Below are 72089 nucleotides of genomic sequence, written 5' to 3' on the forward strand. Positions count from 1 at the left end.
TTGAAATTCATTTTCCCTGCGGGTAACAAATAAAAAAACTCTCATAAATATTGACAGAACGAAACTGAATAGAAATACAAAACAAATAAAAAATATATAAATATGGAATTCAATAAATAACTGCAGCAGCAATCAAAACACAACAGCCAGAGTGTTTTCTGTAGCAATTAGCGTTCCACGAGATTGGAATAGTTGGGGTGAGTTCCCTAAACTAAGAGTCAAGCTGTAAGCCGAGTTCGAGCATGTTTTACAATCCAGGAAACTTTCATGTAGAATGCTGGAATGTTTTAAAATCTATCTAGATTACTGCGCCCAAACTTAGTGCTCCGCTCTGCCCCCTGTGGACCATCAGTACCGAAGATCTCATTAAAACAACAGAATGCTTCTCATAGAGCAGTATTGGGATGCAGGGTACCTCACTGTGTCTGCGGAGAAACACTGAATCCAATGATACTTTATGTAAAGCAGAGGTGCTTAAAATTTAGATCCCCACATGTTGCAGAACCACAACTCCCATGATGCTTTGCACGGATTTTTTATGTCTTTAGAAAGACAAAGCATCATGGAAGTTGTGGGGATCTACCTTTTGGGCACACCTAATGTAAATCAAATAAGGGTACAAGGCGATCAGGAAAAGCATGCGCTCAGCTATCCGACAGCTGAAATCAGCATGTTTATAAACCGACAATGTGGAGGCACTGTGTTTACCCCTTTAGGAGTTTGAGGTGTTCCTTTCACTACAGTTCAGGGTTTCCATTATAAAACTCAATCCTATGTGACAATACAGAGAAGGATCCCACATTCTTGTTCTTAGTACAGTCAGGGTGCTAACAGAGAGTTTTCAGACTGTTGGGGAGCGTGCAGGTTGTGTACATCAATGGCATTTGATGACTGAGACTCGGTTTGCATTTATCTCCACGAACGCCATAACAGATTCATCTTTGGCGAGTTATTCTGGATTACTTCCATGTTGTTGGTGCCGATCTTCCACTTTCTCGGACTCGACTCCCCTTTGGACCAATATTTTGCCCACTACGATTTCTCATGTCTCGATCAGATACATCAGCCTGTGCAGCTTCTTCATCGTATCTACGGAATAAATGGAACAGTCAGACTGAATAAACCTTGTATTCCCAATGAGGACCTTATACAATGTATAAATACACACAGCAATCTGAAACAATGTATAAATACACACAGCAATCTGAAACAATGTATAAATACACACAGCAATCTGATACAATGTATAAATACACACAGCAATCTGATACAATGTATAAAGACACACTGCAATCTGATACAATGTATAAATACACACAGCAATCTGATACAATGTATAGAGACACACTGCAATCTGATACAATGTATAGAGACACACTGCAATCTGATACAATGTATAGAGACACACTGCAATCTGATACAATGTATAGAGACACACTGCAATCTGATACAATGTATAGAGACACACTGCAATCTGATACAATGTATAAAGACACTGCAATCTGATACAATGTATAAAGACACACTGCAATCTGATACAATGTATAAAGACACACAGCAATCTGATACAATGTATAAATACACTGCAATCTGATACAATGTATAAAGACACACTGCAATCTGATACAATGTATAAAGACACACAGCAATCTGATACAATGTATAAAGACACTGCAATCTGATACAATGTATAAAGACACTGCAATCTGATACAATGTATAGAGACACACTGCAATCTGATACAATGTATAAAGACTCACTACACTCTGACACACTGTATAAAGACACACAGCAATCTGATACAATGTATAAATACACTGCAATCTGATACAATGTATAAAGACACACTGCAATCTGATACAATGTATAAAGACACACAGCAATCTGATACAATGTATAAAGACACTGCAATCTGATACAATGTATAGAGACACACTGCAATCTGATACAATGTATAAAGACACACTGCAATCTGATACAATGTATAAAGACTCACTACACTCTGACACACTGTATAAAGACACACTGCAATCTGATACAATGTATACAGACACTGCAATCTGATGTTTGTGAGATAGGATTTGCTTCCCTACCTGTGAAGGGTTAACACATTTCCAGTGATACTGCGCATTCTAACTCAATGTATTTATTAAACGAGAGAGATGTTTGTGTGTTGCCTTGACAAATGTAAAGCCAGAAATTTGTGCATTAAGGATTTAAAACCGGCATGTGAAAAAAACCTTTCTTCGGCAAACATGAAAGGATTATAGAATGAGAAAGTAATCCTGGGAGAACGCTGGAAACATAATATGTTACGATTAGACTGAAGAAATGGATCTTAATGACTGCTGAGAGTTATGTCATAAGTGTGGCAGCCTGAATCGTCTTAAACTGACAATCAGCAGTTTAGAAAGCGCCACATGTTTCCATAACCATTCCTTACAAAGACTCATTACTTGCAGTTTGATTCGAATCTTACTTTCTTGTCAAACAGCTTGTGTTTAGAGCTCTCTTTAACGTTACATAAACTTTGCTTTGTACAAAACACAAATAAATGGAAGACACAAACACCCCAATGTTACTGACTATAGTGGAGACTTTTAGGAATTATCGAATATTTATTAAAACATGGAAATCCCTTTGGATTCCCAAAATACTCCCATTTCAGAGAATGACCCGCGTCATTACCAGAAAAGTGGTGAAATACCCTTACGGTTCCCTGGATATGTTCTACTTTTCTGATCACAACACTTTGATAAATTATGAGCGAAGATGCCAAGGAAGTGTCTTAGTGCAGGAAAATATCCCAGTTTGTGTTATGGCAATACCCTAAATGTTTAACTACAAAACCTTAACAATTCCCACCATTTCTAAGTAGAACATGATATTGTATCTATGGGTTGTGTTTGCAGATTGTTCGGCTCCCTGCTCTGCAAATAACACCAGCTGAGCTTTATCACAGTATTTAGGGCTCAAGGCAGCCAGACAACTATTTCAAATGACCCCACGAAAACAATATATTTATTATCAGTGGACACCCCGTGGTATAGCACGCAGGGCATGCGGTAGTTATAGGTTTTCCTGAATGTAATGTTCCATACATAGCGTGTGCCAATGCTAGAACGTTCCCCAGTTTGTGTCCATTCCCGGGGTACAACCATGACCCGAGTGTCCTGTATGCGCAAGGATTAGGGGGAGAAACATTTACCCGTACAGTTTTAATATTGCCCGAGGTATCTCACTGCTGAATGGTGCGTTATTGACTGAACACCAAACTGAACTGAACTAAACGGCAAAATTGGGGCCTTTGGGATAATTTGCCAACTCTGCTATAGTCACAGCTTGGATATTTTTACCTACATTTTGCCATTCAGTTTTCAATTCACTACAGTTTAGTGTTTAGCTCCTTTACTCAGGGAGCACAATCCCAGAGCTCCCCTTCCCATTCAATTATTTATAGATTATTTACTGCTATTTTGATATGATAGAATACCTTTAGAACTAAAAAGGAGAAAGGAAAATGAACTTTTTTCCCTTTTCTTTTTTGCTGATAATGTGACGGGCCCAGTACTTTCCCTCTCCGAGCTGTAAAACATTTACTGCTAAACTTTATCACTGGCAGAAAATAAAACCAGGTTTTTCTTAAAGGTCAACTCCAGGCAAGACCTTAACCAGTTGTTTGATTCACTGTATACATAATGCATTTACAATATACACAAAAACAACCAATCCAAACAATAAATAAAACATAAATATATATAAATAATAATCACGTTTAAATGATTTTCCTTTGTGCACATGGCCATATGTTAGATAAGCACTGCAAGTATTAAAATGCAGATAAATCAGCTGGTTAATCCGCTTAGCTGCGATAAGACGCTCATTATAAATTGATTTCTCTACTCTCTCTCTGTATGAAGGAGAGCTGTCTCACTGGGGATTCTGTGACTTGTAGTCCATTTATCTACTTCTGAAACCTGTCCTGATTCTAGGTATTATAGGACACTCTCAGTGCGCCACACACAGTCCAGCTTTCCAACATAGAGGTTACTCTTCAGCCAATCAATGACATCAAAACATGGATGAAGTCAGCCATTCGGACAAGTGAGGTCATTCTGCAAGGGCCTCTGGGAATTCCATTTTGGGTAAACTGCTTAAAAAACATTGTGCACAAGAACTGGGGGATGGTACCCGCTGCCTGAGGCAACCATAACCAGGATATACTCGCATATAGTGGTTATGGTGCCTAGATTGCTCCTTTAATGCAGGATGTAGAGTTTCAGATTTTCACAGAGCCTCAAGAGGACAGCATTTATGTTGAGGCCTTTTTTACTTTCTCAGGCAATTCACATTATTACAATTGATTGAAGAAGAAAAAAGTGGTCGGGGTGCCATGTCCCCCCATTTTAACCCTGCAGCTGATACAATGTATTGTAGCAGAATGGCAGTGTTTTCATGGCACAGCTAAAATGCCTCCAGTGGATGTCACTCACACACTTACTTTGAAATAGCAAGGTAAACGGATAGATCATCTGATTGGTGCAAGGCAGTGTTTTCCCACACATGCGCACCACTATGAAAGCACTGGATTGGTTGAGCTCATCGATCTTCATGATCTCAGCCAAGGAGGTGGGACTACTGTGGAGACCGGCGACACAAGGGAGTAAACGTAAGTAAAATGACTTTATTTGTCCCTGCAGGTGGGTGCCAGTTTCCTAAGCAGTCACCAGGCAGCTAGTGTTAGGAATGCCACGGTGTTCTTTAATCCCAGGAATCAACATTCTAACAACTGCAACTCGGTGAAGGAGAGTCCCGTTAACGTATTGTGCCGATGAACATAAAACTAATACAAATGGAAAACATGTAGGCGATTCCTTTACAAGATAACTTACAAGATTTCATAGCTTCCAAGAGCTTCCTTTGGGGGAACTTTGTTCCACTTACTGTCCGGGATTTCTCCATTCGGTACCACGATGTTCAAGGTGTCGTTGATGAGGTTGTATTTCAGAATTCGATCATTAGCAGTACTCGACGTTAGAGATGGAGATGCATTAACCTTTAACAAAAATAAAAATAATTTAAATTAAAGTAAAAAAAGCCAAAAATTCAATTTTAAAATTATCTTGGAAGAAAAGTATGCCGAGAATGTAATGTGTTTATTCATCACTCGTTAGAGGAAATAATTTAAAAAGATAAAAGGAAGCAAGGCATTTCTGTATGCCTGGGGTAAGTGGTGATCTGAGGACACGTGTGGAAAATCTGAGCGTAGACAGCAGGAAGGGTGAAGTTACTAAGTAAAGGTTGGATTTGTTATCAAGGAAAATCGCAGTCATAATATCTAGACATTTCAACACAAATGAAACCAGATGGAGGCCTCCATAACAACGTGACTGAATTACGAGTTAAAGGGATGATACATTTTATTACATTATACAATTTATATTACCTTAAAATTTAAAAACTATTAATAGCACCAATGTGGAAATCTGAGAATTCTTATGATGTATCAGGTTGACATTTAAAGGGCAGCTAACAATGTGACACTTGATTTCTCTACACCATAAAAAATAAATAAATAAATAAATAAATTAAAAAAAAAAAAAAAAAATCGGGTTCAACTCATCCCAGCGCTACCAGATCTGCGTATAACTAAAGAAAATACAACAAATTTTTATTTCAATTAAATCACAACTTAATACGCCAGTGATTGCTAATCCAGAAATTAATTAATTGTTTGCATGTGGCATTACATAGTGACATCATAGAGAATTAATTGTTTGCGTGCGGCATTGCATAGTGACATCATAGATAATTAATTAATTGTTTGCATGCGGCATTACATAGTGACATAGAGAATTAATTGTTTGCGTGCGGCATTACATAGTGACATCATAGATAATTAATTAATTGTTTGCATGCGGCATTACATAGTGACATCATAGAGAATTAATTGTTTGCGTGCGGCATTGCATAGTGACATCATAGAGAATTAATTAATTGTTTGCATGCGGCATTACATAGTGACATCATAGAGAATTAATTGTTTGCGTGCGGCATTGCATAGTGACATCATAGATAATTAATTAATTGTTTGCATGTGGCATTACATAGTGACATCATAGAGAATTAATTGTTTGCGTGCGGCATTGCGTAGTGACATCATAGAGAATTAATTGTTTGCGTGCGGCATTGCGTAGTGACATCATAGATAATTAATTAATTGTTTGCATGCGGCATTGCGTAGTGACATCATAGATAATTAATTAATTGTTTGCGTGCGGCATTGCATAGTGACGTCATAGAGGAGAAATCAGAAAACACAATTACAGCCTTTATATTCTCTCGAGAAATTAGCAAAGCAATGTCATTTATGTAATGTGATTGGGTGGATAATCCTATTTAAGTATTCATTTTTCACATAACCCACGTAACATGATGGCAAATATGTTTTGCTGTATTTCCCCACGATATTCAATGAAAACTGGTAAATGGGTACTGTGTTATAGATGTATTAAAATAGCTTGGGATAAAGTGTAAAGATTGGAGCAATCAGCGATAACATTCTATGGTTTCCATGGTTACCTTGTACCGGAATTAATCTTTATTAATTAACGGACAAATGTCAACTCAAACTGTTTTTAATATAATTATCCTTTTATTAAGTATTAAAAGAAAATACAAATTTGTAAATTAAGAATATGTAAAAAAATTAGTAAAAATGAGAAAAACTCATCCCTACCTTCGTATATGGCAGGATCCTACATGCACCATTGGTTGGTCAGTGTTAATAAACTAACAGTTAGTCTCTACGGTCAGTCCTGTTTCTGTACAGGGAATGAAGCTGGGAAGACCAACTGTCGAGTTTTACATATACTTCATATTAAAGCATTTGTAAACTGCAAACAGCAGTAATTAACATTGCAGGGTTAAGGGGACTGCACCCAGACCACGTCAATAAGATAAGGAGGACTGGGTGACTATAGTGTCCCTTTAACCCCTTAAGGACACATGGCATGTGTGACATGTCATGATTCCCTTTTATTCCAGAAGTTTGGTCCTTAAGGGGTTAATAGGGACGTTTGTAGATAAATCATTTGGAAACTTTTTGTAACTGTATTGAATCATTTGGAAAACCTATTACACGAGGCCAACATTTTAACAAATATGATATACAGGGTTATTCATTCACGTGGGGCTTCAAAGTGAATTTCAAATATAAGACCAGATTTGCAGAATTGGAGCACAGCTGACATTTAGACTGTTTTGACCTTAAATTTGAAATTCACTTTGACTAACCCTGATAATGTAAGTGAGATGGGAGCAAACAAAATGCAAGATTAATATAAGAAATTTGTGAACATTCGCAGTAACTAAAAGCTGCCTGGTAAACCTCCGTGGCCCAAAATGCTTGACATTACTAGACAGATGACATTTGTCACTATGCCTGGCTGGGGATAATAGGAGTGACAGTCTTGGTAACACTTGGCATCCCTGATATTTTTTACATGAACAATTCCACTTTCCACGCTTTCCTCTGACAGCACGTAAATTTCTCCGGACACATCTTCTGTGCCAACCCGCTAATCTGCCGAGGCATGTACCCTCGAGAAAGGTGGGATCTGCCGTCAGCATCATTACACTTTTTAAAAACATAGAAATGGGTCACTCACCTCGATGAGCCAGGGTTTCAGCTTGTCATCTATGATTATGTCATAGCCGTAACATTCGAAGCAGTGCTTGTCATTGTTCATTACAGGCTGGGGAGATAACAAAAACCACAAACACACTTTAATTAAAGAATAAAAGACTCATCGGATACAGTGTAACAGATCAGCTCCCAGCATCACAGCCAGTAACAGAGACAGCCGAGAGGTCGCTCGCTAACACTCCAGAATTAATCTGGAAATAATCATTCTGGGTATAAGTGAAGGTAAACTGTCCGGCAGCTTACTTAGACTGGCGGGCATTGTCTGGGCTGCTGAGCACCGGTGAATCCGACAGGAATCAGTCAATGATTGGACGCTGATGACGTTCTGCAGAGTTTAGCAGAAGATTTCAGCCTTCACTGAACTCAATGGGGATTCCACCTTTGGGGTCGGATGAAGAGCCCATTGGGCCTGGTGCTGACAATTACAATGGACCTAATTACAGAATCTTATCGACACAAAAACAGCCATACGTCCCATGGGTCCTGTATCTGGTGGAGTCGGTGCCACAGGGAAACTTACAAAATGCAGCTATAAGAAAACACATACCCTGTACCGATCTATCACTTTCATCTATCAAGCAAATACAAATCCCCTAACAGCAGGACGTCGGTGGGCAGGGTAAAAGGTTGGGCCATTGACACAAATCACGTAACTGGCATGCCCAAAAAGGGGGCGGGTCAGCCCAAAGAACTGTAAGGTCAGCCTAGAGTGAATGCATGTCAGGATGCGCGCCTATCATGCAGGCTGGCTAACTAACAGCTTACTATGCAGACAGCGCCCTGAGCTTGGCGCAAATGTGTCTAATGATGCGCTCGCTCCACGCTTTCTAAGGACTGTCCCCTAACACTCACTTATCCCACCCTCTCCTTACCCTTACTAGCAGGCAGAAGCTCCCGGCATGCAGTCTGGGACAGAAAAAAGTAGTTGTGACGGTAGTAGAAAATATCCCCGTCAAGCATTCCCTTCTTCCCATAAAAGTAAAATCACCCAATGGCAATCTGCATGGCAATCTGGTTTAGACAGGTTTTACAGAGGCCTCTATCCTGGAGACAAAGGGGAAAGTAATCCAATTATCCAGGGCTAGAGGCAGACTCCATTAACCACATGGTTGAAAAAAGACATAAAACACTTTAAAATACATTCATTCTTGACATTTGGAACCGAACAATATAGACCTTAAAATAGCAGGGAGAGAATTAAACTGAAGCATATAGGCAATTGCATAAAAGTCCTTCACAATGGCCCCCCCTTTTTCTCCCTGCTCCGGCAACTCAGTTGGACCTTTCCTGGTCCAGTAGGGTTGACGGGTTCAGAGCTTTTAGTCCGAGGTTAAATCTGTTTGGAGTGACAATCCATCGGCATTCCCGTTTTGCTTGCCTGGGCGATAATGAATCGTAAAGTCATAGGGCTGTAAGGCCAAGCTCCAGCGTAGCAACCGGGCGTTGTCCCCTGAAACCCGGTTAAGTCACACCAAGGGGTTGTGATCGATGATGAGAGTGAAAGCCCGGCCATAAAGGTAAGGTGTGAGTTTTTGAGTGCCCATACTAAGGCCAAACACTCTTTTTCAATGGTGGCATAACTGACCTCCCTTGGTAACAGCTTCAGACTCAGGTATGCCACCGGGTGCTCTCCTCCATCCTCCCCGATCTGGCTTAGTACTGCCCCCAGTCCAAACATTGAAGCGTCTGTGTGGACAATGAATCTTTTGTTAGGATCTGGGGTAACCAACACCGGAGCATTAACCAGAGCAGTCTTTAATGCTTGGAAAGCCACCTCGCATTCCGGGGACCACAGGACTTGTCGGGGTAGCTTCTTTTTGGTCAAGTCGGTCAGGGGTTTGGCCAGAGCGCTATAGTCGGGTACAAAGCGTCTGTAATAGCCGGCTGTGCCCAAGAAAGCCATGACTTGTGTCTTGGTGTGGGCCAATTGGCAACGGCCTCGATCTTAGCCGGCTCCGGCCGTTGCTTACCACATCCTACTCGGTGGCCCAAATATTGTACCTCCGCCATACCCAAATGACATTTGTCGGGTTTCAGGGTCAGCCCGGCCCCCCTGATCCTATCTAATACTACCCCTACGTGCTCTAGGTGCGCTTCCCATGTATCGCTGTGGATGGCGATGTCATCCAGGTAAGCGCATGCAAAGCTCTGGAGACCCCCAAGTAACTGATCCACCATCCGTTGGAAGGTGGCCGGGGCGTTCTTCATCCCGAACGGCATAACCCGGAATTGGTATAGACCGAACGGGGTGATGAAGGCCGACTTGGGTATGGCATCTTCTGCTAGGGGAATCTGCCAATATCCCTTGCATAGGTCTATTGTGGTCAGATACTTCCCTGCAGAGATACGGTCAAGCAGCTCGTCCATCCGTGGCATCGGATAGGCGTCCGTAACTGTCTTGTCGTTGAGGCGCCGGTAGTCTACACAGAAGCGGGTTGTCCCATCCTTCTTTGGCACTAAGACTACCGGCGAGGCCCAAGGACTTTCTGAGGGTTCTATTACGCCTAGCCGAAGCATCTCTGGCTGGTGATTCCTCCTCCTGAATCACTGGTGTCTCCATCTCTTGTACTGCTGGCGTTGCTGCAACCAAGTTCTTCTGGTCTAGCTCCATTAATTCTGCTATGATGACCCGCTTGGTTTTGTTGCTAGCAATCCTTCCACGGACTTCCAGTAGTTCTTTCAGTGTATTTCTTTTAAGCAGGGTGTACCAGCCTTCCATTCACTGTTCCCAGTGTCTGCTTGGAATCCTGGTGTAAAGGAAAGTAGAAGGGAAAATCCTGCCGCTGCCAACCAGTTGTGACGGTAGTAGAAAATATCCCCGTCAAGCATTCCCTTCTTCCCATAAAAGTAAAATCACCCAATATTCCACAAGTAGAAATATCCCTGGAATCGCCGAATAATCCACACATGAGCCAAAACTTAATGCTGGAACAAGATTGATTTACTGGCACCCTCTGGGCCAGGCTAGATAATTGAGTTTTAGCAATATACATAGCTCAATTATCTGCTGGCCAGAACATTTACAGTTTAACATACTTTTTACCTAACATTCATAACTCTAAAATCATACATCACATTCACCTAAATTACATATTCACAATCAATCCATTCAGGGGAACAACATATTAAAAAAATGGCATGAATCAGACCAGGGGTTCAAAAGTTAGTAAAAGTATATTTTGGTCCCTGGCTGGCCGCATGGCAATCTGGTTTAGACAGGTTTTACAGAGGCCTCTATCCTGGAGACAAAGGGGAAAGTAATCCAATTATCCAGGGCTAGAGGCAGACTCCATTAACCACATGGTTGAAAAAAGACATAAAACACTTTAAAATACATTCATTCTTGACATTTGGAACCGAACAATATAGACCTTAAAATAGCAGGGAGAGAATTAAACTGAAGCATATAGGCAATTGCATAAAAGTCCTTCACAGTAGTTATCTTTTTACTGCTAGACCACCACGATAACACTCACACGAGCACTCAACTCTAACCATATAGGCACACACAAATGCCAGAAATATACCAATCATAGACACCCGGCAACAACACATCACCAGAGTGCTGCTACACATAGAAGAAGTACACAGGCTCCTCCATTTCTGGCACAGAGGTGCACAACACTCCTAGGCAAAGGATAGCCATATCCCACGCGGGTGGACTCTTACTGACGCCATACGTTAAACCCAAGCGCACACCTATGGCCCTACACATAATGGAGAATTGTGCTATTCTTTTATTGACATATCGCTGTTAAATGTTGTAGATCTAAATGGGCTAACACCTGCTCCTGCAGCAATGCGGCCCCTTTTTTTTAATACATTGTAAAGGAATTACTAAATAGGACACAACGTAAAGGTCCTAAATATCTACTTACTGTACGGCAATAGCTTAATGTTACTATCTCGTTATTTCCTCTCGTACTCTAACCATAATACGAGATGCATCACCATATGACCTTATCACTACCAGCCACCTCCTTTTAATTTAAAAATGAAACACCTGTTTACTTTATGTTTATAATAATTATTGCAAATGATGTGACTTCAGAAGAGCGTATAACCTCGTTCTTGTAAATCAGTTAAGATCTGTGTCAGATCAGCTTGAGACCCCAGTATGAAGGGCATGTAGGCCTTAACTTATAGCTGATATTTTGCTATCACTCTTATCTATCATATACTAAAAATGTGCCATGTTCTGATATGCCAAATACCTCTTCCTAACTGTTAACCGACGAGCGGGCAATAGCTGTTGTGGCATTGCTTACCTCTCTGTATTATTTTTGTTTTCTCTGAGCACGAAAAATAAAGAATAACAAAATAAATAAATAAAAAATAAAAAAAAACTTACCAGGAAAGGTTAAAGGATCTTAACATGTATAGCTCGGAGGAAAGACGAGACAGGGGGGATATGATAGAAACATTTAAATACATAAAGGGAATCAACACAGTAAAGGAGGAGACTATATTTAAAAGAAGAAAAACTACCACAACAAGAGGACATAGTCTTAAATTAGAGGGACAAAGGTTTAAAAATAATATCAGGAATTATTACTTTATTGAGAGGGTAGTGGATGCATGGAATAGCCTTCCAGCTGAAGTGGTAGAGGTTAACATAGTAAAGGAGTTTAACCCCTTCAGGACCGGCCTGTTTTTGCGATGTTTGTACGTTAAGGACCAGAGCAGTTTTAACACTTTTGTGGTGTTTGTGTTTAGCTGTAATTTTCCGCTCTCTCATTTACGGTTCCCATACAAGTTATATATAGTTTTTTTCACGACAAGAAGGGCTTTCTTTACATACCAGTATTTATATTATGTCATATATTGTATTTAAAAAAAATAATAAAATATGGTGAAAAAAAAAAAAAAAATGTTTTTGGACTTTTACTTGAAAAATCTTTTACTTATCTACAAAAGCTAATGAAAAAAACTGCTAAATAGATTCAAAATTTTGTCCCGAGTTTAAAAACACCCAGTGTTTACATGCTTTATTGCTTTTTTTTGCAAGTTATAGGCCTATAAATACAAGTAGGAAATTGCTGTTTCAATATATATATATATTTTAAATGTATCAATAGTGACATTGTTACACCGTTATCTGTCATAAATCCCCGAAACACACCTAACATGTACATATTTTTTAAAGTAGACAACCCAGGGTATTTAAAATGGGGTATGTCCGGGGGCGTGGCCTGACTGGGAAGCAGTGCAGTCGCATGAAACTAGAGCTCCCAGGCCTCAAGCAGATAACTTGCTAAAATCGGGGGCAAACTTAACTAAACTGGCTCCTCATTCACCGCTTCTTACTCTGCAGACACCGGCGAATAAGGGGATACCTTATATGCCAGGAAAACTCGCAGGAATGACCGAGCTGAGGACTGGGGCCTATACTAAGCAGGGCAACGGAGAGGCGGCCGCTCTCCCAGCCCATAATCGCACGCAGCACCCGCAGCAAACGACTACCCCCCCCCCCTTCGGACCGGTGGGGGTTATCCCGGTCCCAAACGCCTTGACTGGCAAAACCCAGAAGAAACTAGCAGCACCAAACTTGCAAGCAATCCATGATATTAAAATGGCGGACAAGCAACCTCGTGGACAAACGGGGCCTTCACTACGAAGCCCCAACACGCCTGACTCCCTTAATACCCGCCTAGACAAACTGTTTGACGCCTTCTGGGCTAAGATCGCGGCCCGACATAAGGCTGAGCGAACCCAGCTACTAGTGAGCGGCGATGCGGAGGGCCTACATGGCGGCACAGACCGGAGCGGGACCAGGCTGCCCTCGGGCGAAGCCGTGCAACCACAGCCCAAGACACTCCAAACCAGCCCATCTGGGCCTAGGGCCACCAGGGGATCAACCCCGGAGCATCGGCCACGCAGGCGGAGACCCGTACGCCGAAGGCGGCATACCTTCAACCCCAGGATCTCCAGACCTACCCCGAAAGGGAAGGACTCGGCCTTTGATAGCCCCCGAGTCCGCGGCCGCAAGGTGCCGGCTCTACAACGGGCCCGGAGCGGGAGGGCACCACTGACTAGCTCCCGACCGACTGCCAAACTCCATGCCACCCCACGCAAGCCTCAAAGGGCGCGGCAACACGCATCTGTGGTAAGAACCCTTCCAGCGCACAAAACACTGAGCCCAGCGAAGCCATCAGCAACGCAGAGGGGAAAACTGCCGGGATACAGACCCCAGCCCTACATCGAACTTTGCATGCCACGGAGAGCCGGATCCCTGATTACAGACCAGCACAACCTCCTACCTGGGACTTACACTGATATTAACTCACCCTCCTCAATCTGCGACTGGACACACCAGGGTAGGAGAGCAGAGCAGCGGGAACCAGGCAAAAGACAGCCGAGCGGCATTGGCTGACTGTGACTAACATTACCTCACAATACGTAAAGCAGAGCCCGTGTCTCCTTACTTTTTTCCTTTTTCTTTTATCACTTTTTTCTAATGCTGTTGTAATTTTAAGTTTAAACTTATATGTGTCAGAACAAGGGCCCATTCAACATGAGACCTAACCGGATTTAAGCAAGCTAGCAACATATAATGATAAATATAGTCAGCACAGAGCTAAATCAGCAGGTTCTAGTCTCTCCTATTATAATGGTATAGGCTCATTTACCCTAGACCGGCCTAAATTACCTGTCATAACCGACATTTACTTAACTTGCAAGCTAATGTATCAGTAGTATATAATTCTCTTCTGGGTCTGCACCCTCAGTCTGTAACCTGTGAGTAAATCGTGTTAATCTTATTCCCTACCTATCGACGTAACATAAGATTGCAAACTGCATTATAAGCATAAATGTACCTCCTCCTGTTACTCGAAGTTCAATGCCTAATTAACCTAGCATGAAACCATGTTAATGTGACGCAACTTATTGTTTTCCAGCGTGTTTATATAATATAAAATGAGGCTGATACTCCTACGAGATTTTGTAATTTGTCATGATGTCTCTCACCTGTATGACCCCTGCAAATCTCCCTCTCTTCATTCTGTACCACCATAACCACTTGCCTCAATAAAATAAAGATTGACAAAAAAAAAAAAAAAAAAAAAATGGGGTATGTCCAGTCTTTTTTAGTAGCCACCTAGTCACAAACACTGGCCAAAGTTAGCATTTATATTTGTTTGTGTGTTAAAAATGCAAAAAACGCTAACTTTGGCCAGTGTTTGTGACTAAGTGGCTACTAAAAAAGGCTGAACATACCCCATTTGCAATACCTTGGGTTGTCTTCTTTTGCAAATGGTATGCCATCATGGGGCTAATTCTCATTCCTTGGCTACCATACGCTCTCAAAGGCAACCTAACCAATCTGACAAATTTCAATAAAAAAAAAAAAAAAAAGTAAAATCAAGCCTTATATTTGACCCTGTAACCAGTGGCGTACATACCAGGGTCGCAGGGGTCGCGGCTGCGACCGGGCCCGGCCCACCAGGGGGCCCGGCCGCCCCTGCGACCCGGTATGTACCCACAGGGCCAGCCTCTTCTGCTGGGGGGCCCAGGAGCCGGCCACCTCCGGGCCCCCCGAGGCTGGCCCTGCTGTCACCCGGCTGGCAGGCGCGCGAGGGAGCACTGTCCCCTGGGTGCTCCCTCTTCAGCTCCCTCGCGCACCGCACTGAAACCGGAGCCGGAAGATGACGTCATCTTCCGGCTCCGGTATCAGTACGCGGCGCGCGAGGGAGCTGAAGAGGGAGCACCCAGGGGACAGTGCTCCCTCGCGCGCCCGCCAGCCAGCTGGGTGACCAGCAACACCACTGGACCCCAGGGAATCCCCCCAGCTCTCACACAGGTAAGGAGGCTGGGGGGATTAAATTAAAAAAAAAAACCAGAAAAAACGTGTGTGTGTGTTTAGTGAGTGTGTTAGTGTTAGTGAGTGTGTTAGTGAGTGTGTGTGTGTGTGTGTTAGTGAGTGTGTTAGTGAGAGTGGTAGTGAGTGAGTGTGTTAGTGAGAGTGTTAGTGAGTGTGTTAATGTGAGTGTGTTAGTGTTAGTGAGTGTGTTAGTGAGAGTGTGAGTGAGTGTGTGAGTGAGTGTGTTAGTGTTAGTGAGTGTGTTAGTGTTAGTTTGTGTTAGTTTGTGTGTGTGTTAGTGAGTGAGTGTGTTAGTGAGTGAGTGTGAGTGAGTGAGTGTGTGTTAGTGAGTGTGTGTTAGTGAGTGTGTGTTAGTGAGTGTGTGTTAGTGAGTGTGTGTTAGTGAGTGTGTGTTAGTGAGTGTGTTAGTGTTAGTGAGTGTGTTAGTTTTAGAGTGTGTTAGTGTTAGTGTGTGTGTCTGTTACTGAGTATGTTTGTGTGCGTCTGTCACTGAGTGTGTGTCTGTCAGTAAATGTGTGCGTCTGTTCATGAGAGTGTGTGTGTGTCTAAAGCACTTACCTTTCTCCAGCGCCGGGCTCCCTTGGCGCTGGGGATCTCTCCGTCCCGATCCGCCTCTCAGCTCCGAATGCACATGCGTGGCAAGAGCCACGCGCGCATTCAAACCGCCCATATAGGAAAGCATTACTCAATGCTTTCCTATGGACGTTCAGCGCAGAATCGCAGAATCGCAGAATCGCAGAAAATCCTCTAGCGGCTGTCAATGAGACAGCCACTAGAGATGGATTAACCCTCAGTGAAACATAGCAGTTTCTCTGAAACTGCTGTTTTCAGCTGCAGGGTTAAAACTAGAGAGACCTGGCACCCAGACCACTTCATTGAGCTGATTTGATCTGGGTGTCTGTAGTGGTCCTTTAAGTGTATGTGTTTATGCATGCACTGGCGTACATACCGCGGTCGCACGGGTCGCAGCCCTGTGACCAGGTGCCCGACCGCCATGTGTTGCGGCCCCAGCCCGCGCAGAGTAAGCGGGGGGGGGGGCCCACAGATCAGTTTTCGCACCGGGGCCCCATGGGTTGTGTGTACGCCACTGCCTGTAACTTTCACAAACACTATAAAACCTCTACATGTGGGGTACTGTTATACTCAGGAGACTTCGCTGAACACAAATATTAGTGTATCAGAACAGTAAAATATATCACAGCAATAATATCCTCAGTGAAAGAGCTGTTTGTGTGTGAAAAATGCAAAAAACTTCACTTTCACTGACAATATCATCGCTGTGATATGTTTTACTGTTTTGAAACACTAATATTTGTGTTCAGCGAAGTCTCCCGAGTAAAACAGTACCCCCATGTACAGGATTTAGGGTGTCATAGAAAGTTACAGGGTTAAGCACAGTGCTAGCAAATTAAATTATCTGGACTTTTGGCCTGGGTTGGCAGGCAGGTCCCTCAAATTGCAATCATTAAAATTACTTAATTAGGTAAAAATATTACATAAATATGCACGTAGAATTTTAATATATATACATATTTATATATTTGACGTCTACGTGTATATTTATGAAATTATTAATGTAATTTTGTATGTGGACATATGTATATTTCGTATTATTTTTATTTATTTATTTATACATAGATATATATATCATTACATTCTAAGTGTATTTTGATATAAATATATATATATCAATATCAAAATACTGTTAGAATAAAATTGAATATATATATATATATATATAATTTTTTTTTAATTATTAAAAAATTTTTATTTTTTGTTATTTATTTTTATTAACATATTATTTGTATTTTATAATAATATATATATACCATATATATATAGTTATTATATATATTGTATATATTCGTGTGTAATTTAAATATAAGTGTATTTTTATATTAATATACGTATATATAAATATAAAAATACACTTAGTGTGACATTATATATATGATATATATACACATATATATATATATATATATATATATATATATATATATATATATATATATATATATATATATATATATATATATATATATATATATATATATATATATACATATACACACACACATATTTTTTTACACAGATTTTTTTTTACACTTTATTTTTGATTTTACAGATGCAGGGAGACTGCCTGTCAGCACAGACAGTCCCCCTGCAGGCAGATACAAAGACCCCTATTGCGGTCATGTGATCGAGTGATCACATGGCCGTGGGGTCCTGATCTGCCGAGGGGGGACTGCCCGGGCAGACAGGCAGTCCCCCTGGACCGGGAGGAGAGCTGATCGCCGCCGTGGGACCGACGGCGATCAGGTAAGTTGCCCAAAACCGTTATGACGGTTCAGGACCGTCAGCGGTCCAAACGCACGTTTTGCCGCTGACGGTCCTGAACCGTCAGCGGTCCTTAAGGGGTTAAGCATGCGTGGGATAAGGCTATCCTAACTATAAGATAAGGCCAGGGACTAATGAAAGTATTTAGAATGTTGGGCAGACTAGATGGGCCGAATGGTTCTTATCTGCAGTCACTTCTATAAGATATCACAAGGTCTGCGCACGTTGATCAATCTGCAGTGGGAGCAATGGCATTGAGAGATGTAACTTATATGGGTGAAAATGAGTAAATATCGATTACTAATGTGTAACTAAAACCCATTCTTCATATGACACCAGTTTTATAGCTCGTTATACACTGACTGTGCTAATCCACCTACATTTTTTCATTTGACATTTGAAACGTATATGTATCAATCATCCAATTCCAATTCACAGGCAGCACACGATCACTGCCCTTCCAGAACTGTGTCAAGGTAATTCTAAAAATACTGAATTCCGGACCAAGATATTCCGCAAGAGCCAGGAGAAAATAAGTCACTGAAAAAAGCAGCAAAAAAGCACAATTTATCATGGCAGCATGATCGAAGCAGCCACCATTTGCATTTCTACCAGTTAACCTCAATCATATGGGGGGATCCAAGGAGATTAACTCTTCAGATTCCGACACAGTGAATGACAGAGTAAGGGTCTATTCGGGGAAGCAGTTACATCGAAGCACATGGAGCCCCTCTCCAGATGACATGTCCCTGCGCAGTAACTCCAGGCAGCCCCTTGTAACTGCTAACATTTTCCACATTCTGGCCCTGGTAGTAATACAAACCGACAGGTAAAAACTAAAATCACACCTGTGATTCACTCCAACTTCTACAGGGTTATTCCAACCACCATGACCACTTATGGTTTTTTTGAAGACGTCATGGTGGTAGGAGTCTGTACGTTTTAGCTTGAAACTCTGTGTATACAGTATAATCTGCAATGAGCTCCTTCAAGGGGAGTCACAGCGCGTGTCCCCCAAAGCTCCCTCCAGGAAAAGTTATCACATTATTTTATTTTTCTTAAATTCATTCAGTCCACCCCCTCCCTCCCCAACCCAGCTCAGAGCAAGGGCATGATCTCAAATGCTTCGTACAAGGTAAGTTTAGAGCTTGATTCGCAGGCCTAGAAATGGAGGACCACAATGTCTACATCCTAATGGAGTATTGTTGGTGCATAGACCTGGTCGTATCTGGCAATGTAAAACCATGTAGTTTATAAAAAATAAACTACTTTTTGTATAAACCATGCCATTAGGGGCTTCAGACTGACAGTCACTACAAGCACTTCCACAATGTAGACCTGTTCGGTCTACACGGTTCATGGTTAGCGTCATCATGCCCAGCATTTTAAAACAGAACGCACTTAATGATTGGCATAGAGAAGGACAGGATTGGACACATACAGTAGGCGCCTAATGCATCTCTATGTTTGGTTTGGGCCGAGGGCACCATAACTGATGATCTCGGGGGAGGGGGAACATATATACATAGGTGGAATTTCAGTGATATTCCAACAATATATATAGTGGGGTTTTTTTTTGCTTTAATACACATGCCCACTTTTGTTTTGACCAAGGCTCTGATGTCTGATGAAAATGTTTATTTTTGGAAGAGGCTCCCAGTAATATTTATTCCTGTTATATAACCATTATTTCACAGCCAAGAGAGAACATGACTGCATTTTTATTGACTAAAAGACAAAAATAATCAACAGTCCAATCATTCAGGCCAAATTTCCTGTGTTCAGCTCGTTATCCAATCTCAAAATCACTTTATCAGCAATTTCTAAATGTACATACATGTTCAGTAAATATTCTATGTGAATGGTTAAGAATAGGTTATAGAGAGCCGGAAAGAGCATACTGCTGCTCAGGGAGTGCAGGTTATAGAGAGCTGGAGAGAGCGTACTGCTCAGGGAGTGCAGGTTATAGAGAGCTGGAGAGAGCGTACTGCTCAGGGAGTGCAGGTTATAGAGAGCTGGAGAGAGCGTACTGCTCAGGGAGTGCAGGTTATAGAGAGCTGGAGAGAGCGTACTGCTCAGGGAGTGCAGGTTATAGAGAGCTGGAGAGAGCGTACTGCTCAGGGAGTGCAGGTTATAGAGAGCTGGAGAGAGCGTACTGCTCAGGGAGTGCAGGTTATAGAGAGCTGGAGAGAGCGTACTGCTCAGGGAGTGCAGGTTATAGAGAGCTGGAGAGAGCGTACTGCTCAGGGAGTGCAGGTTATAGAGAGCTGGAGAGAGCGTACTGCTCAGGGAGTGCAGGATATAGAGAGATCATACTGCTCAGGGAGTGTGGGTTATAGAGAGCCGGAGAGAGCGTACTGCTCAGGGAGTGCAGGTTATAGAGAGATCATACTGCTCAGGGAGTGTGGGTTATAGAGAGCCGGAAAGAGCGTACTGCTCAGGGAGTGCAGGTTATAGAGAGCTGGAGAGAGCGTACTGCTCAGGGAGTGCAGATTATAGAGAGCCGGAGAGAGAGCGCACTGCTCAGGGAGTGCAGGTTATAGAGAGTCGGAGAGAGAGCGTACTGCTCAGGGAGTGCAGGTTATAGAGAGCTGGAGAGAGCGTACTGCTCAGGGAGTGCAGGTTAGAGAGAGCTAGAGAGAGCGTACTGCTCAGGGAGTGCAGGTTAGAGAGAGCTAGAGAGAGCGTACTGCAGGTTATAGAGAGCTGGAGAGAGCGTACTGCTCAGGGAGTGCAGGTTAGAGAGAGCCGGAGAGAGCATACTGCTCAGGGAGTGCAGGTTATAGAGAGTCAGAGAGAGTGTACTGCTCAGGGAGTGCAGGATATAGAGAGCCGGAGAGAGCATACTGCTCAGGGAGTGCAGGTTATAGAGAGTCGGAGAGAGCATACTGCTCAGGGAGTGCAGGTTATAGAGAGCCAGAGAGAGCGTACTGCTCAGGGAGTGCAGGTTATAGAGAGCCAGAGAGAGCGTATTGCTCAGGGAGTGCGGGTTATAGAGAGCCAGAGAGAGCGTACTGCTCAGGGAGTGCAGGTTATAGAGAGCCAGAGAGAGCGTACTGCTCAGGGAGTGCAGGTTATAGAGAGCGTACTGCTCAGGGAGTGCAGGTTATAGAGAGCCAGAGAGCGTACTGCTCAGGGAGTGCAGGTTATAGAGAGTCGGAGAGAGCGTACTGCTCAGGGAGTGCAGGTTATAGAGAGTCGGAGAGAGCGTACTGCTCAGGGAGTGCAGGTTATAGAGAGCTGGAGAGAGCGTACTGCTCAGGGAGTGCAGGTTATAGAGAGCCGGAGAGAGCGTACTGCTCAGGGAGTGCAGGTTATAGAGAGCGTACTGCTCAGGGAGTGCAGGTTATAGAGAGCCAGAGAGAGCGTACTGCTCAGGGAGTGCAGGTTATAGAGAGTCGGAGAGAGCATACTGCTCAGGGAGTGCAGGTTATAGAGAGCCTGAGAGAGCGTACTGCTCAGGGAGTGCAGGTTATAGAGAGCGTACTGCTCAGGGAGTGCAGGTTATAGAGAGCCGGAGAGAGCGTACTGCTCAGGGAGTGCAGGATATAGAGAGCCTAAGAGAGCGTACTGCTCAGGGAGTGCAGGTTATAGAGAGCCAGAGAGAGCGTACTGCTCAGGGAGTGCGGGTTATAGAGAGCCGGAGAGAGCGTACTGCTCAGGGAGTGCAGGTTATAGAGAGCCTGAGAGAGCGTACTGCTCAGGGAGTGTAGGTTATAGAGAGCCGGAGAGAGCGTACTGCTCAGGGAGTGCAGGTTATAGAGAGCCGGAGAGAGCGTACTGCTCAGGGAGTGCAGGTTATAGAGAGCCAGAGAGAGCATACTGCTCCGGGAGTGCAGGTTACAGAGAGCCGGAGAGAGCGTACTGCTCATGGAGTGCAGGTTATAGAAAGCTGGAGAGAGTGTACTGCTCAGGGAGTGCAGGTTACAGAGAGCCGGAGAGAGCGTACTGCTCAGGGTGTGCAGGTTAGAGAGAGCGTACTGCTCAGGGAGTGCAGGTTATCGAGAGCGTACTGCTCAGGGAGTGCAGGATATAGAGAGCTAGAGAGAGCGTACTGCTCAGGGAGTGCAGGTTATAGAGAGCCGGAGAGGGCGTACTGCTCAGGGAGTGCAGGTTATAGAGAGCCAGAGAGAGTGTACTGCTCAGGGAGTGAAGGTTATAGAGAGCCTAAGAGAGAGCGTACTGTTCAGGGAGTGCCGGAGAGAGCGCACTGCTCAGGGAGTGCAGGTTATAGAGAGCCAGAGAGAGCGTACTGCTCAGGGAGTGCAGGTTATAGAGAGCCAGAGAGAGCGTACTGCTCAGGGAGTGCAGGTTATAGAGATCTATGGCACTCCAGGTGTTGTGATCTACCTCTTCCATAAGGCTTGTACAGCCATAATGCTGGCAAAGCCACATGGGAAACGTAGTTCAAAACATCTGGTGTGCTGAAGGTTGCCTACCCCTGGTCTAGAGAGTTTATAGTGGACTCCATTGACATCTAAGGGGTGTCATAATAGGAGTGTAATAAATTGGGGATCATACAATATGCTTTATCTGATTTACAGGTTTCATTGGCACCGAATGAACAGAATTCTTGTTTCAGCAAAAAACAAAAACAGAAAAAAACCTTTTATCTAAATCTAGATTTGCTTAAAAAAAAAAATTATAAAAATGAAGTGTCAGCCCACTGCATGCAATGCGAGACTTCACACTCAGCATGACAGATCATAAGACGGCAGAGACGCGGTCTAACTAATTATAGACCTCAAGCCGTCTGCTTTCACCAAGTGGCTATAAAGTGGCTACATCTGTTTAATCTCCCACGTGTATACAAGTCAGAGGGTTGGCAGCCGCTAACGATGTCAGATGGCGCGCAATCCTTGCAAAACCGCTACAACAAGAGAATTAACCCTCTGAGTGCCAAGGACAGGGGTAGTTACATACATGGTTTCATTGTGGTCAGCCAATGGTTAGTTACTGCTAGACTTTATAACATTTGATACGCTGTCTGCAATGCCAGCTGTGCTGGGAACCAAGTGATTGTGGTTAACGCACCAGACTGGGAACGGAGGACCCAACGCTGTCTAACTCACTCCGGCTCCTCGGGGCTTTGGACTCATTTCATTTTCATCCACAGAATGAGAAGAGAAATTAACCCCAGCATGCCCAAAGACTGCTTTTCACAGGGATACATTATTTAATATATGGTTATTTTTATACATTATATATATTGGATTTCCCAAGATCCTCAGCGGTGATTTAAAACCATTTTCGGTGCCACAGTGAGACATTATGTATCTAGGATGTTACCAACAAAGGCCTCCATTTCATATTTTTGGATAAGACGTTCAAATGATCAGAAATTATTTGTTTACAAAAGTTATCATGAAAATATATGGGATTTTTTTTGTAGCTAAATCATTTGAAACGTTTTTCTAACAGACTGTGATCTTGTCAAAAACCTTATCCAAAATATAAGATTGAGTCCTAAATTCTTCGAGATTTACTAAAGACTAAAATAGAGCAATATTATGCATGGGAAAAGTTTAATCAACACAAAATTAAGCACAAGTTTAAAATCTGTAGTAAAAAGGTTGATGGCTTGTTCTAGTGGATTGGGGAGGGGCTGAAAATAAAGATTATCCATTGAAATCTGGGAGAACAGGCAGGTAAAATGTTTCAAACAATGAATTCCTGTCCTAATGTGCTTTATTTCCCACCTATTATAGACTGTGAGCTCGTATGAGCAGGGTCCTCTTCAACCTATGGTTCCTGTAATTGTCCTATTTAGTTACATTCCCCCTCTTATAATATTGTAAAGCGCTACGGAATCTGTTGGCGCTATATAAATGGCAATAATAATAATAATTACATTTCAACGACCGTTAGAAGTTAATGGTACTCAGATCTAAAACCCCTCTAATAGCTTTTTATATAAAGGACACGAGGCTTTGCAGATCCTGCAGTAAGTAATGAGTATAAGATAAGATACCGGGCCGGCTGTATTTGCTGGCCTGTGATAAATACGATAGGCTAGTTTTTCCCACATGTTCAGATTCTCGGTTTCCAATAATCAGAGATGGCAGCCTGTTTCCTGAGAACTTGTATAGTTTGGTCTGTAGTAACCACAGCGTGTACAAAGGCAGCCAGAATCGGAGAGCAGATATTAACTGCATCAGCCACATGGACAGACTGCAAAGAACTATCACACCTTACTCCAGCCACTAGGCAGCTGTACAATGCTCTACAGCAGCGCCACCTACTGATGGTTTTACAAAGTACAGTAAGAAACCGTTACATTATTATTATTTTATTATATAGCGCCATCAGATTCCGTAGCGCTGTACAATGGGTGGACTAACAGCCATGTAATTAAAAACCAGACAACTGGACGTACAGGAACAGAGAGGTGGAGGGCCCTGCTCAATGAGCTTACATTCTAGAGGTGAAATTAATACGTAAATTTGAGCAGTTCTATTTAATAAGCTAAGACACGTTGCAATAGGTCTTCTGCACACGGTCCCTTCCTAAAATAAATAATTTTGGATCTCCAGTGGACTTGTCCTGTATTGTGATTGGCTGGCTGATTGCATGACAGAACAGCCTGTAGCATGATGTCACTAGTGAATTGAATAGCTGTGGGCAAGGTTTGCTTATTGAGGCACTGTGATTGGCGTGTTTTTCAAGAGACAGGAGAGACCCACCAGAGTCAACACTCCTGCCGCCTTGATAATCCAGCTATCATACAAGAGGGGAAGGATTTGTTTTTTGACACAGTTTCTGTTAATTATTATTTCAAATAGTAGCATTGTGGTCTGTGGTCTTTGTTCTTGTGGGGTTTTTTAGAGCTCCTTTTCACAGACAGAAAGTTAGAAATCAAGGGCGTCAGTTTGCTTGTTTGGTATTTTATATAAATATGAACTTATTATTAAACAGTTTTTTTATTGTTGCAGGTCTTTTGGTGAGACTGATACATTATTAAATGATCTACACCCCCGGTCTACAAAATGGACATTGAAGCAGTCTTCAAGGAGATCTTGCATGTCCAGGTTCTTCTGGCATTGGAGATAGTTAAGGAATCCAGAGACATATCTGTGGAAATTCAGGCTTTGGGAACCTGAACATCAGAACTAAAGATCTCTATTGCTGAGCTTGTTGGGGCCCACAATACTACAGCAGACAATGTCTCAACTCTTATGCGAGATGGACATTTTGGAACATCATTTAAGGACGTCTAGTAGAGCTTCATGCAATAATCTTTGTATTAGATGCCTGAGTCTGTAAGGACTGTTTTCTTCAAGGACACGGCCCGTTCCCTCTTTAGGCCAATGTTCTTGGATATCATAGATGACCAGCTCCACGTAGATAGGGGTCACCAAGCCCTTTGACCATAATGAAACGGTAATGGCAGATGAAGGGAAGTAGTCATGGAACTACATTAATTCCAGACCAAGCATATATTTTCACAGCATGGCAGGGAATCCTTCCCAATGCATGAATGTCACGGCACAGCCCGAGCCCTGCAGATAGCAAGGAGTGGCCGCCCCTTTAAGAGACCTGGCTGGGTCTCTGCCATGACATCCACCAGGGGGCTTCAGTTTCATTCAGGTCATTTTGCCTGTTTGGTGTTTCCTGCCGGATCTCTGCTTCACTACTGACTGATTTCATGGACTCTGACCTCTGCCTGCGTTACTACCCTACCAGCCCTGACTTCTGCTTCTCGTCTGACCCTGCCTTTGGATTACCCCTTTATCTGTACTGTGTTTTTGGATTTTGTCTCCTCCTTGTGCCATCTCCTGCAACTGGGGTCCAACTCCTGGTAAACTGTTCCATAAGTCCCCAGGTGACTGTTACAATGAAAAGGCCTTACAAAGTCCTCCACAACATGCAGCTTCCACCCCACTGAACAGGAGGAAATGGGGACTGATACCTAAATGTGTGTATTCCTATCCTGGGGAATTTAGTGTCCTTCTCCTCCAATACCTACCCTTCCACATGTAATTCCCTGCCGGGAGGCCATCGAGATGGGGACAGATTAATATCTCTGTCTGGTGAAAGCTTAATGCACATATCAGGATAATCCCTTCGCTCACTGGATAGTTACCTACCCTCGGGTCCTATGACTTGACGGTTCTGTACTTTGTGTCTAAAGTTTTACTTGGTTGGCTTTACCCTACACCACTGCTAGAAGCACAGCACTCGAAAAAGATAAAACGAGTGGAAAGAAAAATATGAAAAAACAAGTGAAAAAGAGGTGGAATAAATAAAATAAATAAAAGCAAGCAAGAGGAAGAACATTAACAATAATATATACAAATAGAATACAAGTAAATAAAGAGAACAAAAGATGGGAAAACAAAGAAAATCAACCCGTGAGAATGCATATACGGAGAGGCAGGGGTGCACAAACTTCTGTAAAGTTCTGAGTGTCACTGTATGTTCTATTTAGCTCGCTGACTTGGGATACATAGTTACACCATTCCCACTGGACGTCCTCCCAAATAATGGGTAGAGGTGCCACCATTTCCTATGAGCTGGGTAATGCCCTATTTTGCGCCCAGATTCTCAATATTCTGATTTGGAATATCCCCCATATCGCACTGTCCAGGGTTTGGTTAAACATTTTTCAGACGTTGGGATCGCTGCCCTTCTTCCAGTTGCAATTAAGTAGGGTTAGCAATGGTGGCTGAACTGAATGCAGATACTAAGCTGGAGTACTCCTCGTCTGCAGAGCTCTCAGTTTTCCACGAGGAGATCTGTGAGTTACAATGTAGTTTGGTTTACGTTTTCCCGTTATGTTGGGTCATATCTGTCTAGGGTATGCTAGATTACCCATTTATACTTGCGTAGTATTTGGGGGAGCAATGCAAGCTGTCACCGCTGCCAGGGACCCCGACTCTCTACGGATGCCTCATCGATTATCTAGCACAGGTTTTCTGAAATGTAAAGGTGCCCAATCTCCACAAACACACAGACTGCTTGTATGAGAATGTAAATAAATAATGTGGGATGACCTTACTACAGAGACGTAGTGGTCCTAAAACTCTAGCTGACCAATCATATCTCAAGGCTTACATGTCTTGTTGATTGGCTAAACGTAACGGGGTACCTGGATTCACAAATATTGCCCTTTTAATGGTTTTAACTGCGTATCTGGTGCTGATGGTAGATTAAATCTTGTACATCTTTGGCCTCCAAGGATTCTGTTTGCTCCTAATAGTCCCAGTATGTAAATGGGTATCCCATTATAGGTAATCCTATCCTTCTCGAAATCGTCCTTACTCCCATGGCTTGGATGCCCAAGATAAATCCTTTAATAAGTCAAAGGGACATTCTAGGCACCATAACAACTTCATCGCATCTGGAGTCCCTTCCATGTTCGACTATTCTTTTCAAATAGAGCATGGAGGTCCCTGGCAGCGTGTAACCTGGGACCCTCTGTGCTGTGGGGCTAATGCCTGTAACCTGGGACCCTCTGTGCTGTGGGGCTAATGCCTGTAACCTGGGACCCTCTGTGCTGTGGGGCTAATGCCTGTAACCTGGGACCCTCTGTGCTGTGGGGCTAATGCCTGTAACCTGGGACCCTCTGTGCTGTGGGGCTAATGCCTGTAACCTGGGACCCTCTGTGCTGTGGGGCTAATGCCTGTAACCTGGGACCCTCTGTGCTGTGGGGCTAATGCCTGTAACCTGGGACCCTCTGTGCTGTGGGGCTAATGCCTGTAACCTGGGACCCTCTGTGCTGTGGGGCTAATGCCTGTAACCTGGGACCCTCTGTGCTGTGGGGCTAATGCCTGTAACCTGGGACCCTCTGTGCTGTGGGGCTAATGCCTGTAACCTGGGACCCTCTGTGCTGTGGGGCTAATGCCTGTAACCTGGGACCCTCTGTGCTGTGGGGCTAATGCCTGTAACCTGGGACCCTCTGTGCTGTGGGGCTAATGCCTGTAACCTGGGACCCTCTGTGCTGTGGGGCTAATGCCTGTAACCTGGGACCCTCTGTGCTGTGGGGCTAATGCCTGTAACCTGGGACCCTCTGTGCTGTGGGGCTAATGCCTGTAACCTGGGACCCTCTGTGCTGTGGGGCTAATGCCTGTAACCTGGGACCCTCTGTGCTGTGGGGCTAATGCCTGTAACCTGGGACCCTCTGTGCTGTGGGGCTAATGCCTGTAACCTGGGACCCTCTGTGCTGTGGGGCTAATGCCTGTAACCTGGGACCCTCTGTGCTGTGCGGCTAATGCCTGTAACCTGGGACCCTCTGTGCTGTGCGGCTAATGCCTGTAACCTGGGACCCTCTGTGCTGTGCGGCTAATGCCTGTAACCTGGGACCCTCTGTGCTGTGCGGCTAATGCCTGTAACCTGGGACCCTCTGTGCTGTGCGGCTAATGCCTGTAACCTGGGACCCTCTGTGCTGTGCGGCTAATGCCTGTAACCTGGGACCCTCTGTGCTGTGCGGCTAATGCCTGTAACCTGGGACCCTCTGTGCTGTGCGGCTAATGCCTGTAACCTGGGACCCTCTGTGCTGTGCGGCTAATGCCTGTAACCTGGGACCCTCTGTGCTGTGCGGCTAATGCCTGTAACCTGGGACCCTCTGTGCTGTGCGGCTAATGCCTGTAACCTGGGACCCTCTGTGCTGTGCGGCTAATGCCTGTAACCTGGGACCCTCTGTGCTGTGCGGCTAATGCCTGTAACCTGGGACCCTCTGTGCTGTGCGGCTAATGCCTGTAACCTGGGACCCTCTGTGCTGTGCGGCTAATGCCTGTAACCTGGGACCCTCTGTGCTGTGGGGCTAATGCCTGTAACCTGGGACCCTCTGTGCTGTGGGGCTAATGCCTGTAACCTGGGACCTTCTGTGCTGTGGGGCTAATGCCTGTAACCTGAGACCCTCTGTGCTGTGGGGCTAATGCCTGTAACCTGGGACCCTCTGTGCTGTGGGGCTAATGCCTGTAACCTGGGACCCTCTGTGCTGTGGGGCTAATGCCTGTAACCTGGGACCCTCTGTGCTGTGCGGCTAATGCCTGTAACCTGGGACCCTCTGTGCTGTGCGGCTAATGCCTGTAACCTGGGACCCTCTGTGCTGTGCGGCCAATGCCTGTAACCTGGGACCCTCTGTGCTGTGGGGCTAATGCCTGTAACCTGGGACCCTCTGTGCTGTGGGGCTAATGCCTGTAACCTGGGACCCTCTGTGCTGTGGGGCTAATGCCTGTAACCTGGGACCCTCTGTGCTGTGGGGCTAATGCCTGTAACCTGGGACCCTCTGTGCTGTGGGGCTAATGCCTGTAACCTGGGACCCTCTGTGCTGTGGGGCTAATGCCTGTAACCTGGGACCCTCTGTGCTGTGGGGCTAATGCCTGTAACCTGGGACCCTCTGTGCTGTGGGGCTAATGCCTGTAACCTGGGACCCTCTGTGCTGTGGGGCTAATGCCTGTAACCTGGGACCCTCTGTGCTGTGGGGCTAATGCCTGTAACCTGGGACCCTCTGTGCTGTGCGGCTAATGCCTGTAACCTGGGACCCTCTGTGCTGTGCGGCTAATGCCTGTAACCTGGGACCCTCTGTGCTGTGCGGCTAATGCCTGTAACCTGGGACCCTCTGTGCTGTGCGGCTAATGCTGTGGTGCCATTGCTCTGGGGCCAATGCTTTCCTATTAAATACAATATCATTGTGTCCCTCTGATGGCACTGACGCACTGCGAAGACCTATAACAGGCAATGTCTAACGGCTAACTGCAAATACGAAGGGTCACTCCTAGTAGCATTAGAACATTACAGTGACTTTGACAGTGGATTAACATTGCAGCCATTTGAAAATAAAAATATTACACCAAGGTATAGAAAGACCCTCGTAGCTGTCAGTCTTCTCGGATGCCTGTGTCTGTTCTGTCTAAACTGTGCGTTCAGCATGTGGACCAAGCTCTCTCCAACAGGGAGAGGTTTGCAATGTGCAGTGACGCACACGTGTGATTGGGGGTCCTGCAGATCATTACACAGTGCGCTAGAATACGTGTAAACTGAGACAGCATGAAATGGGTACCGTGAGATCACAAAGCACCCAATGTGATGAGAACCTGCTCTAATAAACTACTGGGACAGGGAATAGACTCCACCAAGCAGGATGTGTGAACCGGCAGGCAGCTTAGAGAAACGGAGAGTTCCAAATCTTGGAAGGTAGGCGATTTATTTACTATTTATTCAATGCATTAACAACCGAGGGTCACTGTAACCCCATTATTTCCCTTTAATCTGACGGAAGGAAAAAAGCAGCAGTGAATATTGGTTTTCTAACATTTGCACGCACAATTACACAAATAAAAAAAAAAAAAAGGTATACTCACAGCCACAGCCTTCAGCGACTGAACGACGATCCAATGAATTTCATCAAATAGTTTATCCGTCACCTCTCTCCCTCTTGTGCTCTCCAGGTACAAACGCAAATTACTCACGGTCCATTTCCCCCCATGAATGTGGTTGTAATCATCCTAGAAGAAAAATGAATAAATAGATAAATGTAAGAAACACACGAAAATAATAATTCTGGGGGCGGGCCTGACTATCGTGGCGACTGGATGGGTTTTCAGAGAGCTCCTCAAGAAAATCTGGAAAAGAGCCTATTTACTTGCTGTTCCAGCTATATTCTTGCAATGTTACCTTCTGTTATACAAACCGATTGACCGGTTTGGGTGTGCTACCCACGGTCTTGTGTGTCCATCCAGATGCCAATTACCCGTATGGCCTAGTGTGTGCTGAGTGAGGGAGAGACGGACGATCTCCCGGCCCGGTGCAGGCAGGGATCCTGAAACCGGAACTGACTCCCCGCTACCCCCCCTTTAATCCGGCGGGGGTGATCCTGGTCCCCAGCCCAGAGGCTCCAACACCCCAGCAAAGATCTGTGGTAGTGCCCCAGAAGTCAGCGATACTGCCAGAGGTGCATCTAAAATGGCGGCTGCCACAACCACATGGGGACTCACTCAATGTTTCCTACATGAATTGACCTTTTTGGGCTCCTTCTTTGGTGATCAAATTCCAGCTGATTGCAAAGCTAACTGGACAGTTTGGGGCAGGCTGTGTGATAAAAGTGGTCTGAGCAACCATTACTCCAGGTCCTCCGAAGCCACAATGACATACAAGGAGTCCATATTAGGGATGAAATTTATAAGATCGCTGCGTATGCGGATGATGTTCTTCTCACAATCACGGACGCGCTAAACTCCCTCCCACCCCTGTTCACGGAGCTAACGAAATACGCAAACATCTCTGGCTACAAACTCAACCTGGGAAAAACAGAAGCCCTACCGATCCAAATAGACCAACCTACCCTCCGCACACTCCAAACGCGACACTCGTTCACATACCAACCAACAGCTTTCAAATACGTGGGCACCACTCTCCCAGCAGACATCACACAAACCTACAGCTTAAACTACACACCTCTACTCAACACTGCCACACAAGACCTAGACAAATGGAAAGACATGTCGATCTCATGGATAGGCAGAATGACTTCAATAAAAATGAATCTCCTCCCGAGGTTCTTATACCTTTTCCAAACTCTTCCAATCCCGATAATCGCTTCCGACTTCAAACAATTGCAAACTAAAATAGACAAGTTCATATGGGCCGGAAAGAGAGCAAGGATTGCCCGCCATACACTATATATACCTGACAGATTGGGAGGACTTGGACTCCCCAATTTCACCCAATACTTCCACGCAGCACACATAGCGCATGCAATCCAACTCCACGCTGCCCCCGGCCTCAAACGATGGGTCGATTTGGAACACAATATATTTGGATTTGATTTCCCCTCCTTATACATCTGGCTCCCAAAGGACGCCAGACCACCGGCCCCCTCAACCTCCCCAGCAGTTCTCACCACGATCAAAATATGGGATAAAATTACAGAAAAACCCCGCTAATGCCCATTCTTCGGAATACAAAATTCGCACCAGGCATGTCCCCGAAGGACTTCACTCACTTCGAAGACAACGATCTGACACGCATATATCAATTCTACAAAAACCAATGCATCATACCTTTCGCGGAACTCCCCCAACAGACCCCTCTCACCACTCAAGACTTCTTCCGATACTTAAAAATACGCAGCTTTGTCGACAAACCCGCCATACAGAAAGCTAGAACCACCCCCCTCACCCTGCTCGAAAAAGCATGTAACAACCACCCACTCCACAGGGGTCAAATATCATCAATATATTCCCTACTAAGTAGAAACATACAGGAAGGCTCCATGCCCTATATGGCAGCCTGGGAGAGGGACTTGGGCCCCATCGGGGATCAAAGCGACTGGGCAGACATATGGGAGGCTACAGCAACAATATCGATTTGTGTCAACCACAAAGAGCAAGCGTACAAGACTCCCCTCAGATGGTATCTTACTCCACTATGCCTGAAACAAATGAGACACAAGACGCCTCAATCGCTCACCTCAGCCACACCAGACAAGCACATTCACACTAACTCATACACACCCCACCACACATAAACCTCCCCCCCCCCGTGGCACTAGAACCAACGACCCCCAGAGGCCGCTATAATTCTACCAAAATCAGATCGCAAACAAAAATGGCAGACAGCCACCCACAACACACTGACACGAAACACTGACCAACATGCCCTATCCTAGGAGACAGCCCAAGCAGAATCACACACAAAGTCTATAGGAAGGGCAAGAGACGACCTCGGATCAACATTACCCAACCTTGAAGAAACAATCACTAGCAACACTCATACCATGCCATATGACGCCACACGACATCAGGCTTATAAACTAGGCAACTGAACCAGTACTCCTACCAGACCTTCCCCTTACTTCCAGTCCCACCCCCTCTGGTGCCCCAAAATCCCCCCGAAGGGAACCTCAGAAACATACACCGACCAACCACCAAGAGAAAAAGACACAAAGAACACAACGACAAAACTTGCGAACTAAAAACAACCTTGTTATTGTTATCACAAACCGATGTTTTGCAAAACAAAGTTTCCCCCCTCCATATTGACGTTTTAGAACTATCCCCCTAAAAGGAACAGAATCAAAGAGCGACAGCAAAAGACTGCTATAGCAAAGAAAAGTAAATTGTTGTGTAATCACTTTTTCTCTATAACAGCCAAGGGAAATGCTAATACAAACCATGAACTCTGTGAAACTAACCTTACTCCCTAATTCTACTCTCTGTACCCTATACCAATTACTATTGAAAATTCAAAAAAGAATTAAAAAAAAAAAAAAAAAGTGGTCTGAGCAGTGATCAGTGGAATATTTAAAGAAGGTGTAGGAGATGAAGAGGAAGCCAGAACCCAAATTAGTTCACGGGGAGCGAGTTTACTCTGCACCTCACATGTCCCCTACCTGAAGCAGGAGATCTGTACTTATCAACTCTGCTTTCCTATCAGCACGCCAAGTAAGACAATCATTAGCATTGGAGAGACCGCTTACTGGGAGTGTTTAAGGCAGTAAAGAACATGGCTTGGTCGCAGGCGAGAAGAAATACTTACGCCATGTTTCTGAATGGCGACGTTTGTAAGATGCACGAACATGTTGTCCAGCTCACTCGTATTGGGGGTGTATTTCACGGTGCAAAACCTGCAAAATCCCAGCTTGTACCTACAAGAAAACAGAGACCCACATTAAGCTTGATAATAAATAAAAAATAAATCTTATATGTAATGCACATTCTAGATCATGCTATATATGTCATAGAACATATATTAAATGTCACATTTTAATCAGCTAAGCAAACTTAAAGGACCACTATAGTCACCCAGACCACTTTAGCTCAATGAAGTGGCCTGGGTGCCAGGTCCCTCAGGTTTTAACCCTTCAGATGTAAACATAGCGGTTTCAGAGAAACTGCTATGTTTACATAGCAGGGTTAATCTAACCTCTAGTGGCTGTCTTCCTGACAGCCGCAAGAGGCGCATCTGCGACGCTCGATGCGAAATTTGCATCTAGCGTGCAGAACGTCCATAGGAAAGCATTGAGAAATGCTTTCCTATGGACTGTTTGAATGCGCACGCGGCACTTGCCGCGCATGCGCATTCCGCTCCACTCGGGAGATGACATCAGCGGGGGAGGAGAGGTCACCAGCACCGAGGGTGCCCGGCGCTGGATTAAGGTAAGCGCCAAGGGAGGGGGATCCTGAGGGTGGGGGCACCCTTAGGGCACTATTGTGTCAGGAAAACGGGTTTGTTTTCCAGACACTATAGTGAAACTTTAATATACACAATGTACAGATTTGGAAATATTGAGAAACATCTAATTTATGGATTCTTGGGGTCAAACTCTGACCAAGCTCGCCGGATAAGAGATCTATGTGTATTTGCATTTAACCCAGAATCCTTTGCAATCTGTCTGTCCCATGTCTACATGGTACAGAATGCGTAGCCCTGTAAACACAATTGTGAACGTATCTTACATGTAACATTTCAGGGGCCGATAGGTCGTCACAAGCACATACAAGCGCAGGTCAAACTTCTTGCCCCCAATAAGTAAAGGATTATCGATATATAAGGAGATGACATAGGCTTCCTTGGAGGATTGTGAAACAAACCTGAAATGACACTTTGCACAATCAGACAGGGACACCGCACTGCGCAAATGTATAGCTACAGCATCCAATATAGATTACAAGACACGGGTGACTGCATTAGTAAACAATTATTTGTTGTAAAAAGATAACCTGGGCATAAAACAGATACAGTTAGTTGTTAATAAAAATATATACAAATCATGTAATGCAATCTTATCAAAGGTTATATACTAAAAGGTAAAGTGTGATTATAAGCGGGCATTTCTAAATGTAAACCAGAATAACAAAACTGGACAAATGGGTGAAATGGGATTCAGGTATTTTGTCCCAATATTTAACATTATTTTAGTTCTCCCGGTTTAGTAAGTAAACCATGGCTGGAAAATAAATGCTAGATTGATTGACAAGAGATTCTGGTTTGAGAATAGGCAAGTTCCTATTTGAAGAAAAGTCAACTATATGGTCTACCTCGCCTGTGCTTAAACCAGTATGATCTGAAACAGGTACTTTATAGGGGATCACTCACTCAACACGCGTAGTAAATCAAAATCAAATTGCAAATGTACTCATTTGGAAAAAGCTCAGCTTATTATAGGCTACAGAAAGCAAGATGGTTTTTAATGCACTTTAATTACTTGTTTTATGTACAAAAAAAATAAAAAAAATACAGCGTAAGAACATGGACAAATCAGGCATCACAGAAATCTGCAATTTATCCCATGACTAATGGGAGTTAGAGTCACATTACAGACTGTGCACGTATTCGCTAAAACCTGATAGAATAAAACACATTTAAAGCAAAAGAAAAATCCTCTTTTAAAGAATTTGCTGATTTTTTTCTGGGCTCTCTAAATGGCTTAAACATTTAATAAATTATAAAAAAATAATAATATTAATATTTATCAGTATTAAAAAAAAAAGTTTTCATGCACGGCGCAGTCATTTGATATGGTTATCAGATAAAAAAGCGTGAATCAATAGCTCTAATAAAAGGAAGTAACTCACGATGACGTTTTGCTGTCTCTGGACCATTTTTTAATCTGTGATAATTTATTTATAAGAAATATCCCTTTTCCCTGAGCTTTGCCACATGGTTTCATGATCCAAGTGCTCGAAGGATTCTTCCTAAATTCTTCCACAAACAGGTTATAGTCAGCAGGCAGCATGAAGGTGACGGGAACAAAATCTACAGGAAGAAATACAGGTTAGAGAGAGGTTTATCATCAGAGAAGATAGAGTATTCTTCATTTATTCCAAAACCTGCATGGAACAGGCCATCACTGGAGTTGGGAGGGTAAATATAGTAAGAGCTTTCAAAAAGTACCGGAGATTAATACAGGGCCCCATCAAGCAAGAAAACCCAGATCTGATGGTTATGGTGTAAGGAAGTCCCCGTCTCCCTTCACACAGTGGAGAGGACTTCTTCAGGCTCCCAAAACCAGCTAAAACCCACCACAGCTACAAGGGACGCGGTGGTCCAATCTGAGAATGGCCGAGATAGGTCCGCCGTTGCTGCCGCTGTCAAAGAAAACTCATCCCTTTAAATCAATGCAACTTACTTTCTTTGCTGACCTTTCTAATGGAACGTTAGCCTGGAGGAATTAGCCCTTCACCTCCATGCTGAGACCGCATGCAATCTGCTACAGATGGAATTTTCCTGCATTTTTCCTACGGACACTCGCAACTGCCCGTTCAGGACATCAACGAAGCAGAGTCTGTTAATGGACTTTGGGTCTATCACAGGACTGTCCGGGAAGCCACGCTGGCTGCTCCTTCATATCACTGGGTCCATCCGCTATAACCCCATTCATAACAAGGAGACCCACTCCTGAACGACCTGAGGCTTAGAATTGATGGCTATGACCTTTCAGATTACACCTGGCACAATCCCGATAGTTTCAATGCTTATTTTGATTTTAAGGTTTATCTGATTTTATGCCGAAATGGTCTTTTTATTTACTCAATCGCCTGATGGCTCTGTATCAGCTCCCCCCCCCCCCACCTCAAGACCTTTCAGTAAATACTGCACTAGATCTGATAACTGCGAGATGGTTTCCATAGTTATCGACTCACTTTGCTCTTACTAAGCCATATAGTATACTGTCTTCAAGCACTCTAGACCTTTCAGATGTACCATACAGATATACACACACACACACAGTTATATATATATATATATATATATATATATATATATATATATATATATATATTTCATAAAACCCTCCGTTTACTTAATTTCATCATTTAATTTTTACATATACAAAAAAATTAAAATAATATAGAGTCAACAAAACAAAAACAAAAAAAAAGCCGAGAAAGCCTACCATCCTTAACACATTATGTTCTATACTGCTTTTCTTTTAGTCTTAAGTTCTATCGCCCTACGGAGAGATACTTTCACTCTTTGAGCCTAATCTCAAGTCATTTACTTGTTTCACAATATACATGGCAGACATTTCTCAGGTTCTGTAGCACAGGCCTATGTCTCCCCACCGACAAGCATGTTCAAGCATTTACTAAACTGCAGCAACTTATAGCGCCGCAGTAACTCAGCACTAAAATTCAGCCAGTTATTGCTCAACTTGCTTCAGTCTAAAACAGGACACACACTCAAGCCGATGATAAGCCAGTATGCATATACGTGAACGCTGTTGGTTCTTAAGCTTATGTTATACCGTTATGATGTTAAACCACTAATTAAGTAAAATGTGCAAATCGTACTCATGCCATATTTATATTATACTAGGTTTCGAAAAACCGCGCTTGAGAATGCTGTTGTGGCAATTCAAGCACTGCTGTACCTACACGCACAACAAAAATAAAGAATAAACAAAAAATCATACTTGCTCTAAATTAAAAAATAATATTAAGCATTACAGAAACACTCAGGCACCCTAACAACTTCATTGAGATGACTGTATTCATGGACAGTAAAATAATGCCTATAATCTATGGGGTTAGTGAGCACATGAACCTAACAGCTGGCTTTGCATCATGGGAAGGGTAGTTCTGTAACAGCAGTTATTGAAATAAAGCCGATAAGTTGGGGGATAAATACCTAAATAGAGATATTTCCCATTTTCATCCTTTTCAGCTAAAGGACTGCCTTCTTTCTCCAGCTCCTTCCTGTATCGCTTTATATTCTTTACCATTAAATCTTTTCGCGTCAGCTCGTAATGATTAGGAAAATGGTTAACAAGCTGATCATCTGAGAGACGAAATCCGGTCTCCACACTGAAACAATTCCGAATAGTTTGTACGCTCATCCTGAAACAGAGAAATCTCACTTATATCTCCACACCCACTGCGCAGAAACTCACCATGTGAAAGGAGCTCAGATATTACAATTATTATTAGAATTATCAATAAGCGAATGGTTCTATGGGGTCAGTGATTGCAAAATGTTAGATTTGATTTTGCATTTCAGCCATTTAGAAATCTAAAAAAATTAGCTTAAAAAAAAAAAAATGCCTTGGGCTGTGGGGGTTAAATTAATTGATATGGTACGCTCAGGGCTGCGGGGGTTAAATTAACTGACATGGTACGCTCAGGGCTGCGGGGGTTAAATTAACTGACATGGTACGCTCAGGGCTGCGGGGGTTAAATTAATTGACATGGTACGCTCAGGGCTGCGGGGGTTAATTGACATGGTACGCTCAATGCTGTGGGGGTTAAATTAGTTTACATGGTACGCTCAAGGCTGCGGGGGTTAAATTAATTTACATGGTAGGCTCAGGGCTGTGGGAGTTAAATTAACTGACATGGTACGCTCAGGGCTGCGGGGGTTAAATTAACTGACATGGTACGCTCAGGGCTGCGGGGGTTAAATTAATTGACATGGTACGCTCAAGGCTGCGAGGGGTTAATTGACATGGTACGCTCAATGCTGTGGGGGTTAAATTAGTTTACATGGTACGCTCAAGGCTGCGGGGGTTAAATTAATTTACATGGTAGGCTCAGGGCTGTGGGAGTTAAATTAACTGACATGGTACGCTCAGGGCTGCGGGGGTTAAATTAACTGACATGGTACGCTCAGGGCTGCGGGGGTTAAATTAATTGACATGGTACGCTCAAGGCTGCGAGGGGTTAATTGACATGGTACGCTCAATGCTGTGGGGGTTAAATTAGTTTACATGGTATGCTCAAGGCTGCGGGGGTTAAATTAATTTACATGGTAGGCTCAGGGCTGTGGGGGTTAAATTAACTGACATGGTACGCTCAAGGCTGCGGGGGTTAAATTAACTGACATGGTACGCTCAAGGCTGCGGGGTTAAATTAATTTACATGGTAGGCTCAGGGCTGTGGGGGTTAAATTAACTGACATGGTACACACTGGTTTTAGAAATTAACATAAGGCATAGAAAGGCAAATTTGTTTACAATCTTGCAATTAAAGAAAAGGTGTACAGTGCATTGCAGGAAAGGGTTAAACCAGTCCTTACCAGTAGAAGTTCCAGTCGTCACTATCAGATACTTGCACCCATCCTCGCTTTTCAAAATTATTAATAAGCACCGATTTTTCAATATCAGTCACCCATTTCAGTTTCCCTGCCATCACCTGGGGAAGAGAACCAATTATGAGCAATTCAAAAATGTGTAATTATACTCTGATCAGCCACAATATTAAAAAAACACCGGCAGGTGAAGTGAATAACATGGATTATATCGTTACAATAGCACCGGTCAGGAGGTGGGATATAAACATTTCATATGTTGGAAGCAGGAAAAATAGTCACATGAAAAAAATCCGAGTGACTTTGACAAGAGCAAAATAGTGATGGCTAGACGACGGTCAGAGCATCTCCCAAACAGCCAGCATTGTGGGGTTTTCCCAGTTTGCATTGCCACTTGGTACGCACACAGTATGATGGATGCTCATTGCAATATGAATGAATAATAAAAGGAAACTGGAAAATCTACATTAAAAGACCGTGAGTGCATTTCTCTCTCTCTCTCTAAATATACGGTATATCGATAGATGGAGAGCGCGAGATATAGATATATATATCTATCTCCAAAACGGCTGCACTCACCTGAACATGCATACATTATAGGGTGCTGCTTGGGCCAATATATACAAAATACACAATCCAGCGCACTTGCTTATTCCCTAAATATTGATTTAAATCTCACAGATTGTAAAAGTTTTATTTAAAAAACTGCTAGAGTAGGACCTGCCAAGAATGGGGTAACGCATTGACGCTCTGACAGGCTTATGCAATGTATGATCAGATATTGTAGCTAAACCCCCATTGTTTTTGCCTAGGTGAGAGGTTTTTAAATAAAACTATTACAATCTGTGAGATTTAAATCATTATTTAGGGAGAGGGAGAGGGAGAGGGAGAGAGTGTGTGTGTGTATATATATATATATATATATATATATATATATAGTCACTAGCATAAAACCTGGATAAAACCTGCAAAAGGATGCAATGAAACACCTTATTACACATAACTTACACCGTGTTCCAAATTATTATGCAAATTATATTTCTCATTTACCTAAATAATTGATGTAAATAACAGTCAGCATAATTCTCATGTTATCAACTATTAAAGAAACACTATAGTGACCTAAATTACTTTAGCTAAATAAAGCAGTTTTAGTGTATAGATCATTCCCCTGCAATTTCACTGCCCAATTCACTATCATTTAGGAGTTAAATCACTTTGTTTCTGTTTATGCAGCCCTAGCCACACCTCCCCTGGCTATGATTGACAGATCCTGCATGAAAAAAAAAAACTGGTTTCACTTTCAAACCGATGTAATTTACCTTAAATAATTGTATCTCAATCTCTAAATTGAACTTGAATAAAATACAGGAGGCTCTTGCAGGGTCTAGCAAGCTATTAACATAGCAGGGGATAAGAAAATCTTAATTAAACAGAACTTGCAATAAAAGCCTAAATAGGGCTCTCTTTACAGGAAGTGTTTATGGAAGGCTGTGCAAGTCACATGCAGGGAGGTGTGACTAGGGTTAAAAAACAAAGGGATTTAACTCCTAAATGGCAGAGGACTGAGCAGTGAGGCTGCAGGGGCATGTTCTATACACCAAAACTGCTTCATTAAGCTAAAGTTGTTCAGGTGACTAGAGTGTCCCTTTAAGAGTACAATTCAAATATTATTGAACAAGCCTCCTTAACCCCTTAAGGACCAAACGTCATGTGTCCTTAAGGGGTTAAACAAACTTACAATGCACTGTTCCAAATTATTACGCACAGTAAGTTACAAAACACTTTACGGGTTTTAAAGAACTGAAAATTGTCATTTGTTGTGTTTGCAGCATATTTACTGAAATCAAAAGCTATTTCAATCAAACTTATAACAACATTTTAACTTTTTAAACATTTAACAGGTCACGTAACATTTTAACATAGGACCCCTTATTTGATAGCAGCTTCACAAGTCTTGCATCCATTGAACTTGTGAATTTTTGGACAGTTTCTGCTTGAATTTGTTTGCAAGATGTCAGAATAGCCTCCCAGAAAACTGCCTCCCACCCTCATAGATCTTTTGCTTGAGGATGCTCCAAAGGTTCTCAAAAGGATTGAGGTCAGGGGAGGATGGAGGCCACACCATGACTCTCTCCTTTTATCCCCATAGCAGCCATTGATGCATAGGTATTTTTTGCAGCATGAGATGGTGCATTGTCATGCATGAAGATGATTTTATTACGGAAAGCATAGTTCTTCCTTCTGTACCAGGGAAGAATGTGGTCAGTCAGAAACTCCACATACTTTGCAGAGGTCATCTTTACGCCTTCAGGGACCCTAAAGGGGCCGACCAGCTCTCTTCCCATGATTCCGGCCCAAAACGTGACTCCACCACCGCCTTTCTGATGTTGCAGCCTTGTTGGAACAGAGTGGCCGTCCACCAACCATCCATCTGGACCATCTAGGGTTGCACGGCACTCATCAGTTAACAGGACTGTTTGAAAATTAGTCTTCATGTATTTTTCTGCCCAATGCAGCCGTTTCTGCTTGTGAGCATTGGTTAGTGGTGGCCGAATAGAAGGTTTATTCACAGTTGCAAGACTCTGGAGGACTCTACACCTTGATGTCCGTGGGACTCCAGAGGCACCAGCAGCTTCAAATATCTGTTTGCTGCTATGTAATGGTATTTTAACAGCTGCTCTCTTGATCCGATGCATGGATCTGGCAGAAATCTTCCTCAATGTGCCTTTATCTGCACAAACTTGTCTGTGCTCTGAATCAGCCACAAATCTCTTAATGGTGCATGCGATGATCACGCTTACGTTTTCGTGAAATATCTATTGTTTTCATACCTCGTCCAAGGCATTTAACTATTTCACTCTTTTCGGCACCAGAGAGATCCTTTTTCTTCCCCATATTGCATGAAAATGGTGCTCTGCTTAATAATGTGGAACACCCTCCTTTACTAGTTTTTCCTTAAATTGGGCTCACCTGGCAATCTAATTATCACAGGTGTCCGAGATTGTTTTCAGTGATCAAAAGAGCCCTGAGACACAATGTCATCCATGAGTTAACCCCTTAACACCGCAGCCAAATGTACAAGTTGTGAACGAAACAAAACGTAAACAAAACCTGGCATTTGCGCTATATGTCTGTCCAACCGTAATTCACCTCTTTCATATTAAATGCACCCCCCCTTATTATATATCATTTTATTCAGGGGAAACAGGGCTTTCATTTAATATCAAATATTTAGCTATGAAACCTAATTTAATATGAAAAAAATGGGAGAAAATAAGATTGTTTTTGATTTTTTTCGTTCTTCATGACATTTTAACTGTCAATGTCATAATACTGTTTGCTTTTACTGCAATAAAATACACATATTTGTATTCAGCAAAGTCTCACGTGTAAAACAGTACCCCCTATGTACAGGTTTTATGGTGTTTTGGGAAGTTACAGGGTCAAATATAGCGTGTTACATTTGAAATTGAAATTCGCCAGATTGGTTACGTTGCCTTTGAGACTGTATAGTAGCCCAGGAAATAAATTTACACCCATAATGGCATACCATTTGCAATAGTAGACGACCCAAGGTATTGCAAATAAGCGATGTCCAGTCTTTTTTAGTAGCCATTTGGTCACAAACACTGGCCAAAGTTAGCGTTTGTATTTGTTTGTGTGTGAAAAATGCAAAAAACGCCAATTTTGGCCAGTGTTTGTGACTAAGTGGCTACTAAAAAAGACTGGACATACCCCATTTGCAATACCTTTGGTTGTCTACTATTGCAAATGGTATGCCATCATAGGGGTAATTTTCATTCTTGGGCTACCATAGGGTCATAAAGGCAACGTAAGCAATCTGGCGAATTTTAATGTGAAAAAAATTAAACACAAGCCTTATATTTGACGCTGTAATTTTTGAAAACACCATAAAACCTGTACATGAGGGGTACTGTTGTACTCAGGAGACTTCGCTGAACACAAATATTTGTGTTTCAAAACAGTAAAAAGTATTGCAGCAATAATATCGTCCCTGTAAGTGCTGTTTGTGCGTGAAAAATGCAAAAAACGTCACTTTTACTGGCGATATCATGGTTGTAATACATTTTACTGTTTTGAAACAGTAATATTTGTGTTCAGCGAAGTCTCCCGAGTAAAACAGTACCCCCCATGTACAGGTTTTATGGTGTCTTGGAAAGTTATAGGGTTAAATATAGTGCTAGCAAATTAAATTCCCTATACTTTCGGCATGGGTGGTCAGGCAGGTCCCTCTAATTGTAATTAATTAGGATACCTAATTATGTAAAATTATTACATAAATATATGTGTAGAATTAATATATGTATATATATATACATATGTGTATATATACGTATATATATATATATATATATTTTTTTTTTTTAATATTTTTATTTATATATAGGTATATATATATAGTGATATATACGTATATATTTATGTATATAGATATATATATTATTTCGTTATAAGTGTATTTTGATATAAATATATATATATATTAATATCAGAATACAGTTAGAACGAAATAAAACACATCTATATATTTTTTAATATTTTATTTTTAATTATTTTTTTTATTTAATTTTTTTACGTATTTACATATTTTTTTTTTATATTATTTATAAATATATATAACAATAATTATATATATATTTAATCAGTATCAGTCTACGTGTAATTTGATATTAATATATATATAATTATATATATATTAATATTAAAATACACCTAGACGGTGTATGTGTATGTGTGTATATGTGTATATATATACTTAGATCATATATATATAATATATATATATGATCTAAGTATATAATTTATTTATTTTTACACTGTTTTAAAAAAAAATTATTTTATTTTCAGCCAGCAGGGGGACCAACTGTCATTACAGTTGGTCCCCCAGCTGGCAATGCAGCAGGCAGCTATACCGGCCATGTGATTGTGAGGTCCTCGCAAGGACCTCACTCTCACATGGCCGGGAGGGCTCCTGGAGGGCGGACGTGCCGCGGGGGGCTCCCTGGGAGTCCCCCGAACCGCGATCGCCGGCGTGGGACCGCCAGCGACCGGGTAAGTTACTAAAAACCGGAGGGCGTACTATTACGTCCGGCGGCGTTTAGAGCCGCTTTTAAAAGGACGTAATAGTACGCCCTCCGGTCTTAAGGGGTTAAACTAAAAAACCAAAATATTTAGTCTTTGTGACACTTAAATAGAATTTGCATAATAATTTGGAACAGGGTGTATACAACCAGATTCATGAAGGATTTCCTCAGCTCTTTGTTTCAGGTTGAGGAATCTACCGGTTACACACTGACTATTTCCACCGTCCTTGCATTTTAATGATGTGAACTGGAGTATTATTGCTGGACGCTGCTGATGCACCAATTCTGAATGAATGACCAGAGAACGAAGAAGGATTGAGACCTAGTCTTAGGAACAGAGTCAGAACATAAAGTATAAATGTTGAGGTGGTGAGAGGATAACCTTGAAGTGTGAGTAGTGGTGATTTACATGGTTTATCCATGATAGTTAATTGGAATAGGCCTAGGACTTTTACTGGACACCAATTATTCCCAGAGAGGTACAAGGAAAGTTCTAAAGGCTGGCCGGTTTGGCTGGACTTAGAATAATTACGTAATGATTAGTAATGTTCTTGATGTCTTAGCTTGAGACAAAGATAGGTATCTGTCAGGGCTAGCACGGTACACTTACTAGGTCTTAAAAAGCCGTAAAGGGCTAAGTACATGTCGGTTTTAATGACATTGTTTGTGGGGATGTCGAAAAGCCAAGTATCCAGTATGTCAGACAGAGCTCGGAATTTTGGTCCGTCTAAGTTGTTTGAGCGTAACAGGACAGTCTACTTTGTTAATACCTCTCAGTATATATTTATAGGATACAATCACAGGCAAGGTTTATGATTTGGGAAACTGGTAAGTACGTGATGATGCTGCCCACCAGTTATATACAGTTTGATGGTATTGAGCAATAATTTGAGGTAAAGGTGGCAAAATGCATCAAACGCCATCATGGTAATAATACCCCCACCCCCAGGATACAGGCTGCTCCCCCTGTATAATACCCCCACCCCCAGGTTACAGGCTGCTCCCCCTGTATAATACCCCCACCCCCAGGATTACAGGCTGCTCCCCCTGTATAATACCACCACCCCCAGGATTACAGGCTGCTCCCCCTGTATAATACCACCACCCCCAGGATTACAGGCTGCTCCCCCTGTATAATACCCTACCCCCAGGATTACAGGCTGCTCCCCCTGTATAATACCACCACCCCCAGGATTACAGGCTGCTCCCCCTGTATAATACCCTACCCCCAGGTTACAGACTGCTCCCCCTGTATAATACACCAACCCCCAGGATTACAGGCTGCTCCCCCTGTATAATACACCCACCCCCAGGATACAGGCTGCTCCCCCTGTGTAATACCCCCACCCCCAGGATTACAGGCTGCTCCCTCTGTATAATACCCCCACCCCCAGGTTACAGGCGGCTCCCCCTGTATAATACCCTACCCCCGGGTTACAGGCTGCTCCCCCTGTATAATACCCCCACCCCGAGGTTACAGGCTGCTCCCCCTGTATAATACCACCACCCAGGTTACAGGCTGCTCCCCCTCTATAATACCACCACCCAGGTTACAGGCTGCTCCCCCTCTATAATACCACCACCCAGGTTACAGGCTGCTCCCCCTGTATAATACCATCACCTCCAGGATTACAGGCTGCTCCCCCTGTATAATACCCTACCCCCAGATTACAGACTGCTCCCCCTGGATAATACCACCACCCAGGTTACAGGCTGCTCCCCCTGGATAATACCACCACCCAGGTTACAGGCTGCTCCCCCTGTATAATACCACCACCCCCAGGATTACAGGCTGCTCCCCCTGTATAATACCACCACCCAGGTTACAGGCTGCTCCCCCTCTATAATACCACCACCCAGGTTACAGGCTGCTCCCCCTCTATAATACCATCACCTCCAGGATTACAGGCTGCTCCCCCTGTATAATACCCTACCCCCAGGTTACAGACTGCTCCCCCTGTATAATACCACCACCCAGGTTACAGGCTGCTCCCCCTGTATAATACCACCACCCCCAGGATTACAGGCTGCTCCCCCTGTATAATACCCTACCCCCAGGTTACAGACTGCTCCCCCTGTATAATACACCAACCCCCAGGATTACAGGCTGCTCCCCCTGTATAATACCCCCACCCCCAGGATTACAGGCTGCTCCCTCTGTATAATACCCCCACCCCCAGGTTACAGGCTGCTCCCCCTGTATAATACCCTACCCCCGGGTTACAGGCTGCTCCCCCTGTATAATACCCCCACCACCCAGGTTACAGGCTGCTCCCCCTCTATAATACCACCACCCAGGTTACAGGCTGCTCCCCCTGTATAATACCATCACCTCCAGGATTACAGGCTGCTCCCCCTGTATAATACCCTACCCCCAGGCTACAGACTGCTCCCCCTGTATAATACCACCACCCAGGTTACAGGCTGCTCCCCCTGTATAATACCACCACCCCCAGGATTACAGGCTGCTCCCCCTGTATAATACCACCACCCCCAGGATTACAGGCTGCTCCCCCTGTATAATACACCCACCCCCATGATTACAGGCTGCTCCCCCTGTATAAATACCCCCACCCCCATGATTACAGGCTGCTCCCCCTGTATAAATACCCCCACCCTCAGGATTACAGGCTGCTCCCCCTATATAATACCCCCACCCCCAGGATACAAGCTGCTCCCCCTGTGTAATACCCCCACCCCCAGGATTACAGGCTGCTCCCCCTGTGTAATACCCCCACCCCCAGGATTACAGGCTGCTCCCCCTGTGTAATACCCCCACCCCCAGGATTACAGGCTGCTCCCCCTGTGTAATAACCCCACCCCCAGGATTACAGGCTGCTCCCTCTGTATAATACTCCCACCCCCAGGATAGAGGCTGCTCCCCCTGTATAATACCCCCCACCCCCAGGATACAGGCTGCTCCCCCTGTATAATACCCCCACTCCCAGGATACAGGCTGCTCCCCCTGTATAATACCCCCACCCCCAGGATACAGGCTGCTCCCCCTGTATAATACCCCCACCCCCAGGATACAGGCTGCTCCCCCTGTATAATACCCCCACCCCCAGGATACAGGCTGCTCCCCCTGTATAATACCCCCACCATACAGGCTGCTCCCCCTGTATAATACCCCCACCCCCAGGATACAGGCTGCTCCCCCTGTATAATACCCCCACCATACAGGCTGCTCCCCCTGTATAATACCCCCACCCCCAGCATACAGGTTGCTCCCCCTGTATAATACCCCCACCCCCAGCATACAGGCTGCTCCCCCTGTATAATACCCCCACCCCCAGCATACAGGCTGCTCCCTCTGTATAGTACCCCCACCCCCAGGATACAGACTGCTCCCCCTGTATAATACCCCCACCCCCAGGATACAGGCTGCTCCCTCTTTATAATACCCCCACCCCCAGGATACTGGCTGCTCCCCCTGTATAATACCCCCACCCCCAGGATACAGGCTGCTCCCTCTGTATAATACCCCCACCCCCAGGAAACTGGCTGCTCCCCCTGTATAATACCCCCACCCCCAGGATACAGGCTGCTCCCTCTGTATAATACCCCCACCCCCAGGATACAGGCTGCTCCCCCTGTATAGTACCCCACCCACAGGATACAGGCTGCTCCCTCTGTATAATACCCCAGGATACAGGCTGCTCCCCCTGTATAGTACCCCCACCCCCAGGATACAGGCTGCTCCCTCTGTATAATACCCCCACCTCCAGGATACAGGCTGCTCCCTCTTTATAATACCCCCACCCCCAGGATACTGGCTGCTCCCCCTGTATAATACCCCCACCCCCAGGATACAGGCTGCTCCCTCTGTATAATACCCCCACCCCCAGGATACTGGCTGCTCCCCCTGTATAATACAGTACTGGAGACCCTATCTTCAGATCTATCTTGATACCTTAGAGAGAGTTCAAAGAAGGGCTACTAAACTTGTTCATGGATTACAGGATAAAACTTACCAGGAAAGGTTAAAGGATCTTAACATGTATAGCTTGGAGGAAAGACGAGACAGGGGGGATATGATAGAAACATTTAAATACATAAAGGGAATCAACACAGTAAAGGAGGAGACTATATTTAAAGAAGTACATGTCGGTTTTAATGACATTGTTTGTGGGGATGTCGAAAAGCCAAGTATCCAGTATGTCAGACAGAGCTCGGAATTTTGGTCCGTCTAAGTTGTTTGAGCGTAACAGGACAGTCTACTTTGTTAATACCTCTCAGTATATATTTATAGGATACAATCACAGGCAAGGTTTATGATTTGGGAAACTGGTAAGTACGTGATGATGCTGCCCACCAGTTATATACAGTTTGATGGTATTGAGCAATAATTTGAGGTAAAGGTGGCAAAATGCATCAAACGCCATCATGGTAATAATACCCCCACCCCCAGGATACAGGCTGCTCCCCCTGTATAATACCCCCACCCCCAGGTTACAGGCTGCTCCCCCTGTATAATACCCCCACCCCCAGGATTACAGGCTGCTCCCCCTGTATAATACCACCACCCCCAGGATTACAGGCTGCTCCCCCTGTATAATACCACCACCCCCAGGATTACAGGCTGCTCCCCCTGTATAATACCCTACCCCCAGGATTACAGGCTGCTCCCCCTGTATAATACCACCACCCCCAGGATTACAGGCTGCTCCCCCTGTATAATACCCTACCCCCAGGTTACAGACTGCTCCCCCTGTATAATACACCAACCCCCAGGATTACAGGCTGCTCCCCCTGTATAATACACCCACCCCCAGGATACAGGCTGCTCCCCCTGTGTAATACCCCCACCCCCAGGATTACAGGCTGCTCCCTCTGTATAATACCCCCACCCCCAGGTTACAGGCTGCTCCCCCTGTATAATACCCTACCCCCGGGTTACAGGCTGCTCCCCCTGTATAATACCCCCACCCCAAGGTTACAGGCTGCTCCCCCTGTATAATACCCCCACCCCAAGGTTACAGGCTGCTCCCCCTGTATAATACCACCACCCAGGTTACAGGCTGCTCCCCCTCTATAATACCACCACCCAGGTTACAGGCTGCTCCCCCTCTATAATACCACCACCCAGGTTACAGGCTGCTCCCCCTGTATAATACCATCACCTCCAGGATTACAGGCTGCTCCCCCTGTATAATACCCTACCCCCAGGTTACAGACTGCTCCCCCTGGATAATACCACCACCCAGGTTACAGGCTGCTCCCCCTGGATAATACCACCACCCAGGTTACAGGCTGCTCCCCCTGTATAATACCACCACCCCCAGGATTACAGGCTGCTCCCCCTGTATAATACCACCACCCAGGTTACAGGCTGCTCCCCCTCTATAATACCACCACCCAGGTTACAGGCTGCTCCCCCTCTATAATACCATCACCTCCAGGATTACAGGCTGCTCCCCCTGTATAATACCCTACCCCCAGGTTACAGACTGCTCCCCCTGTATAATACCACCACCCAGGTTACAGGCTGCTCCCCCTGTATAATACCACCACCCCCAGGATTACAGGCTGCTCCCCCTGTATAATACCCTACCCCCAGGTTACAGACTGCTCCCCCTGTATAATACACCAACCCCCAGGATTACAGGCTGCTCCCCCTGTATAATACCCCCACCCCCAGGATTACAGGCTGCTCCCTCTGTATAATACCCCCACCCCCAGGTTACAGGCTGCTCCCCCTGTATAATACCCTACCCCCGGGTTACAGGCTGCTCCCCCTGTATAATACCCCCACCACCCAGGTTACAGGCTGCTCCCCCTCTATAATACCACCACCCAGGTTACAGGCTGCTCCCCCTGTATAATACCATCACCTCCAGGATTACAGGCTGCTCCCCCTGTATAATACCCTACCCCCAGGCTACAGACTGCTCCCCCTGTATAATACCACCACCCAGGTTACAGGCTGCTCCCCCTGTATAATACCACCACCCCCAGGATTACAGGCTGCTCCCCCTGTATAATACCACCACCCCCAGGATTACAGGCTGCTCCCCCTGTATAATACACCCACCCCCATGATTACAGGCTGCTCCCCCTGTATAAATACCCCCACCCCCATGATTACAGGCTGCTCCCCCTGTATAAATACCCCCACCCTCAGGATTACAGGCTGCTCCCCCTATATAATACCCCCACCCCCAGGATACAAGCTGCTCCCCCTGTGTAATACCCCCACCCCCAGGATTACAGGCTGCTCCCCCTGTGTAATACCCCCACCCCCAGGATTACAGGCTGCTCCCCCTGTGTAATACCCCCACCCCCAGGATTACAGGCTGCTCCCCCTGTGTAATAACCCCACCCCCAGGATTACAGGCTGCTCCCTCTGTATAATACTCCCACCCCCAGGATAGAGGCTGCTCCCCCTGTATAATACCCCCCACCCCCAGGATACAGGCTGCTCCCCCTGTATAATACCCCCACTCCCAGGATACAGGCTGCTCCCCCTGTATAATACCCCCACCCCCAGGATACAGGCTGCTCCCCCTGTATAATACCCCCACCCCCAGGATACAGGCTGCTCCCCCTGTATAATACCCCCACCCCCAGGATACAGGCTGCTCCCCCTGTATAATACCCCCACCATACAGGCTGCTCCCCCTGTATAATACCCCCACCCCCAGGATACAGGCTGCTCCCCCTGTATAATACCCCCACCATACAGGCTGCTCCCCCTGTATAATACCCCCACCCCCAGCATACAGGTTGCTCCCCCTGTATAATACCCCCACCCCCAGCATACAGGCTGCTCCCCCTGTATAATACCCCCACCCCCAGCATACAGGCTGCTCCCTCTGTATAGTACCCCCACCCCCAGGATACAGACTGCTCCCCCTGTATAATACCCCCACCCCCAGGATACAGGCTGCTCCCTCTTTATAATACCCCCACCCCCAGGATACTGGCTGCTCCCCCTGTATAATACCCCCACCCCCAGGATACAGGCTGCTCCCTCTGTATAATACCCCCACCCCCAGGAAACTGGCTGCTCCCCCTGTATAATACCCCCACCCCCAGGATACAGGCTGCTCCCTCTGTATAATACCCCCACCCCCAGGATACAGGCTGCTCCCCCTGGATAGTACCCCACCCACAGGATACAGGCTGCTCCCTCTGTATAATACCCCAGGATACAGGCTGCTCCCCCTGTATAGTACCCCCACCCCCAGGATACAGGCTGCTCCCTCTGTATAATACCCCCACCTCCAGGATACAGGCTGCTCCCTCTTTATAATACCCCCACCCCCAGGATACTGGCTGCTCCCCCTGTATAATACCCCCACCCCCAGGATACAGGCTGCTCCCTCTGTATAATACCCCCACCCCCAGGATACTGGCTGCTCCCCCTGTATAATACAGTACTGGAGACCCTATCTTCAGATCTATCTTGATACCTTAGAGAGAGTTCAAAGAAGGGCTACTAAACTTGTTCATGGATTACAGGATAAAACTTACCAGGAAAGGTTAAAGGATCTTAACATGTATAGCTTGGAGGAAAGACGAGACAGGGGGGATATGATAGAAACATTTAAATACATAAAGGGAATCAACACAGTAAAGGAGGAGACTATATTTAAAGAAGAAAAACTACCACATTAAGAGGACATAGTCTAAAATTAGAAGGACAAAGGTTTAAAAATAATATCAGGAAGTATTACTTTACTGAGAGGGTAGTGGATGCATGGAATAGCCTTCCAGCTGAAGTGGTAGAGGTTAACACAGTAAAGGAGTTTAAGCATGCGTGGGATAGGCATAAGGCTATCCTAACTATAAGATAATGCCAGGGACTAATGAAAGTATTTAGAAAACTGGGCAGACTAGATGGGCCGAATGGTTCTTATCTGCCGTCACATTCTATGTTTCTATGTTTCTAATACCCCCACCCCCAGGATACAGGCTGCTCCCCCTGTATAATACCCCCACCCCCAGGATACAGGCTGCTCCCCCTGTATAGTACCCCCACCCCCAGGATACAGGCTGCTCCCTCTGTATAATACCCCCACCCCCAGGATACAGGCTGCTCCCTCTGTATAATACCCCCACCCCCAGGATACAGGCTGCTCCCCCTGTATAGTACCCCCACCCCCAGGATACAGGCTGCTCCCTCTGTATAATACCCCCACCCCCAGGATACAGGCTGCTCCCCCTGTATAATACCCCCACCCCCAGGATACAGGCTGCTCCCTCTGTATAGTACCCCCACCCCCAGGATACAGGCTGCTCCCCCTGTATAGTACCCCCACCTCCAGGATACAGGCTGCTCCCTCTGTATAATACCCCCACCCCCAGGATACAGGCTGCTCCCCCTGTATAATACCCCCACCCCCAGGATACAGGCTGCTCCCCCTGTATAATACCCCCACCCCCAGGATACAGGCTGCTCCCTCTGTATAATACCCCCACCCCCAGGATACAGGCTGCTCCCCCTGTATAACACCCCCAGGAAACTGGCTGCTCCCCCTGTATAATAATACCCCCATCCCCTCCCTGCAGACAGTATACTCACTGCTCTCCAGCTTGCACAATGCAGCCTGCTACAGTCAGTGAGCGCTTCCGGGTTATCTCCATGGCAACGGCAGACGCTGCACCTCCTGCTGGAGACATTGTATCATTGCTGATTTAACTTAACCCCTTCAGGACCGGCCTGTTTTTGCGATGTTTGTACGTTAAGGACCAGAGCAGTTTTCACACTTTTGTGGTGTTTGTGTTTAGCTGTAATTTTCCGCTCTCTCATTTACGGTTCCCATACAAGTTATATATTGTTTTTTTCACGACAAGAAGGGCTTTCTTTACATACCATTATTTATATTATGTCATATATTGTATTTAAAAAAAAAAATAAAATATGGTGAAAAAAAAAAAAAAACATGTTTTTGGACTTTTACTTGAAAAATCTTTTACTTATCTACAAAAGCTAATGAAAAAAACTGCTAAATAGATTCAAAATTTTGTCCCGAGTTTAAAAACACCCAGTGTTTACATGCTTTATTGCTTTTTTTTGCAAGTTATAGGCCTATAAATACAACTAGGAAATTGCTGTTTCAATATATATATATTTTAAATGTATCAATAGTGACATTGTTACACCGTTATCTGTCATAAATCCCCGAAACACACCTAACATGTACATATTTTTTAAAGTAGACAACCCAGGGTATTCAAAATGGGGTATGTCCAGTCTTTTTTAGTAGCCACCTAGTCACAAACACTGGCCAAAGTTAGCATTTATATTTGTTTGTGTGTTAAAAATGCAAAAAACGCTAACTTTGGCCGGTGTTTGTGACTAAGTGGCTACTAAAAAAAGCTGAACATACCCCATTTGCAATACCTTGGGTTGTCTTCTTTTGCAAATGGTATGCCATCATGGGGCTAATTCTCATTCCTTGGCTACCATACGCTCTCAAAGGCAACCTAACCAATCTGACAAATTTCAATAAAAAAAAAAAAAGTAAAATCAAGCCTTATATTTGACCTTGTAACTTTCACAAACACTATAAAACCTCTACATGTGGGGTACTGTTATACTCAGGAGACTTCGCTGAACACAAATATTAGTGTATCAGAACAGTAAAATATATCACAGCAATAATATCCTCAGTGAAAGAGCTGTTTGTGTGTGAAAAATGCAAAAAACTTCACTTTCACTGACAATATCATCGCTGTGATATGTTTTACTGTTTTGAAACACTAATATTTGTGTTCAGCGAAGTCTCCCGAGTAAAACAGTACCCCCATGTACAGGATTTAGGGTGTCATAGAAAGTTACAGGGTTAAACACAGTGCTAGCAAATTAAATTATCTGGACTTTTGGCCTGGGTTGGCAGGCAGGTCCCTCAAATTGCAATCATTAAAATTACTTAATTAGGTAAAAATATTACATAAATATGCACGTAGAATTTTAATATATATACATATTTATATATTTGACGTCTACGTGTATATTTATGAAATTATTTATGTAATTATGTATGTGGACATATGTATATTTCGTATTATTTTTATTTATTTATTTATACATAGATATATATCATTACATTCTAAGTGTATTTTGATATAAATATATATATATATCAATATCAAAATACTGTTAGAATAAAACTGAATATATATATATAATTTTTTTTTAATTATTAAAAATTATTTTTATTTTTTGTTATTTATTTTTATTAACATATTATTTGTATTTTATAATAATATATATATACCATATATATATATATAGTTATTATATATATTGTATATATTCGTGTGTAATTTAAATATAAGTGTATTTTTATAATTATATACGTATATATAAATATAAAAATACACTTAGTGTGACATTATATATATGATATATATACATATATTATATATAGGTATATATAGATATAATACATGTATATATAGCATATATATATACACACATATTATTTTTTTACACAGATTTTTTTTTTACACTTTATTTGTGATTTTTCCCTTGCAGGGAGACTGCCTGTCAGCACAGACAGTCCCCCTGCAGGCAGATACACAGACCCCTATTGCGGTCATGTGATCGAGTGATCACATGGCCGTGGGGTCCTGATCTGCCGAGGGGGGGCTGCCCGGGCAGACAGGCAACCCCCCTGGACCGGGAGGAGAGCTGATCGCCGCCGTGGGACCGACGGCGATCAGGTAAGTAGCCCAAAACCGTTATGACGGTTCAGGACCGTCAGCGGTCCAAACGCACGTTTTACCGCTGACGGTCCTGAACCGTCAGCGGTCCTTAAGGGGTTAATAAAACAACATGGGGCATTAATTACTGTTATTATCATTAATTCTGACTTGTTACAAATCCATCAGCCAGATTCCCACTGAGAGATATTTAGTACAGTGAGAATTCAAAGTGGAATTATTATTAACAACCCGAGTATTCGGACAGCATCGCCGAGTAACAGCGTTATTCACTGACAGCGACATTCACTGACAGCGACATTCACTGACAGCGACATTCACTGACAGCGACATTCACTGACAGCGACATTCACTGACAGCGACATTCACTGACAGCGACATTCACTATAGTAATTCTCATATTTACTAAAACCAAATATGGTCGGAAGTCACAAGGCACTGAGCGAGTCAGCAGCCAGAATACCCAAACAGAAAAAACAACTAATATAGCTGTGTATCCAGTTCTGCCATTAGAGCTTTCAATTAAAAACCTACGCCAGGGGTGTATTATGACAGATCCCTAATCCTACCCATGATGCAGTGTACCTTCTCATCATTTCCAAGGGGTAGTATGGTGTACCTAGGGATGTATCTACCACAAGGCAAACAAGGCATTTGCCTAGGGCGGCATTTTCAGGGGGGTGCCAAAAAATGCCACCCCAAGCTCCCAGACAAATGCCTTGCTTGCCTTGTGTTCTGGGGCTGTCCACCTTACTGTGAGTGAGTGAGTGTAGCTGTCAGTGTGTCTGTGAGTTAGTGAACGTGTGTGTGTCTTTCAGTGAGAATGGGTGTGCCTGTGAGTGTGTGTCAGTGTGTGTATGTCATTTTATGTGTATCTGAGAGAGTGTGCGCCTGTCAGTGAGTGGGTGTGTCAGTGTGTGTCTGTCAGTGAAAGTGTGTGTTGGTTAAACAGTGTGTGCCAATGACTGTATCTGTCAATGAGTGTATATCAGTGCATGTGTCTGTCAGTCAAGAAAGTGACTTTAACACGAATTTAGATTTTGGGGGTGCCCAAATTTAGTCGTGCCTAGGGCAGCACAAATCCAAAATACACCACTGGGTGTACCCCCTAATACAGTGTACCCCCTAATCCTACCCATGATGCAGTGTACCCTCAAATCCTACCCATTATGCAGTGTACCTTCTCATCCTTCCCAGGGGGTAGTATGGTGCTCCCCCAAATCCTACCCATGATGCAGTGTACCCCCTAATCCTACCCATGATGCAGTGTACCTTCTCATCCCTCCCAGGGGGTAGTATGGTGTTCCCCCAAATCCTACCCATGATGCAGTGTACCCCCTAATCCTATGTCAGGATTACTGTTTGATCCAGCACATAGAACTGTATAGCACGGATGACAAATAAGTAAAGTATTACCTGTCCTTAGAATGTACGGATTTAACGTACATAGAATAGTAAAAATACTAGCCGAGGTCCGGGAACACAGAAAGGGACGCAGCGATGAGGAAAGCCAGGAGTCAGGATACCAGAATATAGAGAAGTCAATAAACAAAGCCAAAGTCAAAAAACAGGTAGAAAACTATAAACAGTAACACACTCTCAGACAACCACAAGGGAAACCACAACAGGGCATTGAGCAGGATGAGAACTGGACCTAAATACCCCTCCTTTAGTTCTGATAGGCTGTAACCGGCCTTTGACCCCAAAGTCAGTTACCAGGCTTCATTTGCATAATTGCTGCTCAGCATTAACCCTTCTGTGGATTAGGTTGCTGTTGGTGACATCCTACCCATGATGCAGTGTACCTTCTCATCCTTCCCAGGGGGTAGTATGGTGTACCCCCAAATCCTACCAATGATGCAGTGTACCCCCTAATCCTACCCATGATGCAGTGTACCTTCTCATCCTTCCCAGGGGGTAGTATGGTGTTCCCCCAAATCCTACCCATGATGCAGTGTACCTTCTCATCCTTCCCAGGGGGTAGTATGGTGTTCCCCCAAATCCTACCCATGATGCAGTGTACCCCCTAATCCTACCCATGATGCAGTGTACCTTCTCATCCTTCCCAGGGGGTAGTATGGTGTTCCCCCAAATCCTACCCATGATGCAGTGCAGTGTACCCCCTAATCCCACCCATGATGCAGTGTACCTTCTCATCCTTCCAAGGGGGTAGTATGGTGTTCCCCCAAATCCTACCCATGATGCAGTGTACCCCCTAATCCTACCCATGATGCAGTGTACCTTCTCATCCTTCCCAGGGGGTAGTATGGTGTACCCATGATGCAGTGTACCCCCTAATCCTACCCATGATGCCGTGTACCCCTAATCCTATCCATGATGCAGTGTACCTTCTCATCCTTTCCAGGGGGTAGTATGGTGTACCCCTAAACCTTCCCAGGGGGTAGTATGGTGTACCCCTAAACCTTCCCAGGGGTTAATGTGGTGTACCCCTAAACCTTCCCAGTGGTTATTATGGTGTACTCCTAAACCTTCCCAGGGGGTAGTATGGTGTACCAGCTAAGCCTTAGAGATGATAGTGTGGGGTACCCTCCTAAGCCAGCACCTGCTGTAGTGTGGTGTTCCCTCTAATCCCACCCAGGGGGTAAAATTAAGTTTAATTTAACCATTGATTTAAACACATACCTTTATGAATGACAAGGTGATCAATTAATTCCAGTCACCAGATTATAATGACGGTTACTCAAATTGTATTTGATGTTTTGATCCCACCATTTTAAAACAGATACAAAGTTATGCTACCAGGTTCCAGCAAATTGTTACTAATTTAACTCCCATCACTCACATCCAGGTATCACTATGGGATAAGGCAGGGGAGCAGGCATTTTATAATATTGCGTTGTCTTATATTATAGTTCTTACTGCCTTGGGTTCTGGAAACCTAATTCATGGAGCGGAGAAACGATTTGTTTAGAGACCTGTCCGACCTGTCCGAGTCCCTGAGCAAGGAGGCTCCCAGCTCCCTATACCAGTGATAGAAGGTACTACCACCTGCTGTCCGAGTCCCTGACCAAGGAGGCTCCCAGCTCCCTATACCAGTGATAGATGGGACCACCACCTGCTGTCCGAGTCCCTGAGCAAGGAGGCTCCTAGCTCCCTATACCAGTGAAAGACCGGACCACCACCTGCTGTCCGAGTCCCTGACCAAGGAGGCTCCCAGCTCCCTATACCAGTGATAGACTGGACCACCACCTGCTGTCCAAGTCCCTGACCAAGGAGGCTCCCAGCTCCCTATACCAGTGATAGATGGGACCACCACCTGCTGTCCGAGTCCCTGACCAAGAAGGCTCCCAGCTCCCTATACCAGTGATAGATGGGACCACCACCTGCTGCCCGAGTCCCTGACCAAGGAGGCTCCCATCTCCCTATACCAGTGATAGATGGGACCACCACCTGCTGTCCGAGTCCCTGAGCAAGGAGGCTCCCAGCTCCCTATACCAGTGATAGATGGGACCACCACCTGCTGTCCGAGTCCCTGACCAAGGAGGCTCCCAGCTCCCTATACCAGTGATAGACTGGACCACCACCTTCTGTCCGAGTCGCTGACCAAGGAGGCTCCCATCTCCCTATACCAGTGATAGATGGGACCACCACCTGCTGTCCGAGTCCCTGACCAAGGAGGCTCCCAGCTCCCTATACCAGTGATAGATGGGACCACCACCTGCTATCCGAGTCCCTGACCAAGGAGGCTCCAAGCTCCCTATACCAGTGATAGATGGAACCACCACCTGCTGTCCGAGTACCTGACCAAGGAGAATCCCAGCTCCCTATACCAGTGATAGATGGGACTACCACCTGCTGTCCGAGTCCCTGACCAAGGAGGCTCTCAGCTCCCTATACGAGTGATAGATGGGACCACCACCTGCTGTCCGAGTCCCTGACCAAGGAGGCTCCCAGCTCCCTATACCAGTGATAGACCGGACCACCACCTGCTGTCCGAGTCCCTGACCAAGGAGGCTCCCAGCTCCCTATACCAGTGATAGATGGGACCACCACCTGCTGTCCGAGTCCCTGACCAAGGAGGCTCCAAGCTCCCTATACCAGTGATAGATGGAACCACCACCTGCTGTCCGAGTACCTGACCAAGGAGAATCCCAGCTCCCTATACCAGTGATAGATGGGACCACCACCTGCTGTCCGAGTCACTGACCAAGGAGGCTCCCAGCTCCCTATACCAGTGATAGACCGGACCACCACCTGCTGTCTGAGTCACTGACAGTGGCGGCAGCAGCCTTATTTAACCTGTATTTTTATTAAAACCTGTACGTATCCCTTTAAGAACCAAGGGTACGCCGTAGTATTGTACTGTATGTTTAACGTGCTCGCATGGTGGCGGTGTAAAACCCGAATAGAGACCACCCTCAGAGGATCGTGTGCCTCTCGTTAAACGTTGCAACATTGTTGCAAACGGTAAATTAAGAGGATTCCGGGTGGCCGTCGTTCGGCTACCGACCACGCGGCGGTCGGCCATCTTGGATCCTTTGTTAGCCCAGCGGTGTTCGGTCGTCGAGTGTCTGGAACTAAAATCGGACACTCGACGGTACGAATATCGCTGGACTTCCAAGCCGTTCGGGAGCCCCGGTCCTTCGGTATTGGGATCTATGGGCCCATTCGGTAGTTTAGGGAGAACTTTGAAAATAACTGTAATATGTGCGGCGTTCGGTTATTTAAGCTGGGATCGAAGCGGCACTTTCAGGGAATGTGCGCCCCGACCCCAGCTATCTGCCGAACGCCTGTTCGCCCAAATCTGCCGAATAATATTCTAAATATATATTTTAGTGTAAAAGTATGTTTCTGCTGCACGAGGGGATAAGGCACTTATCGGTATATCCTGGTGGGAGGGTCCCTCTCGTGCAGCAGTGTATTATGGGGGAAATGTCTCTCTGTTCCAGTCCCCCACGTAGTCCCCTGTTCCTTCACCCCTGAATGGTCTGTTGGGAAACCCCTTGCATGGGAATTCTCATAAATACTGCAAGTGTGTGAATAAAAAGCCAGTTGACCTCCAAGCTATGTGTCGTCTAGTTCTTGGAGGGAAGGGATTGTAACTACGCTACCTGTCTTGTACCTGTCTTGGTTTACTGTTCCTGTCTACCAGCGGAGATACTGTGGATCGTACCTCTACTCCGCTACACTGACCAAGGAGGTTCCCATCTCCCTATACCAGTGATAGATGGGACCACCACCTGCTGTCCGAGTCCCTGACCAAGGAGTCTCCCAGCTCCCTATACCAGTGATAGATGGGACCACCACCTGCTGTCCGAGTCCCTGACCAAGGAGGCTCCCAGCTCACTATACCAGTGATAGATGGGACCACCACCTGCTGTCCGAGTCACTGACCAACGAGGCTCCCAGCTCCCTATACCAGTGATAGACGGGACTACCACCTGCTCCAGGTACAAAAATAATCAATCATACAGTTATTCACTAAACATCCCGAGGACATAATCTGAATGTACCTTTCCTGGTTAAATACTTTGTTATTATTATTATTATTAAAGTGTGGATTGAGTAAACATTTTCTGTTTCAAATTTCCTTTGAAATCTCTGGGAATTCCTGACAATTCTCACTGCAGTGAATGGCCGATACTTTCTCTTTCCATCTATCACACTGAGTCTCTTGTTGTTTCCCGGCGGTGAGAGAAAGGAGGAAGCTCACAGAATAAAAGGGCTGCGAAGATGAGGACACGGATGATGGGTGGTGCCACCTGTCCCCTCCCTGGGGTTTTTGTACAAACAGCAAAGTGAAGGCAGCACCAGAGCAATCTGCATGACAGTGACGCTGCTGTAAGTACAGCCAGACCATGGATTGCAGGGAACGCAGTCATCCCATGGAGGGAACTCTCACTAACCCTCCTATTCTTTCTTTTACAGGGCAGCTGTCGCTTCAACAAAAAACAAGGTAAATTCATAGAATTCTGCTGATATTGTGTTAATGTGTTAATGTTTTCCTAGCAGCCATAGTGTCGTCAGATCATAAGAGGGAAGTCATGGGTGTAAACAAAAGGAGATTGAGTTTAGATTTTTTTTTTACAATGGAAGCGTTAAAGACTGATTTGCGGACGCCCTAAAGCCTGTTGCATGTATCTAAGAATATATTTATTGTATACCACGATCTATTGTTTCCGTTTGACAGATTATTAATAATTTTTTGTTGTAATTTTTTTTTTTTTTTTTTGCAATGAGTTGTTTTCACCCAGTGGATCCCCTGAGCAATTAAAATCCTGAAAAAAGTAAAAATGCATTAAAACATAAATTATCGTATCTTTTATAACCCACAACTCATGATTACATAAATAGTATTATTTATTACTATTATTATTTAGAAAGCGCCAACAAAGACCATAGCACTGTACAATGGTTTCTACTAACAAAGCAGTATATATGACCAGACGAGTTGGACGCAGAGAAGCAGAGGGCTTAAGGGCCCTGCTCAGTGAGTTTACATGCTAGAGGGAGTGGGGTATAGTGACACAGTAACAGAGGGATTGAGGGCCCTGCTCAGTGAGTTTACATGCTAGAGGGAGCGGGGTATAGTGACACAGTAACAGAAGGATTGAGGGCCCTGCTCAGAGAGTTTACATGTTAGAGGGAGTGGGTTATAGTGACACAGTAACAGAGGGATTGAGGGCCCTGCTCAGTGAGTTTACATGCTAGAGGGAGCGGGGTATAGTGACACAGTAACAGAGGGATTGAGGGCCCTGCTCAGAGAGTTTACATGTTAGAGGGAGTGGGGTATAGTGACACAGTAACAGAGGGATTGAGGGCCCTGCTCAGTGAGTTTACATGTTAGAGGGAGTGGGGTATAATGACACAGTAACAGAGGGATTGAGGGCCCTGCTCAGTGAGTTTACATGTTAGAGGGAGTGGGGTATAGTGACACAGTAACAGAGGGATTGAGGGCCCTGCTCAGAGAGTTTACATGCTAGAGGGAGTGGGGTATAGTGACACAAAGGGTAAGGGTAGAGGCAGAAAAGTAGGTTGCTAAAAAAGTAGTTACTGATGGCATATGTACATCTCGATGGATCAACACTCAGCCAATTAGTCATATAGTGCCCAACTCTTCCTGGACCCATGTCACCTCTGCACGAGGATGGTAAGGGAATGAAAAGTTCCCCCTGCAGTATTTAACATTCACACACAGAAGAAGGGATAGATATGTATTCATCACAAGGATCCCAAAGGAAAAGCCATCTTGCAGCACGTGAATGCTACATACTACAAGGATTACAGCACTTTGCATGTTATTCATCAGCATAAAAAAGTGACATGTCTTGAAAAGCCGAAGTGATTCCAATATTTCTGAGTTTATAGTTGTTACTAAGACCATCCAAGTTATAAGTTCCCTCAAAGAATCATTTTAGATTATATTTATTACAATTTCAGTTTTGAGGAAATTGTGCTTGTAATCTTTACTGTGGTGACGATGTTGTTAGATGTTAATTATTTCTGAATATTATACAAAGCAGAAATGCCTTCCTCTCTGCATGCTTTCCTGGCGGAGTGGGTTTATGTGTGATGATAGCTTGTTAGTTTACCAGTTAATCTGGAGATTAGCAGATATCCTGTTGCCAGAAACCATTATTTTTCAGAGTTTGATGTGAACAAATTAGAAGAAATAAAGTGTTAAGTGGAAATCAGCATTTTAAACGATTCTTCATTCCCTCTCAATGTATTACTGTATATATTGTGCGACCTTGGGGGTCACTTCACTAAAACAGCAAACTGTGCCAACACTAAAATAACTAAAGTAAAAAACAATCTCAATTTGTGAAAAAATTGATATTTACATTTTATATTTTCATCTATATCTTCCAAATCTGTTCAAATGTTACATCAGCTCTTTGTTTAGTGAATAGGAGGACAAATATGTTGTCTGTTGTAGACTTGTGCTCAAACTCTTTTTAGCTTATGCACACTTAATAACTTCTTTTAATCTACATCTGAATAAATGTGCGAAGTCTTACAGGTAAATCCCGGATGTATTCGTTCGGGCATAGATTGGAAGGAATATGATTCGTTCGTAGGATTTGAAAGAATTTGTGCACAAGTTTCGTGTGTAATCCACGCAGAGAGACTAACGTTTATTTGTATAAATGGTCATGTGTGACTTGTGTCTGTGAAATAGTCTGCACTCAGAGCAGCACTGACTGCCTCAGGGACATGTCTTGGCTAGTCCTCCCCCATACTGAGTCTGGCTACCATGCCTCATTGCACTAACCAGGTGCTTTCATATCAACTAAATATATACTTTATTATCTCACAGATGGAACGTTTGATGATTTTAATTAAGCTGCTTCTTTAGATCTTGCCGTACTTTATACAAACACGGAACTAAAGGGAGTTGAACTACAAATTGCAAAACTTAGCTGTTACTATAACGAAGTTATAGAATTTCTCCTAGCTGTTATTATAGCGGAGTTATAGAATTTCTCCTGGCTGTGACTATAGCGGAGTTATAGAATTTCTCCTGGCTGTTACTATAGCGGAGTTATAGAATTTCTCCTAGCTGTTACTATAGCGGAGTTATAGAATTTCTCCTGGCTGTGACTATAGCGGAGTTATAGAATTTCTCCTGGCTGTTACTATAGCGGAGTTATAGAATTTCTCCTGGCTGTTACTATAGCGGAGTTATAGAATTTCTCCTAGCTGTTACTGTAGCGGAGTTATAGAATTTCTCCTAGCCGTTATCATTAAACTCATTTATAAAATATTGGCCAAAGTAGCCGAGGAATGAAAACAAATCTGAGAAAACCTGTTTTTAGAATTTAAATAAATTGTTTGTAGGTTGACTTTTAGGTTGGTTTTATTTTTTTTGTATGTTATTAATGATTGAGGACAATCCGGTTTCAGATATTTGCTAAACCTGTATAAGTTTACATTGTATTTGTGATTTTGGGGTTATGTGTGACCTCTGTTTCTGGCTTTGTGAGTTTGTGTCACTTGAGGTTTATTCCCCAAATTTTGAAAGGTTGTACACCAATTACCAAACTGCTGAGTTATGCTAAAATAGCTAAACCGTGAAATTTTCTAAATCCGCTTATTTAGCCTATATTGCAGCTGCGGACTGCAGGGAAAGGTGAATTTTACTTACCTGAATCACACGCTTCCGCTGGCCGCCATAGTCTTCCTGCTGGTCCTGCAGCTCCTGGAGCTTCACCTGTCAGGACCCCACGTCAGTGTCGTACTCTCATACTTGTGCAAGGAGTCCAACACTGATGTCTCTGGAGGATTCCATAACTAGTGATAGCGGGTGGAAATAAAAAACACTTAGTGCTTTTTTTCAAGTGTAGGAAAAATACGAAGACAAAGTAGTCTGTGTTTTGCCTTAGTATATCTTTAAACTGCAGCACCGTCAATGTGAGTATTTCATTATGACAGTGACAAAGTTGCTGTGATTTTAAATGTTAGTGAGAGCATGACCCCACAATGCTTCCCCCAGCGCTCAGTCGGCGCAGTCATTATTGTAAGATTCACAGATTCACACGCTCCTAATGCTCCTACCTTCACACAAAGCTATAAGCTAAAGTTATACAGAAAGAAAACTATCAATTATCTGAATCAGAATATCTGGCTGCAGAATGCATTGAATCTTTAAAAACCGTCTGCAGTTCTAATCCGAGTGACATCTGTATCGCCGACTGATTCACAAAAAATTCCGATATCAATGCCGCCTTCTGGGGTTATAAAAGCTTGACACAGAAATCTAATAATCAATCAGTAATATTATGTCCTTTACATCTGATAGTCACCGGTTAGCCCCATATATACATTCTGGGATTACAGGCTAAAATGGAAAGGAACTGCAGAGAAATGACAAAAATATCTGCAAATCTCACGCCAAAATAGCTGAGCTATTGACCAACTCCCCGGTCAATTACAATTTAGTGACCAAAATCCAATTATTGTCATAACACTACAAAATGGGAACTCCCTAGAGAGGCAGATAGAAAATAAAAAAAAACAACACAGTAAAATCGTCGTCATCGTTTTCCTGTGATTGTTTTTAGAGAGATTTCAAAGATGACGATGAGAAATGCTGACAAACTGCTTTATGTGCGTGTAGATGTGAAATGGCCGGTCGCTGTGCGTCGCTGAATGCAGATATTGTTTGTTTCGGGGATTGGTGCTTGGCAGGTTTGGGGCTAACCTTCGAGGGAGCATTTTACTTCCTTGTTCAGTTAATGCATTAGGTCATCGAATCTGACAATAATGGAAGGGAGGCTGAATATGTATCCATGCAAAAAACACACACATATTTGCTTTCCATTTAAATGGTGTTTTGCATAAGCAGATGGTAAAATGTGAGGCTGTTTGTGTTAGAATTTATCCCTGTGTTAGGTCACAATCTATCTTTAAGGAGACACTAGTGGGGTGACCCTGACAGCCCCTGAATCCCACATTGATATGCCTCATGCATAAAGCACCAACCTCTGCAATTATACAGCTGGATTGAGACCTATAGCCAGGGCGTAAAACTTACCGTCCTATCCTACTAGCCAGGTCTTAAAAGTTACTAGCCACTGCAAGCCTGGATGTTCCATAGCACACTCACTAGGGGTGAATTCTCACTCACCAATGTTTAGTGGGAAATCCGAACCATACAGGCTGGGATTTGTATAGGCCCAGCTCCAGGGGGTCTATCGGCACGTGTGTATTTGGGGGCGGTGGGGGGGGGGAGATCATCCGGTGTGACTAAACCCCAATAATCTTGACTGAGAGAGGTGGTTTTAAGAAGGCTTTAACCCCTTAAGGACCAAACTTCTGGAATAAAAGGGAATCATGACATGTCACACATGTCATGTGTCCTTAAGGGGTTAAAAATGGTAAACTGTACATTGTTTGTCAATTCATTTTTGTGTATCTTGTATAAATAATTGCTGAAGCGACTTGCTATGAAGACTACCGATAGGCCATAACCAGCGATTTACCATGGTAACGATGTCACCTTTGTCCCCAGCTCTCACCTCTGCTAATTCCTAACGCAGTATTTGTGATGTATTTTAAATTGGTTTCACCTGCTGCACAGGAGGACCTTGACCCCTGACGGTGACGTTATGAGACTAAATGGAGGGAGATAAAATGTAACCAGTCCAGTGACACTTACTGAGACCCGGGGTATGAGAGAGAATGGTGGAAACGGCAACGTTGCTTATAGGGAATACAATTACTGCCAACTCCCTCCCTCTCACAGAAACCATTTAACTGGCAGGGCTATTAAATAAAGTGTAAATTGCTGTAACTAAAGGGAAGCTGTTGTTTCCTTTTGGGTTATATCGGAATAAAATTTAAAATTCTGTTTCAATTCCCAGTTTAGTGAACAAGCCGGTCAATGTTAGAAGGGGTAACTGGTCTCCAGTCTGATATAAGCGCTGGTTCAGGAGGATAATGGGCGTTTAGCAGTTCTGTCCGATGACAATGGGAGAGCAGTTTGTGTTTTTGCCTTGGGGAAGTATGCGATTAAATAAACAGGTGGCGGCTGACGTGTTTAGAGACGGGCTGTTTACTGTTGGGATCTGTATGCATGTCTGATGACTGAGGACAATATCTGCTTTTAACCCTTTCTGAGTGTGTGTTAAACTGATACTTTGATTCGGAACAGTCTTTAGTTTTATTCTTCATTCAGTCTGGTAGTCTTGAAAGTGCTGCCCAGCCAAATGCAGAATTCCTGGAGTCCAGGTGTGAAATGAATTAATTAATCATGTTGGGATCAGAGGAATATTCATGGTTAGAAACGTTATCGAACCCCTTGGGGGCGTATGAGTTACTCCTACTGTAGGGCACACAGGCCCAGCGATCATATTGCAACATTCCTAGATGCAATCCTATCATGATACAGGCAGTTAGCTGACTGATATACTCAGGAATACAACCAGGGAACATAGAAACAGTCACAAAAGTGCGAATTGTGGGCCAGAATTTAAAAGTTTAGGTTCTAAAATAAAATGGCAAGAACACACCTAGATTTCAAGCTCACTTGTTCTTGCCTCAAATTTACTATTTCCTTATAAATTTTCACGTCAATAAACCGCCCTGTGGACACTTAGATGGCAGAGGGGAAGAGCTGAGGTAGGGCTGGCATGGGGTTTGCCAGTGCTACAGTTTGTGCCATTAATGATGTTCTACCCGTGCATACCAGTGTCCAACGAGGTGGCCAAGCAGCGCTGCCCATACAAAACACTGGCACATGGGGCACATTCTAGGCTGGGAAAACATCTGGGATAGCGGGTCAGGTGTTTCTGTCACGCCGAAGCCGTGGGCAACGTGGCTTGCTGGCAAAATCTAATCTCAGGTGCATGTTTTTTAGATCTACTAAATAGTTAAACAAAATACATACAAATTCAGTAGCGTGTTCCTTTAAACACAAGAATTATGATGAATAGAAAAACTATTTGCCGTATTCATGAAAAAATATTTGGTTATTGAAAAATAGTTCCATATACAATCGCAGCTGTATTTTTTTTTTTATCTTTATTAAACCTTTGGAAAATCTTACATGTGATGTTTGATCGCACAGCGTCTGTTATCAGTTTTCATTTTGGTTTCTTTTAACTTACACGTTTCTCAATTTTTTGGGGGATAGAAATGTCCCAACCAAGGCATATCTCCAGGAATATCCTGTTATGTGACTGTCACACTGGCACACAGAATCATCACCGCCACGCTGTACGGACAGAATTCAGCTCTGTTACCTCGTATTCAACAGACGTCAACCTCAGGTGATTTATGATCTATGTATATACTTCCTCCAGATACAAAAGTATGTAAAATTATACTTAATCACCATAACCACTGCAACTCACGCGAGCTGTTAGGTTGCAGACTCCATGCTTGCTGTCTGAGTGTCAAATTGTTTTTTGTTTTTTTTAATTAGGACTCTCTCAGCACTAGACTTGTAAATTTAGTTTTAATCGAACAGCAACGCATCTGAATGTTGTATGATCGGCGATTCGTCTGAATTTCGCTACTCTGAATCGCCATATGGCCAAATCACAATGCAAATGAAATGGGCAATGGATGAACCATTTAGTTTGTTTTGTGGTTCAAATTCCATCTGTGGTAACAAAAAAGCGATGGTTGATAGTTAAGGTACTGGCAATTAATGTTGATTTTACAATGCATCTAATAAGAGACCCACAGAAAGCACGAGGATCAGTAAATATATATATATATATATATGTGTATGTATGTATATATTTAATAAATATATAATATATAAATAAAGATTTTTTTTTACTGCTTTTGATTTTTAATTCTCACTTGATCTGTGAAACAAAAGACGGTAAAACATGTGTCTATCAGTATACTGCAATATATAGATTAAGTTTATATTATGTATATATTTTGCCTGTATGCAACATTTTGGTTCGTCCAAATTTATTTTCATGAATGAAATGAACAGTATGCTGTAGCAATATCTGGGCTATGGCCCATCTGGTCGCTAAGGTGACTTTCTGTAGCAAGGTTTGCTCTGTTCGAGTCCACCCTTCTAATGGCCTCTTCAGGAGAAACTCCCATGAGGTTAAGAGAGCTGCAGCTTTAATTCATTTCTGCTTTAGCAACATCCTTAGGGTCCAACTTTAATCAAGCAAACAATATAGTTCATATAATCCAGGGCTGAATTCTGACTTCTGGAGAACCATGCTAATAAAGGAACCAGGTGGAGAATGAATGAACCACTCAACTCAGCCATTGTTAGACGTGTTACAGAATTGATTTGGTATCAAAGGCTCACAGATCTGCAGGATACTTTGGATAGGGGTAACTGCCAATTTTTTCCCAACCTTGCGGACGCCCATGCCTAAACGCACCAAGACAATTAGTGTCAATGTAAACTCTACAAATAATTGTTTAGAAAGAGCTTTACTACGAGGAATACTCCCAGTGACTCTCCCATGAGACTTGTAGTTATATAAATGATAATAAATCATGGCCGCTCCCATTTGTTCATAGTTTTGTATTTTCCGTATAGTGTTCTGTTTGGAGAGTCAGTGGGCTCTCCCTGAGTGGAACTGCCCCTTGGAGAACCCTGTTTGTATTTATAACGAATACTAATGAAAGTGGTGGAGATTGGAAAGAATTATATACTAAATTTTTGACATTGTGTATTTGGATGAAATTATCTAAGCTGAGACTTTTGCAAGACTAACATGAGATCTATATTTTGTTTTATGTATTTTTAAAATAAATTCTTGTAGAGATGTTTGAATGATTGTAACAGAGGTTACTGTACTTCACTCGATAGAGAAATCCCATTTTATTTGAGTTGACTCCAATGGTGGTACGTATACAGTTTTTGAATTAGGAAGAATACGATGAGCGTTCTCTTATTTTCTGGTATGAGAAACAATAAAAAAGAACATAGTTAACCATTAGCAGTATATATTAGTGGTTGTTACAGATTTGGTTTGATTGGATGATAACCATTAGCAGTTGTTACAGGTTTGATTGGATGATAACCATTAGCGGTTGTTACAGCTTTGGTTTGATTGGATGATAATTATTAGCGGTTGTTACAGGTTTGGTTTGATTGGATGATAACCATTAGCAGTTATTACAGGTTTGGTTTGATTGGATGATAATTATTAGCGGTTCTAACAGGTTTGGTTTGATTGGATGATAACCATTAGCGGTTGTTACAGGTTTGGTTTGATTGGATGATAACCATTAGCAGTTGTTACAGGTTTGGTTTGATTGGATGATAACCATTAGCGGTTGTTCCAGGTTTGGTTTGATTGGATGATAACCATTAGCGGTTGTTACAGGTTTGGTTTGATTGGCTGATAACCATTAGCGGTTGTTACAGGTTTGGTTTGATTGGATGATAACCATTAGCGGTTGTTACAGCTTTGGTTTGATTGGATGATAATTATTAGCGGTTCTAACAGGTTTGGTTTGATTGGATGATAACCATTAGCGGTTGATACAGGTTTGGTTTGATCGGATGATAACCATTAGTGGTTGTTACAGGTTTGGTTTGATTGGATGATAACCATTAGCGGTTGTTACAGGTTTGGTTTGATTGGATGATAACCATTAGCGGTTGTTACAGGTTTGGTTTGATTGGATGATAACCATTAGCGGTTGTTACAGGTTTGGTTTGATTGGATGATAACCAGTAGCGGTTGTTACAGGTTTGGTTTGATTGGATGATAACCATTAGCGGTTGTTACAGGTTTGGTTTGATTGGATGATAACCATTAGCAGTTATTACAGGTTTGGTTTGATTGGATGATAACCATTAGCAGTTGTTACAGGTTTGGTTTGATTGGATGATAATTATTAGCGGTTCTAACAGGTTTGGTTTGATTGGATGATAACCATTAGCTGTTGTTACAGGTTTGATTGGATGATAACCATTAGCAGTTATTACAGGTTTGGTTTGATTGGATGATAACCATTAGCGGTTGTTACAGGTTTGGTTTGATTGGATGATAACCATTAGCGGTTGTTACAGGTTTGGTTTGATTGGATGATAACCATTAGCGGTTGTTACAGCTTTGTTTTGATTGGATGATAATTATTAGCGGTTGTTACAGGTTTGGTTTGATTGGATGATAACCATTAGCAGTTATTACAGGTTTGGTTTGATTGGATGATAATTATTAGCGGTTCTAACAGGTTTGGTTTGATTGGATGATAACCATTAGCAGTTGTTACAGGTTTGATTGGATGATAACCATTAGCGGTTGATACAGGTTTGGTTTGATCGGATGATAACCATTAGTGGTTGTTACAGGTTTGGTTTGATTGGATGATAACCATTAGCGGTTGTTACAGGTTTGGTTTGATTGGATGATAACCATTAGCGGTTGTTACAGGTTTGGTTTGATTGGATGATAATTATTAGCGGTTGTTACAGGTTTGGTTTGATTGGATGATAACCAGTAGCGGTTGTTACAGGTTTGGTTTGATTGGATGATAACCATTAGCGGTTGTTACAGGTTTGGTTTGATTGGATGATAACCAGTAGCGGTTGTTACAGGTTTGGTTTGATTGGATGATAACCATTAGTGGTTGTTACAGGTTTGGTTTGATTGGATGATAACCATTAGCGGTTGTTACAGGTTTGGTTTGATTGGATGATAACCATTAGCGGTTGTTACAGGTTTGGTTTGATTGGATGATAACCAGTAGCGGTTGTTACAGGTTTGGTTTGATTGGATGATAACCATTAGCGGTTGTTACAGGTTTGGTTTGATTGGATGATAATTAAGCCATTAAGTCACATTTTAGTTCTAACTCATTCTTTAAATCAGCATTAATGGGGCGGTGTGTGTGTATATATATATATATATATATATATATATATTTATTTATTTTTTTGCTAGTAGCCTTAGTGTGTAAAGCATGTTGGCCACAAGTGACCAGCAACTCAATAAACTACAAAGAATGCATCCTGCCTAAATTTAAAGCATTTAATGGGGTAGTCTACATGCTATAACAAACACTGCTTACTTCAGTGGTTTTGGTGCTATGAGCCTTTGGATGATAGCCCCCTATTTTATGTAAACCCAGGGCTCCGTAGTGTTCAAATAATCAGCAATCTCCTTGGAACATAATTGTAGATTATGCTAGCTTTAGTGTACCTATAATCTTAATTTTATTTTATTTTATTTATTTTTTTATTTTATTTTTTATGGCATATGCGAGAACTTCTATAAATGTTTTATGTCTGGATATTTTAAGGGGAGAGAGATGCATTTCTTTTAAGCTATATAATATGTGCATTGTAAACTCTGCCAGAAAATAACTATTTTGTTTTAATCTACTTTTTGTATTTAGTAGTTTATTTGTATAAATTAAATAGAATGTTTTGAAGTCAAATTATTTCCTTTTTATGTATTTTTGTTCAAAGAACATTCATTTGTTGTTGTTTATAGTTGGGGCCTATTTAAATGGGGCAGCAGAAAAAATATATATATTTAATGTTATTTCCTTTATATTGGAATTGTCAATGGTGAAATTGGCACCTCAGCCCTTAAGTAGCTCACTTGAACACTCTTTGGGCCGAGAAGGTGGGTCGATGTATTTCGTCCTAGCATCTGATTGGATGAAAGTATCAAGTTTCGTTTTACTTTCTCGTTATTAGTCCAAATGATTTTGTATGGAGTGCGTTGCATTGCTAAATTTCTGGGGTGGCCAAATCACCTCTCCTTTTTTTTTTTTTTTTTTTAATTCTTTATTTTTCTTGTGCATAAGAAAACATACAATCTTGCAGAGCCACGACAGCGGATGCAAGCATTTCAACAATCTTTATGTACGTGACAGAAAACCAGCACATTTTATATATGTATATACATTGAGAATAACAAGCTTTGATGCTTTGGTAAAACATGGTGTTAATGCCTAGTTACACAATCGTATGACAAATTAGTTTATGCTTAAATTTTTAGGTGTGTGGCATAGCAGATATAGTTTAAGATTTTGATATGTTTTATAATATAAACAG

At 43.6% G+C, this 72089-nt stretch overlaps 1 protein-coding gene across 1 annotated transcript; it reads right to left on the reverse strand.

The window, feature by feature from the left end:
• Window positions 1-578: 578 nt before the first annotated feature.
• On the reverse strand, window positions 579-52513 carry TTLL1 (TTL family tubulin polyglutamylase complex subunit L1). Its single transcript, XM_063445046.1, has 10 exons — window positions 52476-52513; window positions 38829-38944; window positions 37446-37654; window positions 35390-35570; window positions 34271-34405; window positions 33351-33459; window positions 30176-30319; window positions 7671-7757; window positions 4893-5056; window positions 579-1089 (listed from the first exon to the last, which is right to left on the reverse strand). The coding sequence occupies exons 2-10, from the start codon at window positions 38939-38941 to the stop codon at window positions 960-962; spliced, it is 1272 nt and encodes a 423-aa protein (XP_063301116.1). The 5' UTR covers window positions 38942-38944; window positions 52476-52513; the 3' UTR covers window positions 579-959.
• Between the last annotated feature and the right edge of the window lie 19576 nt (window positions 52514-72089).

The sequence above is a fragment of the Pelobates fuscus genome, chromosome 3 (assembly GCF_036172605.1).
Source record: "Pelobates fuscus isolate aPelFus1 chromosome 3, aPelFus1.pri, whole genome shotgun sequence".
NCBI classification, from domain to species: domain Eukaryota; kingdom Metazoa; phylum Chordata; class Amphibia; order Anura; family Pelobatidae; genus Pelobates; species Pelobates fuscus.

Bases quoted from the DNA above. Each gene is read 5' to 3' on its own strand.
- TTLL1 (XM_063445046.1), bottom strand. From the start codon at position 38,941: ATGGCAGGGAAACTGAAATGGGTGACTGATATTGAAAAATCGGTGCTT. The intron at 33,460-34,270 runs GTAAGATACGTT...GTTTTCTTGTAG, and splicing joins CGGCCCCTGAAATGTTACAT to GTACAAGCTGGGATTTTGCA. The intron at 30,320-33,350 runs GTAAGTATTTCT...TTTTTCTTCTAG, and splicing joins TCGCCATTCAGAAACATGGC to GATGATTACAACCACATTCA.